Here is a 72,089-nt window from a genome sequence, read left to right on the forward strand (position 1 = left end):
TTAGTACAGAAGAAGAAGATGATGATGATGACAATAGAAGGGAAGAGTTTTTCAGGAAAAACCCACAAATTTGAGAGGCTCCTGCTTCTTTTATAACAAATTTTACAACATTTTCAACCCTTGGGCCCACCTACTGATACTTCACGTGGGTGGAGTCATTTTTCCCTTCTAATCTAATAAGTTCTCCACCCCCCCCCCCCCCCGGTGTATTTGTTCATGGGTATCTACCAACTAATGTGATAACTATAATACAAAACAATTTATAAAAATATAGTAGCTAGTGTTTATTACTATTAAGAGATGTATATTTAACCTATGGGTCATGCACGCAGGAACCTGCTATGAACAGAGCAAGAAATCCTCAATTAGACAGAGAATGTAGGAAGGGAGAATTGTCACACCCCTCCCAAATTACCCTCTTAACCAGTAAGGGAATATGACTGCCAGTTACCACCCTTATGTAGCACTTACTGCCTAACTGACCTACTTAACCTGCTTAGAAACCTTGGAATACAAACATATTTATAAACATACTGAGTAGATCAGCCAACATTTCACTTATTCAAACATATGTACATTACAAAATCCAGTGGGCCCCGACATGCTAAACTAGTCCCTATATAAACAAGACATGTGTACAAGTATTTACAGAACCAACACCTAAACTTCTTTTCGAGATACAGTTCTTGAGTGGTAGAGTAGCAACAGAGTTATCTTTTGGGAAGTTGACCATGAAGGGAAACTAAACATGAGGAGTTCCTTGAGCGGAAACGGATCGTCCAAATTCTATCGTGATTGAACACACACATTTACAATCATATGAGAAAATTATGAAACAAAGTCCAAATTACAATCGTGATTGAACACACACATTTACAATCATATAAGAAAATTATGCAATCAAAGTAAATTACAACATGCTTTTCAAATAAAATACAAAGGTTGAGAGATTATACTTTTGAAGAACCATTCTTCAAGTAATCTCTCAATCCAACTTGTTCACAAACACTTCAAACAAGTCATGAACACTCCTCTCAAACAAGTAGTAAACAACAACTCGATCTTTGAACCAACAGGGACACTACCACTCGGATTCCTTGGTATGCTCAGGGTGAGAACTCAGGAGTGGTGGGCTCTGACTATTTTGGTTAAGAGGATATTTGTGAGTTTGGAGAAGGAATACGATTGAACAAGAAGCACTATCGCATAGCAAACTTCTCGATCGTTTAGGCTATCGCATAGAAAAAGAGAGCCTATCGTATATGCTCCTTGTTTGTCATGTAGACTATCGTATAGTCTCTATTTGCATTCTCTTTTTGTGTATTAGCCTTTCGAGTAAAATGAAAAACACTTTTCATTTTATTCCAATGGCCATAAAATTTCCATAACTATTCACTAAAGTAGTTTTTGAGGAAAAAAAGATTATCATTCAAAATAATAAATAATATAAACAAATATGATAACCAACTTATCATATTATATTTATAACCTATAGTTTTAATATTGCATAACATACAATATAAACTATAGTTATGTTTCTCTATTTTATGAAATTTAATATAAAACAAATTTATATTAAATTAACAACTATTTGAATCTCATTCAAATACTTCTTCCTCCAAATAATGTGTCAAATACATTATATCAATTTTATCTTATATAATTGAATTAATTGAATTATATCATATATAATTAAATTCCCTCTTATTAATTTGAACAATTCAAATAAATCCAAAAACTGATTCTCAACATAATCCTTTTGAGCTACCAAGGGGACCTTATGGACCTGTAGCTTGAAGCTCCAATGGTACGTGAATAATTAATTAAACTCTTTAATTACATTATCCACCATCCATTAACTGTCGGACATTCCACTAAAGACCGACAGTTGCACTCTTCACACTATAGATCTATTTTTGTGTCCATTGCATATAACCAATAAACAGTACGATGACCCTTCACAAATTGCTCGTAAGTACAGTTGGCCCAAATTATTGTTTTGCCCCTATAGTTACATCTAACTCCTTAAGTACCACCGATTCTTCTAATGATTAATAAGTCATAGTCCCACTATGGCTGAGTTCTCTCTGTCCAAGAGAGGGTGTGGCCACCATGTTCAAGACTCGAAATCAGCCCTTAAGGGAGCAATTTATCTACTTGTCCCTGCATCGGGGAAGGAGTGAATTCCATATTGTGTAGCTGAGTTCCCAGCTCCCCAATCAAACGAATCCTAAAAATGGTAGGCTTGTTGAGTTGGCAATCTAGTCACTCTGACCCATACAAATCAAAGGACCGTCTTCATGAGCAGGAGTTCACAACACACTTAGGATTCATGTCATGTCACCTATGGTCATCCTAGTGAAATATAAGTCTCTATGATTAACGTCGTTATATAAAGAGACTAATCATTTCGTGGTCCGATCTTATACAAACTTTTTGTATAGGATACTCTCGCTCGTATGTCTCCAGATGAATGATCAGGATCATATCATTTATAGCACTTTACAACATTTGTTACACCTACAAAGCAGGTCGTATCTGTAGTGTCACCAGAATAATAAGGTACCCAACATTATCCATCTACTACAGACCATTTAGGTTATTATTTAAATAAGATCCACCTGTATGTCTCTACGTACTTGTTTAAATTTACATAAAATAACTTCAAATCTTAGTTTATTGGATTGAGTATTCGCTTATAAATTAACACTTGTATTATTAATAACAATACGTTTATACAGAATTTACAAACTACGAGATTATAAGAAGATTTAGGACACCATTCCCAACAATCTCCCACTTGTCATAAAGCCTATGGAGATTAATGTACAATACAAAATAAAGTACAAAATACAATAAACTAGGGCATACACTATACCTCAATAACATCTCCCACTTGCCTTAGACAATGTGCCACATATCCTATAGACCCAGACTTTCTAGATAACCCTCAAACACTTTAGCCGTGAGAGCCTTTGTAAATGGATCAACAACGGTTTGCTCCGACGCGATCTTCGTGATAATCACATCACCGCGATGCATAATCTCCCGGATCAAATGATATTTCCATTCTATGAGCTTGCCTTTTCAGTGACTCCTAGGTTCCTTAGAATTTACAACAACACCATTGTTATCACAAAGACATATTTGGAACAACTTCCAAATCAATAAAGAACTTCTTAAACCAAATAACCTCTTTAGCAGCTTCACAAGCGACTATATATTCAATTCCATAGTGGAGTCCGTGATGCATCCTTGTTTGTTTGATGCTTCGCCAATAGCTACTTCATTTAGAGTGAACACGGACCCTGATGTGGATTTCTGAGAATCCCTATTAGTCTAAAAGTCAGAGTCTGCGTATCCTATAAGGATCAAATCCTTATCTAAGTCTGCGTATCTTGTAAGGATCAAATCCTTATCTCCATACACGAGTATATAGTTCCTCATTCTCTGAAGATACTTGAGGATCATTTTGACCGTCGTCCAGTGATCTAATCCTGGATTGGATTGATATCGACTGATAATCCCTACTGCATAGTAAATGTCAGGTATAGTACATAACATTGCATATATAAGGCTGCCAATAGTTGATGCATAGGGAATCCATCTCATTTCCTCAACCTCTTGAGGAGTCTTAGGAGGTTCCATGACAAAACAATTTCATGCCTGAAAGGTAATAAACCCTTCTTGGAATTGTGCATCGAATATCTGACAAGCATCTTGTCAATATACGATGCTGGAGATAAAGCCAACCTTTTGTTCTTACGATCCCTTATGATCTGGATCCTTAGAATAAACTGCGCCTCTCCAAAATCTTTTATTTGGAATTGAGCGGCTAGCCATTTCTTAACATCAGTCAGAAAACCTACATCATTCCCAATGAGTAGGATATCATCCACATACAGCACGAGGAAAGCTACTGAGTTGTTGATGATTTTCTTGTAAACACAAGGCACATTAACATTCTGATCAAAACCATAAGATTTGATCGCGGTATCAAATCTTATATTCCAAGATCTAGATGCTTGTTTCAATCCATAAATGGACCGATTAAGCTTATAAACCTTTTGCTCTTGACCTTGTTCAATGAATCCTTCTGGTTGAACCATGTTGATGGCCAAAAAGCCAACACCTATCCTCTTAATTAATTAATTATTAAATTATTAAATTACATTAAATATGTATTATTTTAAGTTTGGGACTAGAATATGTTGTTGTAATATTTAAATATAAATTTTTAGAGATTATAAACACTAAATATTTTAATTATATCTTCACGCATCGAATACTATTTTATTTAGTAAAAATGTTCTATAATATTTTATTTGCATAAAAATTATATTGAAAATGATCCTTTAATTTTATAAATTTTATTTGATTGAGAAATAATTAAAAGATTGTTAAAAATGAATAAACTAAAAAGACAAATGGTGGATGGGGATTGGAATAAAGGTAGGGAAGAGGATAATAAAATCTTCTCCATTCACAAAGTAGGGGTATAAGCGATTTGATTCGATTCGGCTCCATTTGGGTGTCAAACTAATCAAACTACCATTTATTTTTTTTTTAACAAATTTCAAGAAACCAAACTGATCTGACTAACCTATGGTTTGGTCAATTTGGTCGCACTAGCTCACCATCACGACTTAGTGTATGTAAGTTGCATACCAACAATAATTACACCGACAACTACACCAATAGCATGATTTGTTGTAGAAATTGAGCATTAATGTATATTAATAATCCATTGGTTCGATTTAATTTTGCTTTGATCTTTTCCAAACCAAATCAATCGAATTTTTTTCGTTTTTTTTAATTTTCAAATCGAGACTACTAAGCTTCAACCCAAACTGGCAAGCAATTTTGATCGCTCTAAGCATTTTTTCTCCCAATTTTTCCTTGCATCCCTACCATGGGATATATGCCTTAAAGCCTCGTAATTATATGTTAATTAAATCAACGATCGATTAGTTTATGAATCTTGCACAATAATCCATTAAACTAAGATCCAGAGTTATCTTCTGAAACTTAAACATGTATGTATAAACATAAATGTGGATTATGTTTAAGTGATAACTTAAATGGTTTGTAATAGATGGATAAGACTAGGTACATTATCTTGGTGATACTACGAATATGACCTACTTTGTAGTTGTTACAATTGTTATAAAGTGTTACAAATGATCTAATCCTGATCATTCATGTGAAGACATGTGAGCAGGGGGATTTTATACAAAGAGTATGTATAAGATCGAACCACGAAATGAATAGTCTCTTTCTATATAACACTATGATAGATGAGACTTACATTTCACCAGGATGACCATTGGTGTCTTGACTTGAATCCTGAGTGAGTTGTGAACTTCTGCCTACGAAGGCGATCCTTTAGTTTATATGGGTGAGAGTGGCCAGTTTCACCGACTTAATATGCCTACCATTTTGGGAATTTGTCTAATTGGAGAGCTGGGAACACAACTACACAAGAAGAAATTTACTCATTCTTTATTCTTAGAGTAAGTAGAGAAACTATTTCATTAAGGGCTGATTTCGGAGCTTGAATAAGGTGGCGTCACACCTTCTCCTATCCTGAGTGGGGTTTGGTTATAATTAGACTATAACTTATTGTTCATTAAAAGGATCAGTAGTACTTAATGAGTTAGATATAACTATAGGAGCAAAACGGTAATTTTGGTCTAACTGTACTTACAAGCAATTTGTCAAGGATTAATGCACTATTGATTGGTTATATCCAATGAACATAGAAATATATATGTAGTTTGAAGAGTATAGCTATCAGTCTCTAGTGGAGTGGCCGACAGTTAATGGAAGTTGATTAATTTAATCAAAGAGTTTGATTGATTAATCGAGTAACATTAGAGCTTCAAACTATAGGTCCAAACGACCCCCTCGTTAGCTCATTTGGGATAAGTGAGAATCGAATTGATTTGGATTATTTGAATTGTTCAAATAATAAAGGTAATTGATTATATAAGATATAATTATGAGATATAATATAATGTATATGATATAAAGATTTATTTGAGAGAAAAATAATTATTTGAATATGATTCAAATATTAATATTGATTCATATTAAATATTGTTGATTAAACGAGAGATGTGTTTTGTTTATGTATATATATATATATATATATATATATATATATTAAATTAGTTAATTTTGTGTGTATATATATATTAATTAAAGAAAGATTAGTTTCTTGTTTAATTAAATGTTTTTTAATAGAGAATTGGTTTTAAATAGCCTTTTTTCTTCATATTCTTGCATTAATTGTCATATGGAAGATGAATGAATTTGTTAATTTATGTATATTTACTAACTAAAGAAAAATTAGTTTTTTGTTTAATTGAATATTTTTTTAATTAGAGAATTGGTTTAAATCATCTTTTCTCTTAATATTCTCTCATTAATTGACAAATGGAAGATGAATAGATTTTTTCTTTCATCTTCCTTTTGTCCACTTATAAATACACCTAAAGTGTGTAGATTTTGGATGTGGGGTATGATATTACCTTGTTCTCTCAAATTATTTTCTTCAAATCATTTCTCCAAATTAATCTTGAAGCCTACAACTCTCATCGATTCTCTATCCCGAGAATAACGAGGTTTTCGCGTGGTGGTGTTCGATTAATTGTTGCATTTTTACGATTAAAGTGTTCATTGTGTTTGAGTTCCAGATAGGAATTGAGAAGAGATTAGTCTTCAAGGGTATGTGATTTTTTAATCTCTCTTTCCTATTTAATTTCATTACAAATATATGTTTAATAGATTTTGTATATTTTGTTTCCATCTTTTATATTTTCTATATGTTATGTAAAATTAGAATTAGGACGCGATCATCTCCGCAATGGGTACTTGCATATCCTTTCATTTGGTATCAGAGCAAGTGTTTCCATCCCAATATAAATGTATGTTGAATGTGGTTTGCTTGTTTGGATGTTTTTGAGATTGGTTTTAGTTTTTTAGCCATTTTTGTGATTCGATATGTAAAAGGTCTATTATTTTGGACATTTTTTTTGTTTTCTATCGAGTATGTATATCAAAATTCGAGTCGTTCGTGTTTTTTATTTTTTATTTTTATTTTTTTGCTTCGATTTGCTTGAAGACGGAGGAAGAATGGGAATACAAGTGGTTCAGCTTCTGGTGGTTCGATTTTCAATGGTTCAGCTCCTAGTGGTTCGATTTCCAGCAGTTTTCTTTATAATAATTTAGTTTTTAATTGTTTTTTAAATTAATATAATTGTTATATTAATTTAATTAAAAGTTCAGGAAGCCAATCCGGGTCCAATTGAAGCTTTTATTTATGCATTTGATGTATGCCTATTTTATTTTAATATATCTCATAATGTATGTCATATAGAATAACCCCTCCATAGGATATACATATGTTCATGCACTTTTTTAATCTTAATGTTATATTATAAGTTTGCATGATGTATTAAGCATTTTCATGCATCATTTATATTATAATAGTTATAATATATATATATCACTGTTATATATGTAATGTTTGTTTGTTTCTTTGTTTTTCATTACTTTAATATATAACTGTTATATATATAATGTGATGAAAAAAGAATTGCATACTAACATAGGTTTAATTTTTCAAACAAATTAGTTTAAAATTAGTTTTCATAATTAGACATATGTTTAATAATTTTCTAATTCGCTTAGAAATAGGTTTGACCTTTTTTAAAAAAATTTAATAGGATTAAATTGAGTTTCTGGAAAAAAATATTAAATTTATAATAAATGTATTTGTAAGGGACTTTTGTCTAAGGACAGTTTTGTCTAGGCTGAGGTATCTAAGCTGATGGAAACAAAACACCACTACTTGGGAACTGACTTGGAAGATGAATTAGATAGATTTGTTACAAGCATCAATGAGTGATTCATGTTTATTAAAGTATTTAATGAACATAAATTAATGTTGTTCAACTATCTAGTGTAAATGTTACTTTGGGCAAAGTTAACATATACTTAATATAATTATTAGTCATTATTTACCCAAGTTATGAATACTCATTTATTAAAATACTCAGTGGGAGAAAAATGATGCATATGATACTTTAATTTCCTTCTCACATTTCTCCCTAAATAGTTCACACCGTGAAATTTATGCTCGGCCTCGAGACACCTTTACTTATGTCCCCCTACGGTTGTTGTTTGCATAGGTCAATAGCAAGGTGAATGGCGAGACTGTTTATAGTAAGTGGGAGAGGGAAGTGTATCAACATATCTGCGGTCTCCTTTATTGCTTTGCAGTAAACTTTCATGTTCGGACTCGAGTAACATTTGCTTATGTCCTTCTACAGATGGTGTTTGTATGAAATTTTACTTAAACTTAATAAATGGATAGGATTGCTTTAGTTTTTGCTCCAATCGATTTTTCCCTACGGTTGACTCATTTTGGTGAAACTCTAAAGTTTAAAATAAAAGGTTACATTTACAAGAAATTGTTAAGCAAGTTAATGATGTATTGGCCAAAATATGGTAACTAAATATTATAGAAATAAGAGTTATTATGGTGTAATATTTGGTTGAGAATTTCTCAATCTAGTGAAGGAGTAATTTACTGTCCTATGGTGGCTTGTATTCTAACTCACTAGAGTATCATAGCAATAGAACTTTTGAATTAATATGAATGGGGTTCATATTAATTCTATTGGATTCATTTTTTAATTTCTATACTGAATTAGAATGGATAATAGTTTGCATATAGTCAATTAGCATGTTTTATATAATTTAAAGTTATGTCGTCTTCTCTCAAGTGTTTTAATTTGGAAAACATTCCAAAAAAAGTTCTTGCCAATTTATGAAGTGTTCATGAATAATCTTTCCAGTGATAACTTACTTTTATTATCTAGATTACATATGATGTATTTGAAATACAAGATAAAGTCATGACAAAGCATATTGTATGTTGAGCCATGAGAAGCTAAATGACCTACAAAGTTAAGTATTTATGGCGTCCAAGAAAATTATTATGACTAGAACTAATTAGAAAAATGTTTCTCAATTAGTTTGGGATATCGGATGATGAGGAATTTAGAAATACCTCAAAGAGAAGAAAAATAAGAATAACTAAATTTAATTTACTGAATTCTTGATGGAGAATACAGATTCGCACCTTGATTGTTGAATAATGATTCATTATCAGAATTTTTTTTTTCTTCGTTACAATTAAATTATAAATCTTAGAAAATACTCAATTAAGTGGAATAAGTCTACTAGTTGACAATGGGGAACTCATCTCAGTTAAAGTAGCGGAAGACATTAAAATATTATTTATTTATGCTGAATATGGTGTTTTTATCACCATAAAGAAATTTCATTTCTCCAAACTTTATTACTAATTTTTTCATAGTGTATGAATATTTTTAGTAATAAGGCATGTATTCAAAAGTTGTTTTGAAAAAATATATTCAGTTATAAATAAATATATTTTGTGCATTAAATTAAGGTATTATTTATTTATGCTGAATATGGTGTTTTTATCACCAGATGAGAAATTCAACTACTCGAAAATTGATTACTAAATATTTCATAGCGTATGAATAATTTTAGTAATTAGACATGTTTTTTTAAAAAAAATATTTTGAAAATATGTTCAGCTTTAAATAAAACATATTTATGTGTATTTAAGGTTAACACATTTACGTACTATACTAAGAGAGTGTAAGGATTAATGAATCTAGAATGAAACATAGATTTTATTCTCCCGAATAGGATACATGTGTTTGGTTTTTAAATGACAGGTACAAGTAATTCTCTAACATTTAGAGTTAAATTATAATTACTTGTCAAAGCCTTGTGTCTCAGGAAATTATGTCATTAAAACCTTATTAGATAAGGTTACCTAGCCAATGTTGGACTTGCTTTGACCTAGGTAGTCTTGTGATCAAAAGCTTAAGTTTATATAAGTCACTAATGTGATTGATGAATATTTATGAATAAATGTATCTTATTCTAATACAACTTAAGTCTTATTTTCTTTGAAATGTTTAAAAGAAATTAAACTAAACTTTAAGTCATTTAGGCAATTGTATTGTGATATTAGTATTCGATCATAATGATTAGTACAAGTTTTATTTGTTGTACTAAGCCTAAATAATAGAGATGAGATGAGATCTCAATTTCGAACATTAGGTACAATTTAGATGAAATTGTGCTGCAACAAGAGAAATATGGTCTTGTTAAACTTTGTACATTTTAAGTACTTTGTTAAACAAAATCTCAATCTTTTAGAATTACATTGATGTTTGACTCCATGAAGGAAATGCAATAGAGATTGCATTGTTCGAACGTTATTTCCTCCAAAATGTTTGTGAAACATTGTTGGATTATGGAAGTGTTGTAAAACTAGTTTATCACATTTTTTTTTTTGGTAAGTTGAGACACTTGTATCAAAACAAACCCTTGGTGAAATGAATATTAAAAAAAAATACGCCTAGTTGTAAGTAATCTATAAGGAGTTTATAAATGGCCTTTTGAACATTCCAAAGTAATATGATGTATTTGTGTGACAAATATTGATTCATTTGGAAAGTTAAAGGTTGCAGACCTGTAAAAAGATTGAGTTATGTTGATGAATTAGTTTCAAGTAAAACCACGTGATAGTTAACAAGTGTTGTTAACCATTTATTTTCATTTGAACGTCAATTTCTAGTTGTCAAACAAATAAATCTTCGTCGTAGTAGGAGAGTTATTAGATAGCTCAACCTTTGCAAAAGCTTACTTGAAGTCTTCATTGTCATAGAAAATGAGAATATGAAAACTTATAAATCTTTTAGTAGTGGGAGAGCTATGCAATGACTTTATTTAGCTGTGACTTATTAGAAGTCAAAATTTTCATACTCTACTTTAGTTGTGACTTATTGGAAGTCATGTTGGATGACAAGAATTGAATGAATTAATAAAGAGAAATTTTGTTAAAGTCATAAATTTGAGATAAAGCAGTATACTTAACTCAGTCATTTTTTTGTAGATTATCATTGGTGGGGGCAACCTCAAAGGATATGTATGGATTTACAAAAGGGAAGCTTGAAAGTGTAGTACTTGGAGATTGAGATCTTCAAAATAAGACTCTTGGCGTCAGGTGAAAACCAATGCCACAACTATTGGGTGAAAATGGACTGTGAGTCAATTTTCTAACTAGTTCCTATAACAAAGTATTTATGCATTTTTTTTTATTCATTGTTGAATATGAGATGTGTAAGAATGAATAACGTCTTTTATGAAGAGGATTTCACTACATATTTCAAGAAAAATTTTCTTAGATTGAATTGCAAAAATGTTTGCAAATATTGGGATCTTTGGAAATAAGGGTTTGATATAGTATCATAATCGATGACTTTGAACGATGACAATGTTCTTGTACAGACAAGAAAATGAACGTGGATATTTATCTATTTTTTATATTAATTTTTGCTCATTATGGATGAATTAGAAATCAATATAAAGTTTTAACTAATTCAAATAGTTGATTTGAAGTATTTTTGTATATTTAAAATCCACATATAGATGTTTAGGACCTGATGTTAAATTGGTCTTGGTCTTATGTTTACAAAGAAGTTATTTGCTGTTCGATGCAAATATTTCAAATGGAATGGCAATATACCATTCTACAATGAAGTTGATTTGTCTAAGGAAAAAGTTTCCTAAGACACCTCAATTGTTTAGGGGATGTACATTTTACATGAGACTTCATTATTTTAATAACAATCAGTTAGTTAAGTAGGTAAAGTCGATGATGTGACCATTTAGTTTTGACAATTAAAACTAATGACTAATGGAATGTTGTATATATAATTCAAGATTTGATCTTTTATGGAATACACTGTTTCATATTGGATTTAGAGAAATCCATGTTTTATCCTAGTAAGTATATATTGGTTGAGAAAGCAATGTCTTACTTGTAAATTAATATTTTGCATTTCTCAAGTATGACTTTTGATATTTGAAAACTATTTCAGAAATAACTTGGTCAATCCACTTTATGAGATAATGTGGTGCAAGGCCTGAGTTTGAGGACATAGGTAGGCTCCAAGTTGTAGGGCTGAGAGAAACATCTTGTTGATGACCAGACGGTTTCTATTGACATAATTGTTTGATTATATAAAAGGATTCTCTAGGTTAAAGTGTGAGAGAATCTTTTAGACTGCTTAGAACTACGAGACATGTCTCTAGTATACTAGAGCAAGAGGGAGAGCATGTAGGATATAGTGTATGCCCTAGGATACATGCCTCACTAGCTTATATTTCCCCAGGTTTAGTGCAAGTGGAAGATGGGATGTATGCCTTAAAGTCTCGTAGTTATATGTTAGTTGAATCAATGGTCGATTAGTTTTATGAATCTTATGCAATAATCCATTAAACTAAGACCTAGAGTTATCTTCTGCAACTTAAATATGTATCTATAGACATACAGATGGATCGTGTTTAAGTGATAACTTAAATGGTCTATAGTAGATGAATAAGATTGGGTACCTTATCCTAGTGATACTACGAATACAACATGCTTTGTAGTTGGTACAATTGTTATAAAGTGCTACAAATGATTTGATCCTGATCATTCATGTGAAGACATGCGAGCAGAGGTATTCTACACGAAGTGTTTGTATAAGATCGAACCACAAAATAAATAGTCTCTCTATATAACACCGTTGATAGATGAGACTTACATTTCACCAAGATGACCATAGGTGTCTTAACCTGAATCCTGAGTGAGTTGTGAAATCCTGCTTATGAAGATGATCATTTGATTTGTATGGGTGAGAGTGGCCAATTTTGCCAACTCAATATGCCTACCATTTTGGGGATTCGTCTAATTGGGGAGCTGGGAACATAGCTACACAAGAAAGAATTCATTATTTCTCTATTGTTAAAGTAAGTAGAGAAATCGCTCTCTTAAGGGCTGATTCCAAGGCTTGAACAAGATAGCGCCACACCCTCTCTCGGCTCGAGAAAGATTTGATTTTAGTTAGATTATAACTTATTATTCATTAGAGAGGTCAATGATACTTAAGAAATTAGATGTAACTACAGGGGTAAAAGAGTAATTTTGGCTTAGCTGTAGTTACAAGCAATTTGTGAGGGTCGATGCACTGTTGTTTGGTTATATCCATACAAAAATATATATGTAGTACAAAGAGTACAACTGTCAGTATTAAGTGAAGTGTAAAAGTTAATGGAAATTGATTAATTTAATCAAAGAGTTTGATTAATTTAATCAAAGAGTTTGATTAATTAATCGAGTACCATTGGAGCTTTAAACTATAGATACATAAGGTCCTCTCGTTAGCTCATTTGGGATAAGTGAGAATTTAATTAATTTGGATTAATTTGAATTGTTTAAACTAAAAAAGGGAATTGATTATATAAGATACAATTATGAGATTTAATATAATATATATGATATATTATAATATAAAGATTTATTTGAGAGAAAAATAATTATTTGAATATGATTCAAATATTAATATGAATTTGATTCATATTAAATATTGTTGATTAAATGAGAGAATGTGTTTTGTTATATATAAATATATATATATATACATATATATTTAATTAATTAATTTATGTGTATATATTAATTAAAGAAAAATTAGTTTTTTTGTTTAATTAAATGTTTTTAATTAAAGAATTAGTTTTAAATAACATGTTCTCTTCATATTCTTTCATTAATTGTCAAATGGAAGATGAATAAATTTGTTAATTTATGTATATTTATTAATTAAAGAAAAATTAGTTTTTTGTTTAATTAAATATTTTTTTAATTAGAGAATTAGTTTTAAATCACCTTTTCTCTTCATATTCTCTCATTAATTGGCATATGGAAGATTAATGGATTTGTTCCTTCATTTTACTCGTGCCCACTTATAAATACATCTAAAGTGTGTAGATTTTGGATGTGAGGTGTGATATTGCCTTGCTCTCTCAAATTATTCCCTTCAAATCCTTTCTCCAAATTAATCTTGAAGCCCACAACTCTCATCGATTCTCTACTATGAGAATAACAAAGTTTTATGGTGGTTTCGATTGATTGTTGTGTTTTTACGATTAAAGTGTTCGTTGTGTTCGAGTTCCGAAAAGAAATTGAGAAGAGATTAGTCTTCAAGGGTATATGACTTTTGAATCTCTTTTTCCTATTTAATTTTTCTACAATTATATGCATGATAGATCTTATATATCTTGTTTTCATATTTTATATTTTTCATATGTTATGTAAAATTAAAATTATGATGTAATCACTTCCGCAATGGGTACTCGCATATCTTTTCACCACAAAATCTTTAGTTGTTATGTGATATAAATATTATCTTTATAATGGTTAGACATAGGTCAAAAATATATATATAACTTCTCACTTGAGGGTATAGGTTATGGTTGATAGGGGTGAAAAAAAAACAGACTCAAAGTGATAAACCAACTAGAACTGACTCGAATTAGGTCGATCTCGACTTTTCAGAAAGGGAAAATATCAATTTATACCCCTGAACTTTGGGTGTTGCATCAATTTAAACCCTGAACTTTGGAGATTGTTTCAATTTAAACACTAAACTTTTATAAGTATGTCAATTTAAACCTTGAAATTTCATAATTGTATCAACTTAAATTGATACACTTATGAAAGTTCAAGGTCTAAATTGATATAAGTATTAGTTTGGGGTTTAAATTGATACAAATCCCAAAGTTTAGGGTTTGAATTGATAACACTCTCAAAGTTTAAGGTTTAAATTGATACACAATTCTTAGTTTAGTGTTTATATTGATACAATTTTCAATGTTCAGGGTTTAAATTGATATTTACCCTTTTTAGAAATAAAATCGATGTTCGAGAATAAAAAACTTTCAATGTTCTTACAGCTTTGTTTTTGGTAGGGGTGTTCAAAAAACCCGATGACCTGAAAAAATCGATCAACCCAATCCAACGCCTTCGATTTGGATGGGTTATGAACTCTTTTGGGTTGGGTTGTGTTCAAATAAATGAAAATTTTATGGGTTGATTTGGTTAATGGGTCACCTAAAATAACCCAAACCAATCTGAACTTATTATTAACTTTTAAATGTATGAACTCTTTTGGGTTGGGTTGTGTTCAAATAAATGAAAATTTTATGGGTTGATTTGGTTAATGGGTCACCTAAAATAACCCAAACCAATCTGAACTTATTATTAACTTTTAAATGTATTTTTTTTTTTTTTTTTTGCTTATGTACAATTAGATATACATATATTTATTTTAGTTTTCTTTAATTTTATTAATTTTTTGGATAATTTATTCTTTAACAACTCTTAAAAATAGTTTTTTTTGCACTTTAAAAAAAGATTATACATTATATAAATTGAAATTGAGTTGTTAATCTTAATTCATATGTGAAAATAGTTATATCGAATTTTTACGTATTAACATTTTACTTCCTTTTATAACAAAAATTTAAATAAATGATCCAAGTAACCCGAACAAACCCAACCCAACCCAAATGTTTCCTAGTTGGGTTGGGTTGGGTTCATTTTTTAATTAGGGTAACACCACATACAACTTTCACTGTCATGCATGGTCCAGCACACAATGCATAGATAACATATTTACCGATACAAAACCTAGTGGGGCCCAACACTTCCTTACTAGTCCCTAATATGTACATGACATTAGTACAGACGTAATCAAGATAAACACCTAGCCCCTTTTTTCATTCTTTAAACTTAACTTGTATTTTAAGTGGCAGAGCAGCAGCGAAACTATCCTCTGGGGAGTTGACTACTACCTGGGGAAAAAGAAAACATTTGAAAAGATGAGCTACTAGCCCAGTGAGTGACTATTTGAAAACAAATATATTGAATACCAAGTAAACTCAAACTTAAAACTTTAGAATTAAAACCATCAAAACTCATCAAAATAACAGAATCCTTAGTTGAGAGAGAACCCTTTTACTCAATCTCTCAACGTCAATCCTTAGTTGGTGTGAAGTAATCTCAACACAACCAATGGCAACTCTACCTACGTGCACGTGGTAATAATTGAGTACCATCATACTTTAGATACTAGAGCTCGGATACCTTCTCAAAGTCCTTCAATTTCGGGTACATCATCAAAGCATCATAAAACTTATTCTTGCAATAAAAGCATACTTTAGAAGCATAAGTAAGCTAAAATCATGTACTGAAATGTTTCCTTCACAAGTAATTAACATCACATAAAGAATGAACTAACACATGCTTCATGAAATATAAAGGGTGGAAAAGACTTAAATCATGCTTTCATAGAATCCTTTTGTACTTAAGCATGCATTTTAGAGCACTTTTGAAAACTAGTTTGCTTGGAAAACTTTCTCATTTTACTAGAAATAAAAGCAAGTATAAAACTAGCTTTAAATAAATCATGTGTTTACCAAAGCATTTGGAAAAACACTTGAGTTTATCACTCACTGTCTTGGGCGTCCTTCTCATTGTTGATTGGTTTTCCCTATTGGTGTTTGTCCTGTGAGAATGACAAACACTTTTAGTTAATGCCATGAGCTCTCTAATGAGTCTAACTTATAAGAACAAGCTTAACATTAATCTTACAGCATCAATCACCCTTCTCAACACACACTTCACTAACGCATTTCACACTTAAAAGATACTTTGAGCCAAGTTGCTAGACTATGCGGCCACAAGCACTTGTCCCTTGCGCTATGACACGCTCTTAATGCCAATGTGCTATGCACCCCACCTATGTGTCAGTGCTCGCAGCACCAGCACAGTTGTGCGCTCCCTTGTGCACAACCTAGTGCAATGCCTCGCACAGCACAACAACACCCCACGCTCCACAACACAACCCTTGTGCACAACCTAGCGAATGCCTCGCACTCAACCTTGCCCTCGCACGCACGTCTGCCAGTGCCTCCGCTTGGCCAATCGAGCTGCTTGCTTGCTCAAACGAAGCAGTTGCCTGCATGTTTAAACCTAAAATTCCAAATTTCAACTTAAGGCTCAAATAACTCATTTCCAGACATTATTTTGGAAAATTTCCTTCTACAAAATCGTTTATAAATATCTTAACTTTCTTGCCTTAAAATTTTAGCTTTAGATTCCTTTGGTTCAGCCTTGAAACCTTCAATTTTCCCACCTTGCTCAAGATTACCGAGAGCTTGAACCATTTGGAAAAACTTTAGATTTCGACTCAAAGTCGGGGGAGATTTATTCTAGCAGCCTTAAATCTTCATCAGCACTCTTCAATCCTCAAGTTAGCTTAAGAATTCCTCCTTTAGCACGAGTAGAAAGGCCAAACCGAAAGCCTCTTTCAACCTCCTTTTTATAGTTGAAGTTACATGCTTCATAATCAAGCTTAGGGTGACAGCTAAATCACTAAGTGGGATTTATTCTCCTATGATAGTTGGCCCACTAAGGTGAGTGTTCAGGCTGAAAACTTTCACTTCCTCACCAACGCAAGGCTAAACCCCTTTCCTCATTATCGCACGGTTCACTAGCACGCACGCCCCATGTTTGGCCAACACATGTGCATGTTCCTGTCTCAGCCCGTATGACCCACATCTTGCACATTACTATGCGTAGTCACTACCTCTCTTAACCTCAATGCCTTACTCCAGTGCATACCCAAGCTAACACATAGGCCAACGCTCACTGCATGGGCATCACTTTCATCCCTTGCTAGCCAGCCCACGCCTAGACCTTGCCACCATTAGCGCATGTCTTGCGCTTCACCTCTCTTCTTTAGATGTGGGTGGTTGTCGCGCCAACCATGCCTTGGTCTTCAAGCCTACGTGGCTACAACGCTTTGTTCCACACTTAGTCACATTTCTTCATCCTCCAAGGTACACATACAAACTCTTACCCAAGAGTCCTATGATCCAACACTTAAAAAATTTCCTCTTCCTTTGCCATTCTCAAACCTCTTCTTTACAACCATATTATTATCACAAGTTAACCATATTTAACATATTAATCTACCTACTTAAGTAGAGAAATCAAGATACATGGTTTACACAATCCCGTATGTTGTTTTACTTTAAAAAAAAAAAAAAAAAAAACTTTTCCCAAAGTAACTCAAGAAATTTCCAGAAGTAGCTCCAATACATTTTTAGAAAATTCGTTGAAATAATTTTTCTCGATCCATCTTGCCCGAGATCAATCATCCAGATTTATATTAAAAAAACCTTTTCATCTCGGTGAAATCTCGGGCACGATTAACATTGAGATTCTATATATTTGGGTTTTCTTAGTGAAATCTTGAATGATTAACTGTATTTCCTAAATCCATTTGGAAATTTGAAAATTTAGGGAAACAAAAGTTAGGCTAAAGATTTGAAAAATTAAGTAACATTTGATATGAGTAGTTGAAACTACGTGCGTTACACGTGTTTCATAATGTTGAATATGAAATATACATGTATAAGTTGAAATAAGAGTCTTATAGATATAAAATGTAATAAAGTAAACTTTAGTATTTGACGAGGAAAAAATTCAAGAAAACTATCAAATGATGTCTTCCCTACAAATATATTAATTTTTTTAATCAGTTTAAATACTTGATATTAAGAGAACAAACAAACAAATTAATAATATTTGCATTAATAATAAGAAATCTTTAAAATAAAAGATATTTCTACTATATCTATAACTATTATTCGAGTTCAATATTCTTTTAATAAAAGGAGAAGATTGTTCAATATAGAACTGGTGCACTATAAATATATTAAAAAAAGTTGGAGAAAATGTCTAACCATAGAGATAAAAAAAGAAGAAAACAAAGTCGTTAATGAAATATTAAAAAAAAAAAGTTCTATGAAATATGTAGAAATCTCAAATTTTAGTTCATTTATAGAGAAAAATTACATTCAAAATTTAATTTGATTTAATCTTAAATCAAATCTCAAAATTATTAGATATAATGAGATTAAAAAAAAAAAAAAAAAAAAAAAAAACTCTTGTATTCAATGCAGATCATTTAAAAAAAATTGCATTTAACTTGAATAGAATGAGATTATTTAAGAATATGAGATAAAGTGAGATTTTTCTTTTGAAAACTTCTTTATCATTTAATGGGAATTAAATGATTTTTTAGATAATATGAGATTTTTTTAAAAACTTTTTTTTTCTTTTAATGTAAATTTAAGATAAAATGTGTTTTATTAAAAATATATATATATATTCTTTTAACATGAATTTGAGATTAAATACATACATATATATATTGAAAATCTACTATCATAGGTTTTTAAATAACATGCGATTTCTTTTATAAAAAAAAAAAAAAAAAAAAAAAAAAAAAATCTAACATGCGATTTCTTTTTTAAAAATTCTTTCTTTTAATTTGAATTCGAGATAGATTTTAAATAATATTAGATAGAGATAAATTTTCATTTTTAAAATTTTCTACATTATTAAACTTGAATTAGAGAAGGGAGAATAAATGTGACTTTAAAAAAAAAAATCTAGTAATGTAATTTTGTTAATTTTATTTAATTTAACGTGTGAGTATGTAAGGGCAAATCTTTAAAGTAAAATTGATGGTATTTTTTTAAAGATTAAAAACAATAAATAATTATAAATTTTAGAATTTAATAACAAATCTAGTGTAAATATTTTTAAATATTTTTTATATTTAAAAAGATTTCTAAAATCTATAATATAATAATCAAAGTCTAAATCTAGACTAAAAGTTTGAAATAGATCAGTTTAAGAAAATAAAATTGAGAGAAAAAATATTATTTTCATTTTCTCATTTTATTATTTTTCTAATTTGAATCTTTGTTTTAAATCTAAACATTTTTTCCGCTTTCTTAAAAATTTTGTGATCTTTCTAATTTTTTATATATACACTTCTCTCTTAGTTTATTTTATATTATTTTATTATTGTTATTTTAATTTTAAACCAAAAAATTGATGTTTATATTTGAGAAACCCTAAAATCTTAGTCCTTCCTAACTTTAGAATGACTTAGGCAACTTAGTCTAATCTTGAGTTTATTATGAACTCTATTCACAAAGAATTATCCTTTGATTTGTATGGGTAAGAGTGGCCAGTTCACCGACTCGATATGTCTACCATTTTGAGGACAAGATCGGGTGGGGAGCTAGGAACATAATAATACAAGATGAATTTCACTTCTTCCCAACTTTAGGATAACTAGATGAATATTCCCTTAAGTGGTGTATCTGGGACTAGAATAAAGGACTCTATCCTCTCACTAGCCCAAGAGGGTTTCTGTTTAATGGTTGAACCATAAACAGGTTGTTCATTAAATGAGCACTGATACTTAATACAGAGGTAACCTAGGGATAAAACGATAATTTGACCCAGCTGTTGTTACGAACACTCGTGAATGACTAACTTACTATTATTGGTCTATATCTGTGGACACATAAATATATTTGCAGTGAGAAGAGTGCAACAATGGGTATTTAGTGGAATGTGCCCACAGTTAACGAATATTAGTTAATTTGGTTAATGAGATTAGTCAATTAATCTCATATAGTTGGAGCTTCTGATTTGTAGGTCCATGAGGTCCCCTTCCTAGCTCGTAAAGGGAATTGAGGTATCTATGTCTTAAATAAAGCTTGAAATGTCCAAATTCACTTAGGGAAAGAATATAATGTATAATGATACATTATAATGTAAAGTTTATATTTTAATTAAACTTTATAATATAAATTTAATTCTGGATATGATTCAAAATTAATTTTTGAGAGAATTAAATATTTAAAAGAGATTAAATTTTAACTTAATATGAATTAGATTCATATTAAAACTATAGGCTAAAAATTAATGTGTATTTGACGCACATTAAAACTAAAGGTCGTGAGAGAAATATAATTGAATATGATTCAAGTGTAGACTAAATTAAATATTTGCTATTTAATTTGGTAATTAATTCATTGAAGAATTAATTAAATATTAATTTATTTTAATTTGATTTGATTTAATTTAATTTAATTAATTGAATTAAAACTATAGGTTACGTGAGAATGTTTCATTTAAATATGATTTAAATGAAATCATTAATTAAATATTAGTTTAATTAATTGATTTTAAATTAAACTAATTCATTTAATTTAAGTTAAGAGTTAACTCCCACGTAAGGAGTTAACAGAAGCCCAAAACATCATATATGATGATGATATTAAGGATCCATTGTCTTATAAGAAGGCAATGAAAGATGTTGACAAGGATGAGTGGATTAAGGCCATGAATCAAGAAATGGAGTCTATGTACTCTAATTCTATCTGAGAGCTTGTAGATCAACCTAATTAGGTAAAACCTATAAGTTGTAAATGGATCTACAAGAGGAAAATGGGTGTAGATGGAAAAGTACAGACCTTTAAAGCTAGACTAATGACTAAGGATTATACCCAGGTGGAGGGAGTGGACTATGAAGAAACTTTCTCACCACATATTATGGCTATGAGATATAGCAAACTTTCTCACCATAGACCTTTAAAGTCTATTCGAGTTCTTTTGTCCATAACCACATATTATGACTATGAGATATGGTAAATGGACGTCAAGACTGCTTTTTTTAATGGTAATCTTGAAGAGACCATCTACATGACTCAACTAGAGGAATTCATTGAATAAGGTCAAGAGCAAAAGGTTTGTATACTTAATTAGTCCATTTATGGACTAAAACAAGCATCTTGATCTTGGAATATAAGATTTGATACTATGTCTTTAATTAGAATGTTGATGAGCCTTGTATCTACAAGAGAATTATCAACGGCTCAGTAGCTTTCCTTGTGTTGTATGTGTTGGGGATGATGCCCTAAACTCTCGTGTCCTGTAGTTTGTAAACACGATTTTGAACAAACGCTTGTGATGTATAATATATGATATTTTCTTCACTTCTGTCTATGAACATTGGATATTTTATTTGTTTTACCACAAACAAATAAACTAAGATCCCTGGTTGTCGTTTGTAACTTAAGCATATATGTGGAGACATACAAGTGGATCATGTCTTAAGAGAAAACCAAAATGGTCTATAAAATATGGATAAAGGAGGGAAACCTTATCTTGGTAATGCTACGGATATGGCTCTCTTTGTAGAAAAGTTACAAATTTTGTGACATGCTACAGATGGTCTGATCCTGATCATTCATATGGGAAAATGCGAGCGGGGGAGTCGTATACAAAGAATTTGTATAAGACCGGACCACAAAGTATTATACTCTCATTATATAACACCGTTCATGACAGAGATTTCACTTCACTAGGATGACCATAAGTAACATGAACTCAATCTTGAGTGAATTGGGAACTTTTGCCTTTGAGGGCGTTCCTTTGATTTGCATGGGTGCGAGTGGCTAGATCGCCGACTAAACCCTACCACTTTGGGGATTCGTCTAATTTGGGAGCTACAAACTCAACTACACAAGATGAAATTCACTCTTTCCCCGAAGCAAAGGAAAGTAGATAGATTACTTCCTTAAGGGCTGATTCTAGAACTTGAATGATATGGAGTCACACACCTTCTCATGGCCCAAGAGGTGTCCACATATAGTAAGACTACGTTGTATTGTTCATTAGAGGGATTAGTGGTACTTAAGGAGTTAGATGTAACTATAGGGACAAAACGGTAAATTGGTCCAACTATACTTATAATCATCTGTGAAGGGTTATCGTACTGTTGATTGGTTATATCTGATGGACACAGAAATATATTTGTGGTGAGAATAGTGCAATTATCGGTCTTTAGTGGAATGCTTGACAGTTAACGGATGGTGGATCTCATGGCTAAAGAGTTTAGTCAGCTATTCATGTATCGTTGGAGCTCCGAGCCATAGGTCCATAAAATCCCTTTGGTAGCTCAATGGATTCAAGTTGAGAATCAAATTTTGGGTCAGTTTGAAGTGTTCAAATTAACAAGAGGGAGTTTGATTATATATGATATGGTTGAACTGATCAATTATATATGATATGATTGACATTATGTATGAGATACATTATTTGGAGGAAAATGATATAAATATGATTTATATCTATTAGAGAAGAAAAGACTATGGTTTATATGTGATATTAAATCATAGGTTAATGAATATAATATGATTATATTTATTATTTTTAATTGGAAAATTATAGGATAATTGTATCGGCGTTTTCTCTGTAACCATGTGATAGTGGGAGGTTGCTTGCAGTTTTCATAACTGAAGAATAAAATGAAAATCGTTTTCATTTTATAAAAGATCAGAGAATTCGCTCACGAGTTGTATACTGCCTATCGCATAGAATTCGCTCAACGTTTCTACATGATTGTACACACAAGTGCTTCTTTCTAAACAATCGCATAGGATTTGCTAAACGATCGTCTAGCTTTTCCCTAAACAATCGCACGCCTGAGTGTTTACTAAACGATCGTATATACGATCATGGCCTATTTACTAAATCGTGTACCGCTTTCTAAACGATCAAGCATCATCTATATGATAGACTTCAGCCTTCTCCCACTTGCTTGGTCATGGTATACGATCTTGCCCTCCTCTTCCCTCTACCAAATCCAACAAAGCCCACACCTTCTAGATTCTCATATTGAGAATACCGAGGGTTCTAAGTGGTGGTGTCATCCATGTGCTATATTCATGTGGAGTCTGTTCGTGGGTAGAGAATGATGATTTAGTGGACAATTTGCTTGGACATGCTTAGCGAGAGCGAGGGGAGTAGTCCTTGGTGAGAGCGAGATTTTAGTGAAAAAGAGTTCTTCAACTAGTACATTTCTTGTTCTCTTGTTGCTTAAGTTTCGAAAGCATGCATGTAATTAGTTGTAAAATGCATATCTATTCTGTTAGATTGTGAATGCGATAATTCTGTCACAATGAGTTTGGAACGATCTCGCTTCCGCTCAGAGGTACTCTTGTATAAGAGTTCCTTCAATTGGTATCAGAGCCAGGTTCTGATATTCTAAATTCATTGATGCAAAGAATAGCATTTACTTTCTCGGTGGGTAAAAGCATGTTTGCTCTTTGTTTAAGCGTTAAATAGTTTGTGGATGTGGGATTAATGGAGTTTCTGGGATGAAGCCTCTGGTTGTTAAAATTCTTTTACATTTGGAGTTAATTGTAAGGGCCCCTACGTTTTTGGGCATATTAACTGCTATCGAGTCTATAATTTCAAAGTTTTCTGAGTCTATGAGTCGTTCATGAAGAAGCTTCGTAGCAAGTATTGTTGTTCTTCGAGGATAAAGACAACCAAGTGTTGGTCAGATCGTGTAAACGATGAGGTAAACGATCATTGAGTATCGGATACTCGGGAGCTGGTTGACGCACGCGCACCAGACGATTGTGTAGCTCAGCAAGCTTCATCGCTTAGTTCCTGACTACATAATCGCAGAGTAAATCGTTTACTTAAGCACTTGTTAAGTGATCATCTAGAGGATCGGGTTTCGCAGCTACGTTTTCGTCTAAACGACCCGCGTGTTTTTTGTCTTGTGCACTAAATGATCGGGTACCTCATGCTTCATCGCATAGTTATTGGTACTCAATTGTAGCTAAACGATCATATACCCGCCCGCATTTACTAAACGATAGGAGCTCCGCCCAGGCGGTTCAAGACCTGGATCGCATGTGAATCAGTTTGCTCGATGGAAAATGTAATAGATAGAGTTTTTATTTCTGGTTTTTTAGGCGGTTCATCCCGGTCTGTTAATCTGTGTGAATGTACATAGGATGTATGTTTATTTATATGTCATATGGTATGCCATATAGAGAAATCCTACTTAGGTTATGCATTGGTCATACATCATCTCTTTATTATAAGTGTTATGATTTAGAGAAGCATGATTTAAATTACGTAAGAGCATGCTCATGTATCATATAATATAAGTGTTATATTTATGCATGCATAAAGCATAGACATACATCATCTTTATATTATAAGTGTTATAGTACAAGGGTGTATGGAGCATTTTTTCTTGGTTTGTTACTTGTATATAAAAGTTATGTATAGTAATGAACGGACATTGCATGAGGCATGACACATAGGTTAGATTTATAAACGTTATAAATACCTAGTTGTGTGGCAATGTGGTTTTAGTTGTTTCTTTTATAAAATTTATAAGGAAATTAGAACTAAAATCTATAACAAAGACATGCATGCCCACTTAGGTTTAAATCATGGTTTTAAAAGTGTTTTAGAACTTGGTGGAGATAAACCTAAGATCACAGTTCTAATATGATTAGTAACCTCAGGCTTTAATATTTTAATCAGTTTAATAGGATTAAATTGACTAATAAAAGGTTAAAGTGTAACAAATCTATCTATAAGGGACCTTTTGTCTAAGGCGGGTTCTGTCTAGGCTGTGGTCTTTAAGGTGACGGAAATGAAACACCCCTACCTGGGAACCTACCTGGAAAGGTGAATTAGATAGATTTGATGCATGCATGCAAGATTGAGGACAGTCCATTAAAGAGTTTAATGTGACTACTTGAACTTGTTTAATTTCAAAGACAATCGTTGTTTTTTAGCGGATTAAACTCACTTAGATTAAAATCAGTAACCGGATTGTCTAAGTTAATGAACTCCTAGGTAGAACATTCAATGGGAGGTACTTGGGGTATCTAATGCTTCATTTAAACCTCTCGCATTTCTCCCTTTATTGTCCACACTGTGAGATCTATCCTTGACCTCGTGGCACCCTGAGAGTGTCCCCTTAAAGGATGGTGTTTGGGTAGGTCAATATCAAGGTGGATAGAGAGAATATTCATAGTAAGTGGGAGCGGAACATGCGACAACATATCCCACGGTCTCTCTCGTTAGGTTGGATAAAGTTTATGTGCATTGCCTCGAGGCACCCTGGGAGTGTCCCCCTATAAGATGGAAATTTTGCACGTTTCTTTATTTAATCTCCTGTATAGGATAAGGTTACTTAGTCTCTTATTCAATCTGATTTTTCCCTACGGTGGGCGCATTAGAGCAGAACCCTAGGGCCAAAAACAAGGGGTTACACTTACGCGGAATTGTTAAGGGTTAACAGTTCTGGACCGAATAAATGGTGACTATTAGGTGCAGTTCCAAGAGTTGGTTCTGCCTAAGTTGAGAGTGTCTCATCCTAATGAAAGGGCATCTGATCACCCCACTAGTGACGTTTGTCCTGCCTCATTGGGCATCATTGCGAAATAAAAGTCTTAATCACTTAGGGTACTTGGAAACTATTTTGCTAAAACTAAAATTAGTGCTAAAATGTGGTTTAGAAAAAGACTTATAAAAGTTTGATCATTTTTCAGCAACGGTTTTAAAATGGCTACAGTCATAATTGTTTTGCTTAGCGTCGATAAGCTAATTGGTGACAATTACGCTAGTTGGAATCATATGATCACGATTATACTAATCATTAAGGATCTCACATTTGCCCTTACGAAGGAGCGTCCTCCTATTCCACCTCCTAACACCGCTCGAAATGTTTGAGAGGCTTATAAGCGCTAGACATGGGCGAATGAGAAGGTCCGAGCCTATATCTTAGCCAGTCTTAGTGACATGTTGGCCAAGAAGCATGAGCCCATGGTTTCAGCGCGTGAGACCATGGAGTCCCTGCGGGGGATGTTCGGACAACCGTTTAGACAGCTCAAGCACGAGGCTCTGAAATACATCTTCAACTTCAAAATGGAGAAACATACCTTTGTTCATGAACATGTGCTTAACATGATACTCCACTTTAATGTGGCAGATATGAATGAGTCTAGGATCGATGAGGGTAGTCAGGTTAGCATTATCCTGCATTCTTTGCCAGAAAGCTTCCTGCACTTTGTCAGTAATGCAATTCTGAACAAAGTGAACTATAACCTTACAACTCTCCTCAACGAGTTGTAGACATATAAATCCTTACTAAAAAGTAAGGAGAAGAGGGGAGTTGAGGCAAATGTTGCCTAATCTTCAAAGCAGTTCCATTGAGGTTCGACCTCAAGAACGAAGTCTACACCTTTTACTTCTAACACTAAAAAGTGGAAGAAGAAGAATGGTGGTAATGGGAAAGGGAAGGCGCCTGCTAACCCTCCACTTGTCGCCCAACGGAATAGACGTCCGACGCCGATTGACAAAGGAAAGTGTTTCCGCTGCAACCAGAATGGACACTGGAAGGGGAATTCTCCTTGTTGGCTTAAGTCAAAACAAGATAAATGTGATTTAATAGTTTTGGAAACTTGCTTAGTGGAGAATGATGATTCTGCCTGGATTATTGATTCGGGCGCCACTAATCATGTTTGTTCTTTTTTTTAGGGGATTGGATCATGGTGACAGCTGAAGACTGGGGAGATGACGATACGAGTAGGCACGACACGTCGTCTCAGCTGTGGCAGTGGGAGGAGTTCAATTGACTTTACATAACAAATTTCTTATTTTACAAGATGTATATGTAGTTCATGAGTTGAAAAGGAACTTAATTTCTATAAAGTGCTTGTTACAGTGTAAATATACTCTTAATTTTAATGTGGATAAAGTGTTTATTCATAAAGATGGAGTTGAGATCTGTACAGCAAAACTGGAAAATAACTTATATGTACTAAGACCGTTAGCATTAAGTTCCCTCCATAACATAGAGATGTTTAAAACTGTCGTAACTCAAAATAAACGTCAACGTGTTTCTCCAAAAGAAAATGCCTAACTTTGGCACCTTCGGTTAGGGCACATCAATCTCAATAGGATTGAGAGGTTGGTGAAGAATGGCCTTCTAAGTGAGTTGGAGGAAAATTTTTTACCAGTGTGCGAATCTTGCCTCGAGGGTAAGAATGACTAAAAGACCTTTTACTGGAAAAGGTTATCGAGCCAAAGATTCTCTAGAGTTAGTACATTCTGACCTCTGTAGTCCTATGAATGTGCGAGTCAAGGGAGGCTATGAGTATTTTATCAGTTTTACTAATGATTACTCTAGGTATGGGCATATTTATTGATGCAATGGAAGTCTGAATCCTTTGAAAAGTTCAGAGAGTTCAAGATTGAAGTTGAAAATGCATTGGATAGACAGATCAAAACACTTCGATCAGATCGAGGTGGAGAGTTTTTGGATTCGGGATTCCATGACTATTTGATAGAACATGGAATTGTTTTCTAATTCTCAGCGCCAGGTACACCTTAGCAGAAGGGTATAGCGGAGAGGAGAAACAGAACCTTGTTGAACATAGTTCGTTCGATGATGAGCCACGCTTCCTTACCGAACTTGTTTTTTAGTTTTGCAATGGAGACTACAGTATATATACTCAACTGTGTTCCTTCCAAGAGTGTTGCAATAACAGCTCTAGAGTTATGGAATGGGCGTAAAGCTAGTTTACATCACTTCCGCATATGGGGTTGCCCAGCACATGTGCTTAAGGCTAATCAAAAGAAACTAGAACCACGGTCGAGGTTATACCTCTTTGTAGGCTACCCTAAAGGTACACGAGGGGGTTCTTTTATGATCCATCAGAAAATAGTGTTTGTTTCTATAAACGCTACCTTCCTAGAGGAGGATCATATTAGGGAGCACAGTCTATGTAGTAAAGTCATGTTATGTGAGCTTTTCAACGAAACTACTGAAACTTCAACAAGAGTTGTTGAAGGGCCTACTCATTAATAAGAGTAAGATCCCTGGTTTTCGTTTGTAACTTAAGCATATATGTGGAGACATACAAGTGGATCATGTCTTAAGTGATAACCAAAATGATCTGTAGTATATGAATATAGGAGGGAAACCTTATCCTAATAATGCTACGGATGCGACCCGCTTTGTAGAATAGTTACAAGTGTTGTGACTTGCTACATATGGTCTGATCCTGGTCATTCATGTGGGGACATGCGAGCAGGGTCGTCCTATACAAAAAGTTTGTATAAAACCAGACCACGAAGTGTTATAGTCTCATTATATAACGTCATTCATGACAGAGACTTCACTTCACTAGGATGACCATAGGTAACATGACCTCAATCCTGAGTGAATTGGGAACTCCTGCTTTGAGGGCAGTCTTTTGATTTGCATAGGTACGAGTGGCCAGATCGTCGACTCAAACCTACCACTTTGGGGATTCGTCTGATTTGGGAGTTAGGAACTTAACTACACAAGATGGAATTCAGTCCTTCCCCGAAGCAGGGGTAAGTAGATAGATTACTCCCTTAAGGGTTGATTCTGGGGCTTAAACGATGTGGCGCCACACACCTTCTCATGGTCCGAGAGGTGTCCACATATAGTAGGACTATGTTGTATTGTTCATTAGAGGGATCATTGGTACTTAAGGAGTTAGATGTAACTACAGGGGCAAAATGGTAAATTGGCCTAGTTGTACTTACGAGCATCTGTGAAGGGTTATCGTACTATTGATTGGTTATATCCGATGGACACAGAAATATATCTGTGGTGAGAAGAGTGCAGTTGTCGGTCTTTAGTGAAATGTCTGGCAATTAACGGATAGTGGATCTCGTGACTAAAGAGTTTAGTCAGTTATTCACGTACCGTTAAAGCTTCAAGCCATAATTCCATAAGGTTCTCTTGGTAGCTCAATGGATTCAAGTTGAGAATCAATTTTTAGGTCAGTTTGAAGTGTTCAAATTGACAAGAGAGAGTTTAATTATATATGATATGATTGAACTAGTCAATTATATATGATATGATTGAACTAGTCAATTATATATGATATGATTGACATTATGTATGAGATACATTATTTGGAGGAAAATGATATAAATATGATTTATATCTATTAAAGGAGAAAAGACTATGGTTTATATGTGATATTAAACCATAGGTTAATGAATATAATATGATTATATTTATTATTTTTAATTGAAAATTATAGGATAATTGTGTCGGTGTTTTCTTTGTAATTGTGTGATAGTGGGAGGTTGCTTGCAGTTTTCGTAACTGAAGAATAAAATGAAAATTGTTTTCATTTTGCAAAAGATCAAAGAATTCACCCACGAGTTGTATATTGCCTATCGCATAGTAAACTGAGAGCCTACACGATAGCTCAACATTTCTACACGATCGTATACACATGTGCTTCTTTCTAAACGATTGCATAGGATTTGCCAAACGATCGTCTAGCTTTTCCCTAAACAATCGTGCGCTCGAGTGTTTACTAAACGATTGTCTATACGATTGTGACCTATTTACTAAACAATCGTGTACCACTTCGTAAACGATCAAGCATCGTCTATACAATAGACTTCAGTGTTCTCTCACTTGCTTGGTCGTGGTATACGATCTTCTCCTCCTCCGTCCCTCTACCAAATCCAACAGAGCTTACACCCGTAGATTTTCACACTGAGAATACCGAAGGTTCTAAGTGGTGGTGTCATCCCCGTGCTGTGTTTATGTGGAGTCTATTCGTGGGTAGATGACGATGATTTGGTGGACGATTTTCTTGGACGTGCTTAGCGAGAGTGAGAGGAACAGTCATTGGTGAGAACGAGATTTTGGTGAAGAAGTGTTCTTTAACTGGTACGTTTCTTATTCTCTTGTTGCTTAAGTTTCGAAAGCTTGCCTGTAATTAGTTGTAAAATGTATATTTATTCTGTTAGATTGTGAATGCGGTAATTCTGTCACAATGAGTTTGGAACGATCTCACTTCCGCTCAGAGGTACTCTTGTATCAGAGTTCCTTCAATTGTATGTGAATGATATCCTACTCATTGGGAGTGATGTAGGCTTACTGACATATGTAAAGGAATGGTTAACTGCCAAGTTTCAAATGAAAGATTTAAGTAAGGTGCAGTTTGTTCTAGAGATCTAGATCATCAGGGATCGTAAGAACAAAATGTTGGCCTTGACTCATACATTGTATATTGATAAAATGCTTGTCAGATATTTGATACACAATTCTAAGAAGGGTTTATTACTTTTCAGGCATGGAATTGTTTTGTCTAAGAAATAGTATCCTAAGACTCCTTAAGAGGTTGAGGAAATGACACAGGTTCGCTATGCATTAGTCGTTGGCAGCCTTATGTATGCAATGTTATGTAGCAGACCTAACATTTGTTATGCAATAGAGATTGTCAGTAGATATCAATACAATCTAGGATTAGATCACTGGATAGCGGTTAAAATGATCCTCAAGTATCTACGGAGAACGAGGGGTTATATGCTCGTGTATGGGGCTAAGGATTATAAGATACACTGACTCTGATTTTCAGACTGATAAGGATTCTAGGAAATCCATATCAGGATCAGTGTTCACTTTAAATAGAGGGGCTATAGTTTGACAAAGCATCGAGTAAGGATGCATAGCAGACTTCACTAAGGAAGCTGGAAACGTAGTTGCTTGTGAAGCAGCTTAAGAGACTATTTGGCTAAAGAAGTTCCTTACTGATTTGGAAGTCATTCCAAATATGTCTTTTCCCATTAAATTTTATTGTGACAATAGTGGTGTTGTCGCAAATCCCAAGGAATCTTAGAATCATAAAAAAAAGGAAAATATATTAAGCGCAAGTATCATCTCATTAGGGAGATTTGCAACGAGGAGATGTGACTGTCACACAGATTGCCTCGAAGCATAATGTTCCTGATCCATTTACAAAGACTCTCACGATTAAGTATTTGAGGGTCACCTATAGGGTCTGGGTCTACAAGGTATGAGTCATCTAAGTTAGGACAAGTGGTAGATTTTGTTGGGTATATTGTATGCCTTAGTTTATTGTATTGTATTTGGTATTGTACATCCCACTCATGGTATTTGATACTATTCATACTCTATTACATTGTAATATATTTGATACTGTACAACTCACTCGTTTTAGGAGAAGTGGGAGATTGTTGGAGTTTATGTCCTAAATTTCATATATCTTGTGGTTTGTAAAGACAAATTATATATCTAATAAATAAGAGGTATTTTATTGACGTTTAGACTGCATTAATTCAATCCAATAAACTAAGATCCAAGATTATCTAATGAAATATGAACATGTTGTAGGAGTATATCAGCATGTAGTAGAAGCAACAAAGATCAATAAGCATTATAATTCATCAATTTTGGCTATAAATAAAGCATGCTCATACAATAATAAGAGGGTTTCAAGTAATACCTTTGTAGAACCTCTTTAATCTCGAATTCAACTGCAAATCTTCTCCGATTCTTCTTGTGAACCACCTCAAGATCTTCCCTACTATTCTCTTGGAGCTTTAGATTGAATTGTGAAACTCAAAATAAGCTTGAATGAAGGAAATTTAGTGAAGAACACACTGTTACATCTACTTGAAAAACACCTTCTTCAACTCGAATTTTTCAATAAAACTCAACTAATGCATCCTCTATTTCCACTTCAATCTTCTCTATTTATTGCAGGACTATCATATAATGGAGAAGTCTATATGAGGTGCAGCTCATGCTTGGAGAATTGAAGCAAAATTCAAGTGGGATTAGTGTGAGCTACTTAGGTTGAAGATAATGGACATTTCCAACTTTTCAATTTTTGTGTTTTCCAATTTTCTCCAATTTACAAATTAAATTTCCAAAATCAATTTTGACATAAAAATTTGAAAACATTATTAATTTTACTAAATTAATTTCATAAACTAATTTTCTAATAATATTAATAATAAATAATTAATTAAACAATTTAATTAATTCAAATATTAAACTAATTTTACACAAATTCCACTTTCATGAATCCTTATTCATGAATTTAACATTTAAATCATATTTAAATATTAATTAAATTCTCCAGTTCCATTTAATTCTAAAATTAAACATGTAATTATATCATATATAATTAGCGTTTTAAATTAACTTATCACGCTATTCTAAAGCTAATCCATTTACGAGCTAGTAGGGGGACCTCGTGGACCTATAGATCATGGGCTCCAACGATCTGAGATTAATTGGCTAAACTCTTTACACTGAATTAATCTTCATTCATTAACTAATGAGTCACTCCACTAAAGCCCATAGTTGCACTCCCTTCACTGTAGATATATTATGTCCACTTGATATAACCATGATTAGTAAGTTAACCCTTCACAAGTTGTTCATAATAATGATTGGGTTAAATGTCTGTTTTACCCCCGAGATTACCTCTTGTTCCTTAAGTCCCACTGATCCTTTAATGAACAATTAATTTGTGATCTAATCAACAAACCGAGTCCCTCTCAAGCCAATGAAAGGGTGGGGTCCCTTGTTCAAGACTCGGAGTCAAACACTTAAGGGAACAACCTCTCTACTATCCCTGAAAGCGGGTAGGAATTCCATCTTGCACCCTATGTACCCAGCTATCTACCCGGTCTTACACCTGAAATGGAGGTTTATTGAGACGGCGCTGCTGAGCCAACCCTCACCTATGCAAATCTAAGGATAATCTCATATAAACAGTTCATAACTAGCTCAGGATTAAGGTCAAGTTACCTAGTTCATCGCTTTGAAATAGTCAGTCTTAAACAGTAAACAACGTTATAAAGTAAGAGTAACTGATTTCGTGGTCCGATCTTGTACAAACCCATTACACAGGATGCCCTCACTCCTCATGTCATAACATATACAAATTAGGATCACATCGTCTGTAGCACTTTACAATTCCTTGTAACAACTAGGAGTGGGTCGCATCCAATAGTGTTACCAGAATAAGGCACCCAACCTCATTCATATACGATAGATCATTTTGACTATTTACTCAAACCTGATCCACTTTTATGTCTCCACATAAAATTTAAGTACTCATATATAGTCATGGATCTTTTAGTTTATTAGATTTATTTCTAAAACGAAATAAGCAATACATATATTCAATAACAACTTATTGAATTTTCAGAATAAGTTTTATTGTTTACAATCCACGAGTTTTAGGACATAAAACCCAACACATGTATGTGAAAACATACAAGTGGATCATGTTTAAGTGATAACCTAAATGGTCTGTAATATATGGATAAGGGTGGGTACCTTATCCTGGTGACACTACGAATACGATCCGCTTTGTAGATGTTATAATTGTTGTAAAGTGTTACAAATGATTTGATCCTGATCATTCATGTGGAGATATGTGAGCGGGGGTATTCTATACAAAGAGTTTTTATAAGACTGGACCGTGAAACAAATAGTCTATCTTTATAACACCGTTGCTAGAAAAGACTTACATTTCACTAGGATGACCATAGGTGATTTGAGCTTAATCCTGAGTGAGTTGTGAACTTCTGTCTATGAAGGTGATCCTTTGATTTGTATGGGTGAGAGTGGCCAGATCAGTCAACTCAAAAAGCCTACTATTTTGGGGATTTATTCGAGTAGGGAGCTAGGAACATAGCTACACAAGATGGAACTCACTTCTTCCCGTCTTTAGTTATGAGCGATTTGTGAAGGGTTGACTCACTGTTGATTGGTTATATCCGTGGACACAAAAAATATCTATAGTGCGAAGAGTGTAGCTATCGGTATTTAATGGAGTGATTTGTAGTTAATGAATATTGATTAATTAGATTAAAGGAGTTTAATCAATCAATCTCATGCCATTGGACTTTCTAATCTCTAAATCCATAAGGTGTTAGCTCATTAAAGAATATTAATGTTCAAATCAAATGAGTAAATTTTATATTAATGAGATTAATATATAATGGTTAATTATAGATATGATCTATAATCCAAATTATGTAAGAGAAATATATTTGAATAAGATTCAAATATTAGATACATATGGATTAGATTTAAAGAGTTGTATATATATAAATATGTGATATTTATATATTAATTAACTCTATATTAAATATGACTTGATATTTTTACTTAATTAATTAATTAATGGTTGATTAATTTAGTAAGAAATAATGGAGATTGGAGGTTGGCATAAATATATGATATTTATGATGATTAAATGTATATTACATAGGATTTATTATATGGTTATTTATTAATGTATCAATTAATTAAATAAGGGTTACTTAATTAATTAGCACTAAGGGCATAAAAGGAAACTCTTGGAGAAGGAGTTAACCCTTCTCTATATAAATACATCCTTATAGCCATTTTAGATAAGTTTTTGATATCACATAAAAACTTAGCCTCCACCTTCTCTCTAACTTCTCTCTAGAATTCTCTACCCTTTTCCTCCTCAAAGTTTTTGGAGACCACAATTCCAAGTTCTTTGAATCCTAGAGAACAGCAAGATAATCTCATTGGTGGTGTCCTTCTATGTTAGAGAAGTTTGAGATTATTTATAATGGTGGAAGAAGAAAACTAAAGGAATCAACAAAGGTAAATTGTGATTTCTCATATTCTTCCTTTTTCAAGCATGCCTATGTGTTCTTTGAATGTTTATCCTAAAATTACATGTTTTATTTTATTGTTTTTGTTTCTTTAAAATTTGGATTTCTAAATGCAAGGCATTCACAAGCTTCTACTTGGGATTCAATCCCGGGGTGAAGAGTACATGGATTTAGAATTCCATAACTATTTGATAGAACTTGGAATACTATCCCAACTCTCAGCACTTGGTACACCTCAGCAGAACGGTGTATCAGAAAGGAGAAATGGAACCTTATTAGATATGGTTCGTTCTATGATGAGCTATGCTCAATTGCCTAACTTGTTTTGGGGGTATGCAATAAAGACTACAGTTGAGGTGGTTTGTTCATGACCCTCAAGAAAATAAAGTGTTTTTATCGACAAACGTTACATTTTTAGAGGAAGATCACATGAGAGATCATAAACCATGTAGCAAAATAGTATTAAGTGAAGCTACTAAAGAATCAATAAGGGTTGTTGATGAAGTTGGTCATTCATCAAGAGTTAATGAAGGAGCCAATACTTCAGGTCAGTCTCGTCCTTCTCAATTGTTGAGAGTGCCTTGACGCAGTGGAAGGGTTGTGATACAACCTGACCATTACTTAGGTTTAACTGAAACTCAGGTTGTCATACCAGATGATGGTGTTGAGGATCCATTGTCCTACAAACAGGCAATGAATGATGTAGACAAGAACCAATGGGTCAAAGCCATGAACCTTAAAATGGAGTCCATGTACTCCAATTCAGTATAGGAACTTGTAAATTTACCTGAAGGGGTCAAACCCATAGGGTGTAAATGGGTCTACAAAAGAAAGAGAGATATAGCTAGAAAGGTATAGACCTTCGTGAGGAAACTTTTTTCCCTGTTGCTATGCTTAAGTCTATAAGAATTCTCTTATCCATAGTCATATATTATGACTATGAGATATGGCAAATGGATGTCAAGACTGCTTTCTTAATGGCAATCTGAAGGAGAATATCTTTATGTCTCAGCTTGAGGGGTTTGTAGTCCAAGATCAGGAGCAAAAAGTTTGCAAGCTGAATCGATCCTTATGGGTTGAAATAGACATCCAGATCTTGGAACATTAGATTTGATACAGTGATCAAATCTTTTGGTTTTGATCAAAACGTTGATGAACATTGTATTTACAAGAAAATCATAAACGATAAAGTAGCTTTTATAATACTTTATGTGGACAATATTCTACTCATTGGGAATGATGTAGGGTATCTTACTAACATTAAGGAATGGCTGGCAGCCCAATTTCAAATGAAAGATTTGGGAAAGGCACGGTATGTACTTGGGATTCAAATCATCAGGGATCGCAAGAACAGAATGCTAGCTTTATCTTACACAACCTATATCGACAAAATGTTGACTCGATATTCAATGTAGAACTCTAATAATGGTTTTTTTACCTTTCAGGCACGAGATTCATTTGTTTAAGGAACAGTGTTCTAAGACACCCCAAGAATTTGAGGATATGAGACGTATTCCTTGTGCCTCAATTGTGGGCAGCTTAATGTATGCTATGCTCTACACTAGGCCAGACATTTATTATGTAATGGGAAGTGTCAATAGGTACCAATCCAATCCAGGGTTAAACTACTGGACGACAGTAAGAACATCCTCAAGTATCTTAGGAGAATAAGGGACTACAAACTGGTGTATGGAGATAAGGATTTGATCCTTATAGGATACACATACTCTGATTTCCAAACTAACAAGGATTCCAAGGAATCCACGTCAAGATCAGTGTTTACCCTGAATGGGGGAGCTGTAGCATGGCGTAGTATCAAGCAAGGATACGCAGATTCCACTATGAAAGTTGATTATGTAGTTTCTTGTGAAGCAGCAAAGGAAGCTGTTTGGCTAAGGAAGTTCCTAAGTGATTTGGAAGTGATTCCAAATATGGACTTACCTATCACCTTATACTGTGATAACAATGGGCAGTAGCCATTGCTAATCCATTTACGAAGGCTCTCATGGCTAAAGTGTTTGAGGATCATCTAGACAGTCTAGGTTTATGAGACATGTACATTGTATAATCTAGGGCAAATGGGAGATGTGTAATGGGTATATGGATGCCCTAGTTTATTGTATTTAGCATTATCCCACCTTTTGGATTGTGTACTACCCATTAACTAGAATTTTAGTTCAACTAAGAGTTTTTTAGTTTTATGCTCTAAAACTCATAGATAGTAAATGTTATTAATTGATTGTCATCAATAAAGAGTTATAGATGTTAAACCAATAAATGTTATTGTTTCTATTGTTGTCTATTTTGTCTTAATTGTTGAACATGTCCTAAAACTCGCAGCTTGTAAGCATTAAACATATTCTATTAACAATAAAATTGTTGTTGAAATATTTATCAATAAATATGTTATTGAATTGCATTCTTTTATAAAATCCAACAAACAAATTCATGATTATAATATGAATACTTAAACTTTATGTAGAGATATAAAAGAGGATCGAGTTTTAGTATATAGCCAAAAAGGTCTATAAATATATGGATGATGATGGGTACCTTATCCTGGAGACACTATGCATGTGACCCATTTTGTATAGTGATACAAACGATATGATCCCAAAATATTTCATGTGAAGATATGCGAGTGGGAGCATCCTATGCAAAAGACGTTTGCATAAGACCAGGCCACGAAATAGTCCCTTTTCTTTATAACAACCATTTTATTAAAACTGACTATTTCAAATTGATGACCTAAGGTAACTCGATTTTAATCCTGAGCTAACTATGAACTCTTGTTTATTCGAGATTATCCTTTAATCTGTGTAGGTGAGACTGGTTCAACGTTACCCCTTAATAAGCCTCCCATTTTAGGAGTAAGACCAGATATATAGTTGGAGACATAGTCCTGCAAAAAGGAAATCACTCCTACCCATCTTAAAGGTTAGCAAATAGGTTGTTCCTCAAATACTAACTCTTGGTCTTGAACAAAAAGGTCTCGCCCTCTCATGATACAGAGGGATTTGGTTTATTGGTTGGACTATAAACCAATTCTTCAATAGAAAATCAGTGGAGAATTAAGGAGCAAGATGTATTATAGGAGTAAAACGGTAATTTTGTCCTAGTTGTAAATATGAACGATCTGCAAAGGATTGACTTACTGATTATGGTTAAATCAAGTGGACAGAAATATATCTACAGTGAGGAGAGTGCAACTACTAAGCTATAGTGGTATGTCTCGGTAGTTAACGAATATTGATTAATTCGGTTTAAAGAGTTTAGTCAATTAATCTCAAATCATTGGAGCTCATAATTTTTATGTCCATTAGGTTCATCTACTAGCTCATAAAAGGATTAAACCTTATATTAGAATATTGAGTGAATTTGAAATGTTAAAATTCTAATTAAGGTTTGGATAATTATATTCGATATAATTAACGTTTAAATTTATTGAAATAAACGAATTTAGAGAGCTCAAGATATTTAAATATTGATTACATGAATAAGGATTCATGTTTAAATTAGGTGTTTTATTAATTTAATATTTAATATTAAATTATTATTTATTAATTTGATTAATAAATTTGTTTATTTAATTATTTAAAAATAAATCATTTTCAATTTATAATTCAATTTCATGACTATATTTTATTTTATTTAAAAAAATTAAAATTAAATAAAATCAAAATTGAAAAATCTTTTGAAATTGTAAAGTGGGATTATCCCACTTTTTTCACTAAATTAACATCTAATTAGTGGGTTTTGAAGTGTCAAGATATCAATTAGCTATTTTGCATGTTTAATTTGATTAAATACTGCATAAATCAATTGAATTGGTATACATGCAAAATCGATTTTGAAGAGAAAAATTGTTGGAACTATTTTCTCTCAACTCTCCAAAATTCCTTCTCTCCACCACTCAATCTAAAGCCTGAGATTAGTATAGAAGACTCTTTTGGAGGTCTACTACAAAGATTGAAGAAGGATTTTGTGGAAATCATCAAAGGTATTCTACTTGAAATCCTAATGATAAAAACTTTGAATATGCATGCTTGTTACTCAAATTAATGGAATTAGAGTGCTTAAGGATTCTGTTTGCTTCCGTGTCATGCATGCTTACTCTATCATTAATAATCCTAAATCCAATAAACGAACATCTAAGGCAGTCTTATGAGTCTTGAATTGTATGTGGAGACATACAGGGATCAATGTTCGAGATACAACCTAAAGGGTCTATAGTATAGGGATAAGGTTGGGTACCTTATCCTAGTAACATTATGGATAAGGCCTACTTTGTATTTGATACAAATGTAATGATCCAACGCATTAGTGTAGGTGACACGCGAGTGGGGGTATCTTATACAATGAGTTTGCATAAGAATGGATCGCGAAATAGTAACCACTAGATGTAACACCGTTGACTAGTTAGGTTCTTTATTCATTAGGATAACCTAGGCGACTTAGTCTTAATCCTGGGTATATTATGAACTGATTTATATGGATGAGAGTGGCTAGATCGTCGATCCAATAAGCCTACCATTTTGGAGACAAAACCGAGTGAGAAGTTATGAACATAATAATACAAGATGAAAGTCACTCCTTCCCGCCTTAAGGATAAGTAGATGAGTGTTCCCTTAAGTGGTGTCTCCAGGACTTGAACAAAGGGTCCTACCCTCTCGTTGGCCTGAGAGGGATTTTTGTTTATTGGTTGGACCATAAACAGGTTGTTCGTTAGAGAAGCACTGATATTTAAGGGGTCAGAGGTAACCCAAGGGTAAAATGGTAATTTGACCCAGTTGGAGTTACGAAAACTCATGAATGACTAATTTGCTGGTATTGATCTATATCCGTGGACACAGAAATATAACTGTAGTTAGAATAGTGCAGTTATAGGTCTTTAGTTGAGTGTACCCACAGTTAACAAATATTGATTAATTTGGTTAATGAGTTAGTCAATTAATCTCATATCGTTGGAGCTTCTGATTTACAGGTCCATCAAGTCCCCTTGTTAGCTCTCTAGAGGATACTTAAGAGGGATAATTTGAATTTTTCAAATTAATTTGAGGATAGTATATATTAATGTGATTAATATATAATTTAATTACAGATATGATCTATAATTAAATTGGAAAGTAATATTTGAATAAGATTTTTATTAATTAATTCAAATGAATTAGATTCACGAAGAATTAATTAATAAAGAAGTTTTACACATATACATGGGATGTATATGATAATTAAATATATACATTAAATTGGGTTTAATGTATCAATAATTATTTAATTATTTTACAAATTAAAATTAAATAAGTGTTATTTAATTGGGCTAATTAATTAAATAAATGTCATTTAGTATTTAATTATATAAAAGGAAAATATTAGGAAAAGGGCTTAGTTCTTCTCTATATAAAGACCTTCTTATGGCCCTTTGGGAATACACTGAGATCATTTAGTATTTAATTATATAAAAGGAAAATATTAGGAAAAGGGCTTAGTTCTTCTCTATATAAAGACCTTCTTATGGCCCTTTGGGAATACACTGAGATACAGAACACAATACACAACATCATAGTGTTATTGAGCAAAAAATTTTCCCTAATCCATAAAGAAAATCCTCTCTATTCTCCAAAACTCTCTTCTTCTCTTCTTCTCCCAATAGTTGGATACCACATATCCCTCTATTGGAATCCCAGAGAATAACGAGGTTACACTCGTGGTAGTGTTCGAGATTGTTCGAGAAATTGTTCGTGATCAAGATCGTTGGAGATTCGTTCGTTGAAACTAGAAGAGGATTGTTCGTGGAACTTGGGAATCTAAAAAGGTAAGAATCGTTCTATTCTTTTCCATAATGCATGCTAATTTACATGTTTAAATTTTGTTTTAATTCAATGATTATGTTTATGTAAAAATCAGATTGCGGGATGCAAGGCGTTTTAACAAAACGCTTTCGTTGCGGGATTCGATCCCCCTACACCTTTATATTTCAAGATTTGGTTGAAAAAGGCAAGGCCTACTTTTCATGCACTAGCTATTCCTTGCAAAACAAACAGCAACGAAAAGGAGTTAGATTTTCCTTAAATAAAGTCAATGCGGCCACATTGATCATTCACAGTCAATAATGAAATAAAAATTCTGCTAGTCTCTGAAAATGGCGCCAAAAACTTGATCGACCAAATATATAAAAGGTAAAATATTTCAGATAAGCAAGGTCTAAATGCAAGCATACACTGTCGAAGAAGTTATAATCTCAAAATATTCTAAGATCGAACCCACAGGACTAGCAGTAGTTTTAATTTGAACAAGACTGTAATTCTAATGCAACCGAAGGTAACCAAAATGAAGTGTGATGTAAATGAGTAGGAATTGAATTTAGAAACAGTAAACAATGGTACGAATAGGGCTAACAATGCTTCAACCTTTCAGATTCTGTGTTAAAAGTGATGCGGCCGCATTACACTAAGACAGTGAAATATGCATGAGCAGAAATCTATGTCTATTTGATCTGGTGTCCAATCCCTTTAGGAGTTATAAGAAGCTACTACCGAATGTTCCCATGGGTAGCTGAACCCTAGATTAATTTAAGTTCAATTTCTTTACCCTATGGTGTCCCTCATTCCTAAGGTGACATGACCCTCCTATTCCTATGCTCTTGGTCCCATATCCCTTTGTGAGATTTGTTTATACTCTAGTCTTCTCAGCATTAAAGCTCCACTAGATTGTTGAATTAAGTGACCAATTTAATTTACCAATATTAACTTTAATTTCAACAAAGAGAATGCATAAATCAAGTTGGTATGAAGTGCAATATTACTCGAGTCATAAAGACCCTATGGCATCTACATTATTGAACTCTTTAAAGAATTTAGCTCCTGATAGATGACATAATAACATTTTTATTAAATCAATAATCATTGCTACAATGTAGTTTGATTGATGAAAAGATAGAAAAATAAAATAATTACAAAATCTAAATGGAAAACAAAGCTAGAAAATAACAACTTTAAAGAACTTGGGAAGGTTCTCAAACTTCAAGTCTTTCCCTAGGATGATTTTTCCTTTTTCAAGGTGAAATCATTTCGCAAAATACACTTTCGTGGGAAGATATATTCTAGAACCACTAGTAGAGGAACTTTCATTCTTAAGGCTACTAACTTGAAATACTGAGAAGGAACCGAAGGACTACTGTAAAAGATGGTAGAACCGAAGGAACCGAAGAAGATGGGGGGAGGGGGGGCTATGGTGATTTGCATCCTTGAGGGGAAGGGTTTCCAACCTTTTTATAGGCATAAAAATAGATGGGGAAGGCTGGATGTCAAGCTTTGAGCAATTTTCAGGTGAAATCAAAACAAAAAAATGAGAACCGGTACTGCCTTTGACTTGTTCGATTTCTGAAATTTTAGGGCTAATTGTTGCGAGCGCATCACTTCTGCTAGGGGTGTGCATCGATCGATCAGTGTCATTTTTTGGAGAAAACCAACACTAAAAATTGACCAAAAAAGTGCGTGAAAACCAGCCAACGTTCGGTTTTTGTCCATTGATGAAGTGTTATTGTTAGGTTAACATAATTTGCAACTTTTTAAAATTTAAATCAATCATTTTTTATGAAAAAATTAAATCAATCATGTAGTAGGCTTGGAATTTAGGCAACATAAAAAGAAAATAGTAAATCAATACTAAGGCAATAAGCTTGGGCTTGGTTGGTGGTAGCGGGCTTACTTTTATACTTATTTTTTAGAAGAAAAAAATAATCTTTACATATATCGGTTGGGTTTCCAAAATTTTTATATGAAAACTGAAAACCGACCAATCGACTTCAATTCGGTCGGTTTCGATTGGTCAAATCGATTTTTTATGCTTTTATGCTCACCCCTAACTTCTGCTGTGGGCACATCAAATGTAAATTTTGGAGAAACAACCTTAAAATCTGCCAAAATTCAACTAATTAGCTTCAAATCAGCAAATAACAATGTTTAAGCATAATTACCTTCCAGAAAACTTAGTTTAATAAAACATGACTAAAATTTGAGGAAAACTCATGATCATGCACAAATCCATTTTTTCATAGTAAGAGTGCCCAAATAGAAATTTAAATTGATGCATTTTATGATATGAATCAATTATATAATATTTAAAAAATTAGTAAAATTTTGATGTTAATCTTGTACTAGATGTCTAAAATAATCAACTACATGAAAAAGTTGACTTTTACTTAGTTGTTGAATAGGCCTGCAAGCTGCATATACATAATTCCATAAAATCCAAAACCTCCTTTGAAGCGCACCAATTACCTCAGATTCTCTTCCATTTTCCATTGCTCAACCTCCTCGATCTTCATTGCCTTCTCCTCTTACTTTCCACTCACAACCACCTCACTATCCAGTGCTCCAATGGCGGTTGCCTCCGCCACTCCCCCTTTTTCCCCTCCATTTCTCTCCTCCCGTCGCCATCGCCGCCCTGATGCAACTACCCTCCGACCCTTTTCAATTTCGACCCCCAATTGCCCTCTGCAACTTCCCTTCTCATTCAACTCCACACCTATTTCCCGACGTCCTCGATTTGCCGCCGAGGCTTCTATTGGAGACAGCGAGAGTGGTGGGTCGACCTCTGTTTCCGACGACGGCGGCTTTGTCGGCGAGGACGCTGCTGCTTTTGATCTTTCCGACCAGAAATTGACTTCCTGGGTTTATTTCACTGTGATTTTGGGAGTTGTTCTGTTCGTGTTGAACGTTGTTTGGATTGATAACTCTGCTGGGGGGGTTGGGAAGGCCTTTGTTGATGCTGTTTCTGGAATTTCGGATAGTCATGAGGTTCACTTTCGTATCACTTCGTTTTCTTTAATTTTATTTCCATTTTGGAGCTGAATCCGAATATCTTATAGAAGGCAGTGTTCATTCAAATTCTGCTGTTTTATAGTTTAAATGTAGTGTTCCTCAAAATAGTAGAGATTTTCTTTCTCTCAGATGATTTTTACTGGTTGGTTTGGTTGCTAAGGCTTTTAGAAGGTTTAGTTTTGTCCTTGCTTTTAGTAAACTTCTAATGAATGATGGATGTAGGAGTTCTAAAATTGTATTCATTAGTAGCATTCTTGAGCCAAGTCGTCCGAAATTTGGAATGTTTCCAACTCAGTTAGAAAAAGTACATACATAACTCACGGATATTAAATTCAGTGACAAAGGTCTTGTGTGTCTTTTGTTTATCAATGATTGGGGAGGATGAACGTAGCATAAGGATTATTTTGCTCATGGTTTGATGTTGAATTTCGGAATCTCACTTGATTAAATGAATCTAAGTCTTGAAACTTTCTTTTGCAGGTTGTGATGTTGCTCCTCACGTTCATTTTTGCCATTGTCCATAGTGGTTTGGCTAGTCTCCGAGATCAGGGCGAGAAGCTTGTTGGGGAGCGAGCTTTTCGGGTTTTGTTTGCTGGAGTTTCTCTGCCATTGGCTGTTAGCACTGTGGTAGATACCTTACCTCTTCTTTTCTCTTGAACTTGATGAAGTAAATGCAATATGCTTGAAGTTATCTCAGTACCTATTATTCATTCAATTTCTCTGAATGCACAAGCATATTGACTTGTTTACACTAAGGAGTTGTATTCAGGTGTATTTCATTAACCATCGATACGATGGAGTACAGTTGTGGCAGCTCCAAAGCGTTCCCGGACTGCATCAACTTGTGTGGCTCAGTTCATTTGTCTCCTTCTTCTTCCTCTATCCTTCCACATTTAATCTGCTGGAGGTTGCAGCAGTCGATAAACCGAAAATGCACCTTTGGGAAACAGGCATCATTAGAATAACTAGGCATCCACAGGTATGTTTGTGTTTCATTATATTGAATGTTCATTTCATTTCCTTATAGTCTCAGGGTAGTATCAGGGTTTTATTGCTGATTAATACTTAGTTGCACTCATTTCCATGCATCCCTGTCAATCATGAAAGGGAAAAAATATTAAAAAAGAAAAGTTATCTTTTTTAGGAAAGGCAAATTTGCCACATGTCAACTTGTGATTGAGCACGTGAGTGGGCTACACAAAAATATATGTATAGCCCAGGATACACCCAATTATTTTTCTTTATTATTGTTAATCTAGTGGTTTCGGCTTGAATTCATTGATGAACTAGAGTTTTCATTGACCTGTTAGATCAGCTGGACGCATTTTATGTACTACTTGATTAATAGACCGATTTTTTATGTCAAAGTATTCATTGATAGTTGTTGAGTCATTCTTGTTAAATGATTAACAATAAGTTAGCCAACTGAAAGTTTAGAGACCAAAATTAGGATCAAACTGAACTATATATCATGTTGCATCACATTTAGTCTGTTAGAATAACACAAAAGAAGATGAAAGACAAAATGGATTTCATCACTATCTATTTTGAGATCAGATGATATTTCAAGAGGGGAGGATAAAAAGACCACCAACCAGAAAACTCCCTTTCCATAAACACTGACCTTGCAAATCTTGGTTTCTCTTTGAAGATGGTTGGACAGGTGATGTGGTGCCTTGCTCACACAATCTGGATTGGGAACTCTGTTGCAGTAGCAGCTTCCATTGGTTTGATAGGACATCATCTGTTCGGCGTTTGGAACGGAGACAGGAGGCTAGCCAAGCGATATGGGGCAGATTTTGAAGCCGTGAAAAGGCGAACGAGCATTGTCCCATTCGCTGCCATTGTGGACGGTCGTCAAAAGTTGCCAGATGATTACTACAAGGAGTTCGTTCGCTTGCCATATCTATCAATCACTGCACTGACAATAGGTGCTTACCTTGCTCACCCTCTTATGCAAGCTGCTAGTTTCAGGCTTCATTGGTAACTCTATTTCTATGCTGCTAACTCTGTTGTATCAGAAATATACATCCTTTATTGTAAAAATCAAGGCAGAGAGAATAGAGAAATTTGAGCCCATAGTCATACCCCTACTTATTATAAAATTACATATATAGCATTTAAAAATCATAGAACCTTTTGAAATTATAAAAATACCCTTCATGTCCTTTTCTCATGCGATTGTCTAATTATAACGGTTGGATGTAGATTCAATAAGTCTTTGAAGTACATCACCCTTTACATTGAATAGTGAAAAATCTCAAACTCATTGTAATGGCTTCATCACTTCGATCTTTGCCGGACACTTTTTTTGGCAACAGTTTATTACATCAAGTTCTCTCTCTATCAACAATAAACATAGAAGTTTTAAAAAATGAAATAAAATAAATCTACTGTTTTGGTGATTGTACTTTAGGACTTATTTTATCATAATTTTTGTTTGTATTCCTAAATATTGAAATTTGGTTTCTGCTTGAAAGAAAAGCAAATATACAGTATATTGAAAATCAAATTTAGTTTGTGTAGTTTGTAAATACATTTTAGCCTTCATTATTTTTAACAATCTAGGTTTAAGAGTTCCTATTAAATCTTAACAATATTTTTTATGATAGGGATAATATGTTATTGGAAATATTAAACCATGTAGGGACTAAATTCAGTACAAATTAAAATTCAAAGAATAACTAACTTGTTATCAATTTTGAAAGTATAAAGATTAAGAACATGTTAGAGAGTAATTTTGAAATAGTTAAAATCATTTTTGACATTTTTCAAATTGTTTCCAAACATACTTTTAATTATTCAAATTCAATTTTAATTGTATGGAATTCGTACTTAACAATATAAAATCAAAAATTAAATTGATTTATCTTTTATTTTGAATCATTAAAGTTATGCTTTGAAGTAAATTTGAAAATGACAAAAGTAAATTTAACTACTTGAAAATCACTTCCACTAATTTTTTTAAAAAAATAATGTAATTTAAATAACTAATGAACAAAACAGAGTGAATGTCAAATTGTTCTAAAAGATAGGGTAGGTAAATCGTGGACTACCCCATATATGATTTTCCTAAATCGTGTATCACATCCACAAGTTAATAAATGAATCATGGACCCCGTACACGATTTTGGCCTAAATCATAGATCCCTTTAGGGATGTTCAAATGACCCGACAACTCAAACAATTCATACTACCTAACCTAAATTGTAAGGGTTGGGTTGGGTTAGGTTGGATTTTTTTATATTTTTTTTCAGATTTGATTGGATTCGGGTTGCACTTTTAAAAATTCGGGTTGACCCAACCCAACCCAAATTTCTTATATATATATATTATAATTTATAAATATTATAACTCATATATATTTTTATGATGTTTGTATGAAGTTCGTCATAGATATTTTGGATTTTAATACTTAATATTTGAGTTTTATGAAATTTTAATTATTAGTATGTGTTGTACACAAATTTAATATTTTAAGTTAATAAAAAAGAAAAGAAAAAGAATAAATAACCCGACAACCCAACCCCACCAATCCGAATTTAAAAGGGTTGAGTTGGGTTGGGTTGGGTTGGGTTGGGGACCTTATTCGGGTCATTCAGGTTGCCAACCTGACCAACCCAAATTTTTGGAAAAATCCCCCAACCCAACTCATGTACACTCCTAGACTCATTACATGATTTACACAATGATGTTGCCAACTGGATGCCATTGAAGACACGAAACTCGTGGACATGATACACGATTTCCACATGTTATAATTTTTAAAGATTAATAGGAAGGAAACTTAATCAAAATGAATCAGAGATTTTTTTCAGAATTCTTAGTATGAGGTTCTCTGTCTAGGCTAATTCCTTTTGTATAGAATACGAATAAAGAAAGTAGTTTACTCATGTCCAGGCACAACAAAATAAAAGGAAAAACTCAACTTTCAAAGTAGTGAAGTTCTCTTAGGGCGAGGCACCGAAGATGTTCGAGACTCAACCTGCATTCATCATTAGTAATCAAAATCTACTTTTTGATAAGTGATTCACCAGCCATTAAAAATATTTTAAATAATATTTTCTAATTTGACTCATTTCGTACCTACAATTGAAAAATCACTTCAAATAAGAAAGAAAATTGACACATTAAATTTACGAAACCCTCCCAAATCTATTTCGAAAAATATTTCCAAGTTTTAGCAATTCAATTTACCTAAATTTATTCACGTCTGAATTTTGAAATTTCCTTTTATGCATATATATTCTTCAATTCTCTGCATTAATTCAAAATTTGAAGTAGAATTTCATCATTTTCAACAACAACATTAAGAGTTTTGTGTAGTAGTATCCATTTATAAAAGATTGAATAAGAAATACATCTCTAGTATATATGTTAGATTGCATGAATAAAATAATATCACTTCTATATAATGGTATATATCTCAAATTAAATATGACAAATAAAAATAGGTATATGTGACAATAGTGAAGAAAAAATTCAAGGTGAATTGATGAAAATATATTACAAATAATTAATTAAACAAAAAAAAAGGTCAAATTAACATAATAAATGTGGAGAGAGAACCAACTATGTCGAGAATTAAGAAAGAATAATACATTAATTTGCCGGACAAATTAACACAATAATTGCTAAAAGATGCTATATAGAGAATTAAGAAAGAATAATAGATGGGATTTTTTTTTCTCCTAGGCAGCATTAATATTTAAAAGGACAAAAGAAAAAAAATCAAACTCGTGTATGGGATACACGATTTTTGTATAATTAATCATCTCAATACACGATTTCCTCCAAATTTATCAATAGTTCATCTATCATGAATTTGTTTTTTAAACAACATTAATTTTTTTAAAAAAAATTGCTACTATCCTATTTTGGTGATTTTTTAAAAAAAAATTACATTATTATTGTAATTAATCTCAATTCCAAATAGAGACAGTTACAAATATAGCAAACAAGCCCAAAATATTAATCAGTACAATAAAAAAAATGGTAGATACAGCAAAATTTAGATAGTCTATAGTAATAGACTAACTAGTAGGAGTTTATTAATGATACATCATATCGTTTATAGAAGTATATTAGTGATAGACCGTATAATAGATAGACTTTATTATATTTACAATTTGTTTAAAATGTTGACTTCGTTATTATTCTTAAAAATTATATCATTGCAATTATTAACCTAATTAAAGTATTTTTAGTACCCTATATTACTAAATCTCGCCTCACTCTGTGATCATATGTACTTCGTAGTTTAAAATTTATGAAACATTCAATTTGACTCATAAACTTTGGAATTCTTTTTTTTTTTTTTTAATGAAATGAAATTAATGTATTCCCCTAAATTTTAAGTTAATTTTAGATGATATCAATTGAAATAGATAAATCATCATTTTAATTTGTTCAATAAAGCATTATTTTATTTTATTTTTATAATTTTTTAGAAATATTTATCGACATCGACATTTTATTGATAAAGTTAATAGAACAATATTTTTGTCAACATAGACATTTTAAACAATGATTGTAAATATGATATTAAATTTTTGTCGATGCGTCAATATTTTTTACGGGTTCGAATTCGATACATAGGAGGGTTAAATCGACATTTTTATTATATTGTAAAAATAATCCATAAGGTATAAGAAATAAGCAACAAAATATAGCTAATGTGAATATAATATAAATAATACACCTTTTAACGTATTTAAAAAAATATATAAATATTTTATTTGTTAATTTAAATTATTTTTATAATTTATTTCAAAAATTTAATCGGAATCAATATTTTTTATCGACATTTCTCTAAAATTTAAATCTTGACATTTTGGTAATGTCGACATTTTCGTGGACATCGAGAGGCAACACATTTAAGTACATATTAAATATTAAAAACAAACTTTACCCAAAAATAATAATAATAATAGTATTTTTTTTAAAAAAAATATGGAAACACACGCTTTGTAATTTTCCCAAACTGACACTGAACAGAACCACTCATTCACTCTCACCGTTCCCTTCTTCCCGGCGAAATCAACCGCTTCCGCCGGCGACCTTCTTCCCCTTCAACCTCCCACCTCCATGGCCAAAAAGCTTCCACATCCCCTCACCCATTTCTCCATCATGCGCTTTCTGTTCTAGGGTTTCTTTCCTTTCCCCTCTTCTGTGTTTCCTGGTGAGTGACTTCACTGGTATTCTCTCCTTGTTTTGTTTGTCTACACAATGCCTTGCTTTCTGCCAACGTATAATGGTCCCCATATTCGTAACGCTCTTGTAGAAGTAAGTTTTCGGGTCTAATTCGTAATCGGGTCTCGCATTACTATGCCCAATTTGACGGCATGTTATCTAGTTTTGTCTCTTTTTGAGCTTTATTCTCATTTCTCTTGTATTTTTGCCTTTCCTCAGTCTTTTCTTGGGCAATCTGCGTCTGCGGTGGGGTGGGAAATGTTGATTAAACCTTCTGTTTGTAGTTTAATGTCTTGGAAGTTGGAAGTTTCTTAAATCTTTTCTTCGTTTCTTGTAATTTTTTATGGGTTATTGAGATAGAATACGGAGGCATTCGATATTTGCGGATCTGTTGTGTACAATTCATTCATATAATTCGTTTTCTCCTTCCTCGTGTTTCCATTGGTGGAAGCTTGACTTATATGCTTCTGTAGGAAAGTAATGGACTGCCAATCCAGTCACACATTTGATTCAGATGAAAGTGACATCGATATTCAGACTGAAATCTGTGAGAAGGGTGGGAGTATAGATGATATTCGTAATGACTTGGACTTTTGCTTGCGTGATGATGATAAGGTAGCAGAACAATCTGTTGTAGATTTACCTATGGATGGAGTAGGACCATACATAGGTATGGAGTTCAGTTCTAGAGACGAAGCTAGAGAATTCTATGTTAATTATGGTAGGCGTGTTGGATTCACCGTACGAATACATCATAATCGTCGTTCCCGTGTAAACAATCAGGTGATTGGTCAGGATTTTGTCTGCTCAAAAGAAGGATTTCGTGCTAAAAAGTATGTATGCCGAAAAGACAGGATACTTCCAGCACCACCAATTACACGAGAGGGATGTCAAGCAATGATGAGATTAGCTTTAAGGGATGGAGGGAAGTGGGCTGTCACTAAATTTGTTAAAGATCACAATCATCTGTTACTGAGTCCTAGTAAAGTCCCATGGCGAGGATCTGGAAAAAACTTGCTCAATGAGGTATGTTTTTAGACTTGTTTGTTTTACATAACTAATATACTCCCCATAGGCATTTCTATTGACAATTTCCTCGCTTGTTATAATTCAGTGTGTATTGGTTCTGTTTTCTATCCCGTTGGTTATCAAGCTTGCTTTGTTAGTTTGCATTAGAAAGCTATTCAATCATCAAACTCTAGAATCAAAATTTTGGTTGATAATCGTCTTTCGTGTAGAAAGAAAAGGCATTGCGTTTACCTTTTGGTTCTTACTCATTTTTTCCAACATGCTTGATGATGGGATACCTTGAATTGGATTTTTTCTTTGAAATTCAGTTATGGTAAAGGCTACTACAACTGCATGATGTAGAACGAATAATTGAAATTCTAGTTTGTGTTTTTTTCCCTATAAGTGGTAGAGTTAGTTTAATAATCAACTTTATGTTGGTTATTCTATAATACTGCCATCATCCGCTGGTTATTGTAATCAGAAATATCGACTTTAGGGTCCGTCAATAACATTTTATCATTGATCTTATATCTTCTGAAATATTTTGTTTCAAAAGGAAGCCATCTCTAATTCATTACCCTCTTTTTGCCATAGCTTTGACCATGTACATTATGCATTCATCTAATTGTCCACCCAAAACCCCTTATCTTTTTTTTTAGTACAATAAGGGTAAGGGGATTTGAACTATAGATAGTTCAGTCAATAACACATCCATATGCCAATTGAGTTGTGCTTGCTTTGTCCAAAACCCCAAAATGGATTTTTATTTTGTGTTTCCATGTCAGTATGGTCATCTGAAACGCAATCAAAAGAGTTTAATGTTTTACCTTTTGACTAAATTGGTAAGGATTAGCATTCCATCTTTTCAGTTTGAGTGGCTATGATGCTTCATTTTCTCCATATCTGGAATTTTTATTTGAAAGCATTTATGAAACAACTCTCTTGAAGCCTTTAGCTTTTATCATCTTTCAAATACTCATAAAATTGATTAGTTGGCGTCGGGCGTGTGCTCATTATTTTGCAGGATGAAAAGGATAAGCGGATTCAAGAATTATCTATTGAGTTGTACAATGAGAGGCAGAAATATAAGAGAAAATGTGCTGCATATGAAGAACAATTGAAAACAATTTTGAAGGAGCTGGAAATGCACACAGAATGTATATCAAACAAAGTTGCAGAAGTAGTAAAGAGCATTAGAGAAGTTGAAGAGGAAGAAGAATCAGAAGGTTTGAATGAAGGCTGGATTTAAATTATCACAACTTCACTAACTTATCATATATCATATCTAATCTTAGGTACGGTTTTTTTTTTTTTTTTTTGTTAGTCCTATTATCACCCAAATTTTAACTCACATTGTAGAGATGGATAATGACTTCTTTGAGGAGCATTTTAGTGTATAAATTATTTATCCACGTGGCATGCTGCTTGACATCTGGAAAATTGTCTGACCTGACAATGACGTGGATTTTGTCATCCTATATTAAAACGTATCTATGAAAAGGAAACAAAAGATCTCTTTGGCAACATTTTCTAGTTTTCTGTTACTTGTTTTTCTTTAATTGTTTTCTCATTTTTGTTTTCTAAATGGAAGTAAAAACGTGTTTAGTAATATTTAAATTGAAGAATATTTTGTAATATTGAAATTTAAATTTTTCGAAATTATAGTTGAAATTGTTTTAATTATGTTTTCATGTATGAGATATTATTGTCTGTATTAGGACATTCCAGATTTTTTTCCCTTGAAATGAGAATTAGGTTGAAAATTATCCATTTAATCATATAGTTTTTTGAAAACGAAAACATTAGATTTCTTTGAGATCTTTTTTTCCAAAAAAAATGAATAAATTTCACAGAGAACTTGATCCTCAAATTCTTCGTAAAAATCACTCCTACTCTCTAATTTTTGCGAGATTTGAAATTTTGACCTCTCGATCGAAGATTAACTAGTTAACTTCTGCTTAAATTGGGTTTAAGCTATAGTATTGATTCCCAACATAGAATATTGGAATGCAATAGGAAAGTGGAAAGTGGCAAACCATGGTAAGTTAGACTTGTGTGGTATGAAAAATTGCAACTTCTAATAACACTAGGTTTTTTCTAAGTTCAACGCACGAGTAGATGAGACTTCAAATCTCTAATCTTCATCCAAGGTTCAAGTGAACCCTCTTAGATACGAGAGGAGTTGGATAATTTAAAATATATATTATGCCATCACTGCTCACTTCATCTAATTTTCTTGAGCACCTCAACTTATTTAAGGGAGTGGAATGATTCTTTATGTACAAGTTAATATTCAAATAACAATGCTTCTCACATGGAGGTCTTAGTACAATAACTTTATCCATGAACTTTATAATTTAATGAATTAAACTATCTTTTCTTTGTTGTCAAACTCATATAGTTATTAAACAATACTTAAAAATTGTTCAAAATTTGTCATTCATAATAGATATAACCAATTGAACCAATTGAACTATGCTCATGTTGACACGACACGAAATGAAAATTATATTTTCATTCATTTAACAAAACTCAGCTAGTCAAATTAATCCAATTGATTCTCATAAAATGCTTTGCTTTGGTTGAATTATTCAGCCAACAAACTCTAACCATCCATTCAAACAGAACATGCCTTACCTCCAAGAATCTAAATATCTATAACAATAGTTTGAATCTCACTGTTGCCCGGGGAGGGACGTAATGAAATGAATCTATAAAGATTAGAATACTAGACAAACTATATCTATAGAAGACTCTCATAGAACATAGAAGAGCTATAAGGGTGACTTTTTCACTTAACATAATAGTATGGAACAGAAGACTAGGTGCTTTGATTATCTAACTGTTTCAACGAGGCCTGCTGCTTAACTCAAATACAAACTGGATATATCCAATATGGCTACTCTTCCCCTTAATTATCATTTATCATTACAGCAACAATCCGTCATTAAATGATTTCAGTGAAATATACGAAAAAAGAGTAATTTGCTCCCCAAAAAAAAAGATATAAAGGCAAAACCCAGAAATTTTCAAAAAGAATAAATCCAAGCATGCAAAACAAAGTGAAGTGTTCTTTAGTTAAGTGAATGCTTTTTTTCTTCATCGTATAGGAGTGCCTTAGAAGTACTGATGAACTCAGAATTAACTGAACCGAATGCCCTCTATTCAATAACTCTTAAATGCTGATTTCTCGACACATATCCTGGCGCGACGTAGGAGATAAACACAAGCTAATAGCTTAGTAGCTTCGACCCCAATAGCTCCATTTTTTTGCAGGTTTCCCAGATGCAAAACATTTGGTACCTGAGCACAAACATCATAGTAAATTCAAGAAAACCAAACAAAGTTGCTAACAAATTTCCCAAGATGATATAAATTCCTATTATCGAAAATAAAACAAACTACAGATTTGGACTGAAGTTTAGTACCTTCTGGAAGTGCGGGCTGTTCGAACGGGGAACATAAGGTTTTAGCTGCTCCCATCTCACCCTTGGTCCTTGTTTTCACATCCTTCTCAACCTCCTGGAGGAGCATAACAATGAAACCACTTTTTAGAGAAAAAAGTACACCAGTAAATGATAAAAAGGTTGGCTAGCTAGAACAAATATATTTCAGAACACTTCTCCCAATTTACTCAACATACTAATACAAACTTCAGTATAAACTAAATACTTGAAAATGTATTTACTCAAGCCAGTGATCAATAGAGTTCAAAATAATGGAATATTATTCTAAAGATGCAGCAGCCAAAAGGAGCAACAAACTCTTCCTGCTACGGAAACAAGATCCACAAAAAACAAATTCAACATCAAACCAGGATTTTACTGGTGATTCTGCAAATAGATTCCAGCATATGAAAGCATATTGAGTACTGGAAAACAATAACCATAAAAATCCCTTCAACTAATCAAACAAAATTATGGTTGCCTCATGATAAGTCAGAACCAAAACGTAGCCAGTCAATTATAAACAACACGAGTAGAATCAACATAGTGACAAGAGACATCGAAGCTATACCTCTTCATCACACCATGGAGCTAATATCATTTTCTTCTGACCGAGGGCTTCAGTAAACTCCTCCCATGTATTAATAACTTGAATGCACTTATCTCGTTTTTCTTTTGCCGCATCAAACAGGCTTTGTTGAATACTCTCTAGCAATTCTTTCACTTGTTCAACCAGTGAATCCCTAGGTATGTCCTTTTTTCCCGAATTATCACGGCGAACAGCACGCACCTAAAAATAAGTAGAACTATATATTAGCATTTTGTATCAACAAAATCCAAGTTATTAACAGTTATAGCTTGTTAGTGAGGAGGAAATACTATTTCAATGGTGAGGGAAAACATCAACAGATAAAAATAAGTAACCTGATTGTTTGCCAAGTCCTTGGGCCCTATTTCAATCCTGAGTGGAACACCTTTCATTTCCCAGTGAGAGTACTTCCATCCAGGAGAGTAATTATCCCTAGAGTCTACCTCTGCACGAATTCCTGCTTCGGACAATGTATCCAAAGTGGCAGAACAAGCATCAAAAATTCCTTGAGTGTCTGCATCTTTGTAAGGTACAGGAACTATAATAACTTGAACTGACGCAACTTTAGGAGGCAGCACCAATCCTTTGTCATCTCCATGAACCATAACCATCACACCAATCTGCATACAATTTGGAAAGGCTAGATTAACAGACACAGATATTCACTCTGACAAGGTACCTAAGGGCTAGGCAAATGCACGTATCAAATATTACCGTCCTAGTACTATAGGCCCAAGAATTTTGCCAGACCATAGCTTTCTCCCCCTTTTCATTTTCAAAGTTGATTTCAAACATTTTTGCAAAATTTTGACCCAAACAATGTGAAGTCGCACCCTGAATTCCACGACCAGTGTTTGGGATAAATGCCTGCATATCACACAAGACGGAATGGTTTATACAACATAAACCAGTAGCGGATACTGATTCACCATGCTGAAAATAGTCGCAACATTTAGTCAACTTATACCTCAACACTTGTGGTGTAAAGGCCACCAGCAAACTTCTCCATCTCACTCTTCTTGCCCTTGATAACAGGAATCGCCAGGTATTCTTCATATATGCATCTATACAGTTCCAATATCTCAAGAACCTGGAGAAAAAAAAAACAAAACAAAAAACGTAACCTTTAAATAATGACCACAGTTACCCAAAAACTGCATGATTTCAGGGTTAAATTGAAGGGTGTTATCTCCCCTGGATACGTTAAGAATAAGATGGATATTTAACCTTCCCTCTTCCCTTTATATTCTTTCAATTATTCACATAACTTTGTTTTCTACCTAAAGAAAAATGAGGAAACACAGAAAGAAATCAGAAGCATAACAGCTATTATCCATTAGTTGATCCATGCACAATGGAACATGGTTCATTGTACACAAAATCAATTGATAAAACATAATGCATTGCACAAAATATGAGCTCAAGATGTTTCTTATTAAAATAAAATAAAATTAGAATTCACTAACAAACTCCAATCTGTAAAAACAAAAACAAAAACAAAAAAAAGAAAGAAAGAAAGAAAAACCAGTTTTGACTGTTAAAAGGTATCTAATATATAAAATCTAAATTTCATGAGAAAAATGATAGCTAAATAGCACCATAATACTGTCCAACTGAAGAAAACCCATCCTCGGGTTCAAAGCACCCCAGGATGATCACTTGAAGAACTTGGCGCTGCCAAGTTAGACCACACTCATTCTTTTGGCTTCCAACCAAAGCGAGTTTTACATGTTTGAATCCCCAAATTTGCTCAGGATTAAAAAAGAAAATTAATACTGTTTGATACCTCTGTATCTGCTTCATCCTTAGTAGCAAAAGCAGTATGCCCTTCCTGCCAAAGGAACTCACGACTCCTGCAGTCAGTAGTTAATAAAAATCAGTGTTTTCTCTAAATGGTTTAAAATAATTTTGAAAAAATGAAGTGCATAAACATTTCTTATGAGTTCAAGAAGATTATTCTGACTTATGCAAATAAGACACATTTAATTAAGAACATTGAACACATTATTAAACATCTAACTGTTAACAGGTCCAACGTAGTCCATCAACATAATGGACTGAAAAGGAACAAAAAAATAAAGCACGAGCATGAGTAATTGCCTAATAAATGGTGTGGGATGGCTGAACTCCCATCTCACAACATTGCACCACTGGTTAAGTTTCAAAGGCAAGTCACGGTGGCCCCTGATCCACTTAGAATAGTATGGATACATAACAGTCTCACTTGTAGGGCGAATTGCAATGGGCACTTCCAAGTCAGACTCCCCAGATTTTGTCACCCAAGCAACCTTCAAATAAATGCCAAGTACCAAATTATCAGCACTAAACCACAGTGGCACCTTTAACAACATAAAAATTTAAAATGAATGAAGAGAACATAAGGAATGAGAACAAACCGAGGACATAGAACCAAACACTGAGAGGCACTCAGCATAATCAAAACATAATGAAGATTGAGACAATATTCATATGCCAATGACCATGACAACTATACCATCACTTAACTGGTATTGCGCCCACGGCAAAGATAGTAAGCATTTCAAACTTCATCATATAAATGAGATACCCATTTCTCATAAATAAATAATGAACAAAAAAAATAATTAAAACAAACAAAGATAATAAGCATTTCAAATTCAAATGGAGAAGTTTCGCTATTGTTGCATATACGAATAATAAAACATCACCTCAGGAGCAAAACCTTCTATATGATCTTTCTCTCTTTGTAAGACGCCAGGAGATACAAAAAGTGGAAAATAGCAGTTCTTGATTTTCATTTTCTTAATTTCTGCATCAAAAAATACCTGCACCGATGACAAATTAAATCTTCGAACTTCAAAACAAGAACAGAGTAAAATTGACAATATAAAGAGTAGCATCCTTACTTGCATAGTCTCCCAGATAGATATCGCCCACGGCCTTAGTATATAGCAGCCAGAGATATCATAATACTCAATCATTTCTCCACTGACAACCACCTAGACAAACTAGAAGAAGAACTATTCAAGTCATCGAAAAGAACCCGTTCATAACATTACTAGGGAGCTTCATCTAACATCTTAAAATCTTTTTTTCCTTATTGTTTATCTCAAAAAATAAATTATTTCATTGATCAATGACATTTTACAAAGCAGCATAGAAGTTCTAAAAATCAATAAACCTTACAAACGAAAATATACATTTCTCTCCAATGTTAAAGGAAAATGGTTCAAGCCTTGTCAAATTCAAATGTAATGAGAAGGAGAAAACTCAACACATACTATTAATTTTACACATGGATTGAGACATGTACTTTGACAGCCTTGCAGTGAAACTACACAATCTACCTTCACTACAACGGCTATCAAACAACATTGTCAAACTCATACGAACTTTACCAAACACAAAATGTCATTCTACAGTGAAGAAAACAAAAATCCTGCAAGAAACAGCACCTCAGAATACCACTCTCCAAAGTTATCGTCCTTCTTATTAGTTAGACCTAAACCAGTCTCTTTCTTCACCTCCTTCTTTTTGCCACCTGCCCAATAAACAACAAAGAATCAGTAAACACAAACCAAACAGGGGAATAGGAAACGATTACACAAACAATTACTGTAGTAAAGGAACAATATTTACCAGCTTTTGGATTAGTAGCAGAGCTACCAGGCTTAGGACCAGCCATGGTTTTCAGTTTCTTAACTCCTGCACGAGAGTCGCCGTAAAAGAAACCAATTAAACAAACTAATGAATAAGTAGGCATTGAGAGAATAAGCAGAACAGAAGAAGGAATCCAAGTCAACCCGATGAAATTTGAATTGGGATGAATTCAATTGCCAAAATTTCCTACAAATGACACGAGATAAACAAGGAAACACAAGTAATCAAGCCATACAGACCTACCCCATCAAGGATTTCTATATATATATATAAAGTGAGAATTGTACTCAGATTTCATATCCTTCCCAGAAACATATACGAAAAGTCATAAACAGGATATGAATTTGTAATGGTTCAGATAGAGAAAATTGAAATGAAGATAAGGAGGAGCCCTTGAAGAGTCAAGCAAGAAAGAAACTCTAACATTCTTGATAACAAAAGAAAAGAGGGAGTGTGAAATTGAAGTGAGAAAAAGAGCTTATAAGAAAGCTTACAATGGATTTGGATGAAGAGGCGGCTGCGAGGAGGCAGGGACAGTGATGAAATGCGCAGGGAAGATCGAGGGTGGAGCACAGGGACAGGGCAGAGATGGCTTTGACTAATCACTCCATTGCATCTTCGGTTTTGGGCTGGGCCTGACTTTCCCCGCCACTTTCTTTTTTCTTTTTTTAATTATAACGGAAAATTGCAAATATAGCCCCTTTATGGCTGATAGACCGGTACCAATGTTGTGGTCTATCAATCCTATCGACAATATAGTCTATTAATGATAGACTATCTAAATTTTATTATATTTATAATCTTTTAGCATTATTCTATATTTGTAAATACTTTGGATCCGATTGATATATTTGTAATTATCCTTTTTTTCAATACTATGTAGAGCAAGAAACATTTTAATTAGAGGTGTACCTAGGTTGGGTTGAGGGTGTTTTTTTGGATCAATTTGAAAATTATAACCTAACCCTTAAATTTCGAGTTAGGTTGTTAGGTTGTAACTTATTTTTTTCTTCTTGATTGAAAATATGTAAATTATCTACAACATATTATCAAATCTCTATGGTATTTCTTACAAATTGTAAACAAAAACAAATATCATAACAATTTTAAAGAAAATATTAAAAAATTACAAAGTAATCAATGCAAAGTAATCAAACTTTATACAAAGAATATATATATAGATATAGATATATGTTGGATTAAGTCAACCTAATTTTTTTAGCCAACCTGCAATCTAACCCAACCCGATCCAATAACAAAAATAACCCAACCCAATCCTTACTTTTTGAGCTGGATAATCCGAATTATCTGGGTTGTCGGGTCATTTGAGTACCCCTAATATTAATTGGGATAAATTGTAAATTTCATTCACTATAGTTTAGTGAAAGTTTGAATTTATTTCTAATAATTTATAATTATAACTTAGGTAACTAGAGAAAAAAATGTTTTTAACAGGAAAAAAAATCATTTTTATTTAAACTCTTTTGATAAAAACTCTTAAAAATACACTTTGAAATCGAAAAACTAATTTAAGTGGTTATTGAATAAAGCATTTTTCAAAATTAAACATTTGAAAAGTTAAAATCAAACACATCTTTAGTCATGTGATTCAATAAGGGACTATTTATGAGGGTTTTACCAAAATTCATTGTGAAGTTTTGTCAACTTATGAAAATTAAATTATAACTTTTAAAATCATATGGACCAAATTCTAACTTTTTTCAAACTACAAAGATCAAATTTGTAATTTAACCTTTTTAATTTTCTTAAACAAGTTAACGTTTTAATTGTTTATTGTATAATTTTTAGCCATGTTAATAACGCGTTATTGCTTTTTTTAGAAAAAAAAAATACATTTTACGTCCGTAGGTTTTGAGTTTAATTACCTTTCGATCATTAAGCTGCAAGATGTTGCACTTTTAGTCTTTAAGTTATGAGTTTGATTTCAATTTCATCTTTAAATTTTAAAATATTATAATTTTAAACTTGAGTTTTATTTCAATTTAATCCCTAGGTTTCAAGATTTACACTTTTAATTTTGATTTTTCATTAAATACTCACTTAAGTTTTTTACATTAATGTTTGTTAATTAATTTAAAATAATTATAAAAGTGGAATTTTAAAGTTAATTTTGACAGTGATGAAAGAATAATGAAATTTAATTAACTATAATTATTTTTATATATTTAAATCAATCAATAGACATTAACACTAAAGGCTGAAAATGAGTGTTTAGTGAAAATTTGAAGTTAAAAGTGTACATCTCAAAAATCTAGAGATTAAGCTAAAACAAAATTTAGACCTCGATAGTAAATTTGTAACATTTTAAAACATAGGGACGAAATTGAAATCAAACTCAAAATTTAATGACTAAAAGTGTAACATTTTGAAACCTATGGACTGAATATAAACTATACCCAAAACTTAGGGACCAGAAAGACGTTTTCTGCCATGTTTTTATGTTTCATGGATTTGTTTACAATATAATGTAAATATTAACTTTGATGTTAAACTATTGAAAATGTGGAAATAATTGACATGTCAACAAAAAATTTAATACTTTGTTTATTATCACTAGGCTTGCTCCCACCTCTAACATTGCTGTTGCTTGATCAAAAATATTATTTTTTAATTTTCTGGTAGAAAACTAAATTGAATTGAGTCTAAACGACCCAGTTTCTCTTATCCTGTCGATGGTCTATTCATTACATTATGTATAGCCCAAGCAACAAGGATAGCGCCTCAATGCGTACAAGGAGATATTGTAGTTTACAACGATGAGGAGAAGAGGGAACATATAGTGTGCAATAAAAAAATTAATTAGGACAAAATAACCTCCGTTAATTTGAACTGAACTTAAATAATTTTAATACATGAACCAAACTAGACCAACTCAACTATAATGAAAAAAAAATCTAACCCAATCAAAATTGTTCAAACTATCGAATTATTTGAACACTCCTATTTAATAATTTTATATTGAATATCGGATAGAAATATATAAAAAATGAATAGCAATGAAAAACAATTTTGAAGGAGTTGAAAAATGCAAGTTGAAAAGAGAACAATTATGAGGTTTGAGTCAATGGTGGAAACATTAGATTACTAACATTATGTTATATATGTTAGGTATTTGATTTGGAAGCTTACATTTTTTGTCCTTTTAGCCACCAAATTTTACCTCAAAGTGTAGATGGACAATGACAAAGTGTTCATCCACATGACGTGGCGATTGACAGTAAAAAAGGAGAAAATATCTAGTACAACAATGATATGAAATATTTTTCATACTATCTCCATTTTTTTTTTATCATAAAAGAATATTCAATGTTGGGTTTTATGTCCTAAAATTCGTAGTTTGTAAACAATAAAACTTATTCTGAAAATTCAATAAGTTGTTATCGAATATATTGTTTTTTAGAATTCCAATAAACCTAAGCCTCCTGACTATTATATGAGTAATTGAACTTTATGTGGAGACATACAAGTGGATCAGGTTCGAGTAAAAAGTTAAAATGATCTATAGTATATGAATAAGGTTTGGTACCTTATTATAGTAACACTATTGGATGCGGTCTACTCTGTAGTTGTTACAAAGAGTTGTAAAGTACTACATACGAAGTGATTCTAATTCGTGCATATTATGACATGAGGAGTGGGGTGTCATGTGCAAATGAGTTTTGTGCAAGATCGGACCACGAAATCAGTCACTCTTACTTTATAACGTTGTTTACTGTTTAAGACTGACTATTTCAAAAGCGATGACCTAGGTAACTTGGCCTTAATCCTGAGCTAACTATAAACTCCTATTTGTTCGAGATTATCCTTTGATCTGCAAACGGTGAGAGTAGACCAATTGTCTCTGCTCAATAAGCCTCCCATTTTGGGATAAGATCGGATGAATAACGGGGGATATAGGGTGCAAGACGGAATTCACTCCTACCCGATTAAGGGTTAGTAGAGTGGTTGTTTCCTTTTAAGTGTTGATTATGAGTCTCGAACAAGAGGTCTCACTCTCTCATTGGTTCGGGAGAGATTCGATTTGTTGATTGGATCACAAATCAATTGTTCATTAGGGAATCAGTGGGACTTAAGGAACATGAGGTAATTTCGAGGGTAAAACAGAGATTCGACCCAGACGTTATTACGAACAACCTGTGAAGGGTTAACTTACTAATCATGGTTATATCGAGTGGACATAATATATCTACGGTGAAGGGAGTTCAGCTATGGGCTTTAGTGGAATCACTCATTAGTTAACTAATGAGATTAGTTCTAATGAGTTTAGCCAATTAATCTCGAATCGTTTGAGCCCATGTAAGTCCGCGAGCTCCTTCTACTAGCTCGGATTAGCTCTAGAGTAGCGTGATAAATTAATTTGAAGTGTTCAAATTAGAATTAAACGAAATTGGAGAAATAATATTTAAATATTTAAAGATGGAATTGTGTAAAATTAATTTAATATTTTATATTAAATTAATTAGAATTATTTAAATTGTTTAAATAATTATTTATTACTTCTATAAAGAAAACTAATTTATGAAATTAATTTTGTAAAATTAATAATATTTCAATTTTATTAAATGAATTTATTTGTGAAATCATGTTTGAGAAATTGAAAAAAAAAAAAGAAAAAAAGAAAAAAAAAAAACACAAAATGGAAAATAAGTATTTTCCACTATCTTCATCAACTAGCTCACTAACAACCTATTCTCAAGTTTCATTAACTTCAAGTATGAGCTGCATCTCATGAGCAAATCTCTTTGCATGAGTGTCAACACTATATTGAAGAAATTTGAGTGTTTTTGAAAAAAATTCAACCGAAAGAATTTATTTGAAAATTCAAGAGAAGAAATGTATTATTTATTTGGGTAGATTTGAGTGTTTTTGAAAAAAATTCAACCGAAATAATTTATTTGAAAATTCGAGAGAAGAAAGGTGTTATTCATTTGGGTTGCATTCCCTTTATTCGGGCTTATTTTGAGTCCCATGCAACTGGTTTCAAGCTTTAAGGAAGTTCTACAAAAGTATGTTTTGAAACCCATTTATTTCTGTTAATTTTGGCTAAAACATGCTTTCATTTAATTAATTTCTACAAACATACTTTCATTTCTGCCAGAATTAATTAGAATGCTTATGGATCTTGGTCACTAATTAGAATGCTTATGGATCTTGGTCACTTCCGTTGCACGGTATGTTCCAACATTTAAAAATTATGTGAGATTTATGAAATAAAATAATATATTATCAAATGACGTGTCAAGTGTAGAATATAAATAATATGTCCTACCATAATACTATAATTTATTATTATTTTTTTTAAAAAAAAGGTCTATGTGACTTAGCAATGTCGCATATAAAGAAACGAATATATTCTTTATAACATTTTTTTTTCTCAGGTTGTTTCTTTTCTTCTTTAATTTAATATGTTTTGTGTCCAAAACTTACCATGTGAGAAATTTCAAATTTTCAATTTGATAAAACAAAGAATAAAATTAGCTGCATAAAATATGTATAGGCTTCCTTCCATATTCACTTCATCAATTTTTCTTCAACACCTCTATTTATTTCATGTAGTTGACTTATTCATTATGTCACGTCGAATTAAACATTACTAGTAATTCAATTGGCTAGCATGATAAATTAACATACAAACAACAATGTTAATAAAGGACCGTGAGTAGGATTTGAGGGGAGTGTTAAATCCACCCCATATTTAATTCAAAGAATTTGTGGATCTCATGATCGAAAAGCTCAATTTTCCTTCAAATGCCGTTCATGGGTGTTTATGTTGTTTTCTTTTCTTTCTTTTCTTTTTTCTTTTAATATAGGTTGAGTATAATAGATTTTAGAATCCAAATAAAAATTCAAGATTATATTTGGGAAAAAAAAGCCTTACTTTCTTACTTCCCACATTTATTGATAACCAAAATTTTTAACATTAAAATAAGTTAGACTTGACATCAAATCTGGGCTCCACTAATAAGTTACTTTATTTAAATGTCTATTACTAAATTATGGTCGTTTCCCCTTTTTTCTTTTTTCTTTTTTCTTTTTTTTTAAAGAATTAAATAAGAACAACAATGTTAAGAACACTATTTTATAACACATTTGAATAATTTCTAGTAAATAACCAACATTTACTTTTGGTGTGTATAAATATGCCTTCTTTTGATAAATATTATATAAGTCACTGTATACGTCAAACAATAAAAACAAAATAATAATTCCCTCTTAAATTCACACATTTAATAGTAGAGAAATTTGTATAAATAGAAAAATTCAAAAAATATATACACTAGGTCCCAAAAGTGTTTTGATTTCAAAACTTTTTATTATAAAATGTAAATATTTTTAAATACTTTTTATATTTAAAAAGACTCCTCTATAGTACGGGATAAATAAAAATATATTGAAGATTAAATTATCACGATACTTCCTATAATTTGTGCTTTATTTTAATTTGACTTCTATAATTTAATTTAATATACAACACTCTTATAAACAGTGCTATTACCATAAAATACGGGCTAAGATAAACACATAATTTATGTATTAGAAAAAAAATGAATATATGGAGAAAAAAATGACCAAAAAAATTCATTAAAAGAAAAAGAAAAACATCAATCTTACTGAGTTGAGAAGCAAATTATTTTTTTTTAAAAAAAAAAGGAAAGAGAAAAAAGAAAAGAAAAAAAACATAATAATATTCTGTGGGTTCCCCGACCCGAATCGACAATCAACAATTCACTATCCCTTTCTCCCTCTCTCCCTTCCCTCCCCCAACAATGAAATTCAAAATTACATGGAATATTAAAATTTTTAAAAAAATTAAAAAATAGAGTATTATATTCTCAATACGTGTGGAAAGACAATTGGTTGAAAGAGAACCAATGTCATATGGACACGTGGACAGAGTGCACGAGTAGTCCATGCAACTTTGTGTGTAATGATCAAATCCTTCCTCTTCTTCCTTCATCTCCATCTTCATTTTCATCATCTTCTTTATCTTCAAGGTTTTATATACAGACTCTAATGGAAAAACACCCTCTCTCTCTCGTCCTCTGTTTTTTTGTTTTTTTTTTTTTTTTAATGGAAGGTTTGTGATAAAGTGAGAATGATATCATCAACCTAATGCACTAAATCCACCTCCCTTCATCATTTGCTTAAACTCCTTATAATTAACCATTCCATCTCCATCCACATCCACTTTCATAATCATTTTCTTGCAATCCTCTACAGTTCTCCCTTGTTTAAGCCCCAAGGAAGCTAGAACTGACCTCAATTCATCGACGGTGATGAATCCATCGCCATTCTGATCGAAGACATTGAAGGCTTCTCTCATATCCTCTTCCTCGTCTCGCTCGTCCATAATCGATTGATACAGCTCACCGAACTCGTCAATGTCGACACATCCATCGCCATTGACATCGATTTTCTCGATCATTTGAGTCAGATCTTTATCGGGAATGAAAATCCCCAAATTCTCCAAGGAGTCGCTTAATTCCTTCTTGGTAATCCGGCCGTCGCCGTTGCGATCGAACATCTGGAACACTCGACGTAGCTCCGTGGGATCCATTTGTAATTACGTGTTTGTGGATGAGATCTCGGGCGGCCGGCGAAGGGCAAGAGGAGAAGAGAAGGAAAAAGCGGGTGTTAGATAAGAAAGGGAGATGGATGGATGGATGGATGGATGAGGGAATGTGATTTTGAGGTTTTTTGGGAATGGAAACAGAGAGAGGAGGAATTAATGTGGAAATTGAGATTGTAAAAAGAGGAAGATCCTGAAGGAAAATGGCTGGCAAATGTTATTGTGGTGGAGCTTTGTTTGGTTGCCGAGAAAATTTAGGAGAGAAATTAGGGTTTCTGAACAAACTTCTAAAACAGAGAGAGAGAAGATGAAGAAGAAGATGAAGAAGATGAAGAAGATGAACCAACGGTTTCAATGGCCAATCCCCCCCTTTTGAAGGCCTCTTCACAAATGCTTCACGCGTTATTTGGGGATATATTTTTTTTAATAATAATTTATATACGTGTTTATTTATTTTTACGCTTTTTGCAAAAAACGCGTACACATTATTGTGGTTTGGTCATTGGTGATGGTGGGTGGATTTGTCACTTAAACTATAATTTCTGTATAATTAGAGGCCTACTAATTTATTTTTCCACTTTTAATCTCATTTATTTCTTCAAAACATAGTTCTAATTTCTACTTTCTCTGTGGTGCTTGTTAGTAAAAAATTTAATACTAGTACAAATTTCTTTAATTCATTATTTCTCACTTTAATTATTTCATGGACCCTACATAATTTTTAAATATTACTATTGTGGTAAATAATAAATGGAGGTGATCTAAAAAAATTTTTATTTCTAACATACTATTGGAGTTCTCTATGGGAGTCTTAATCTCATGGAGATGTCTAAAAAATATATAAACTAATTAAATTAGTAAATAAAAGTTATGATTTTTAAGTAAGATAACATTCTATTCTTTGTATTATATTTATATTAATGATATTTTATTACTCGTGTTTTGTGAGTTTTTGTATAAGATTTTTTTTAGATGATATAAAATATTGATTCACCTTCCATAATATAAATGTAGAAATAATGATGAAAATATGCATATGTCGACTGGAATTTAATATGGTTTGCATTTGGTATTTATTTTTTTAAAAGAAATCTTAGGGAAAAAAAAGGTGGTTGGTAGAGTTTTCATTTGTTTAAACAGAGAAAATATTTATGGTTTTTTTTTTTTTTTTTTTGGAGAAAGAAATATTATTTATGGTATCTGGATATTGTTTTTTTTTTTTAAAAAAAAAAAGTCTTCAGTTTTAAGAGTATTGACTTTATTGTGCTTTTTCCCCCTTAGCTAGCGTTAATTTGGATTTTTTTCGGTTATTTATTTATTTATTTCTTTCTTTTTTAAAGTAAATATTTAGTATTTAATGTTAACCGAAAGTATACATTTTATTGTTAGTTGAGTTAGGTTCACATTACATATATTGATATTTTTTTATTAGACAAATTTAAATATTTTCCTGATTAAATTTAAACTTTATATAACTTGATTTTTTTTCTGTTAATTTATGATTAACTTCATTATTTATCATGTTAATATTTAATTTTTAGGGAGATTTCAAAAATATAAAAAAATAAGAAAAAAATATTTACACAAATAGTAAAATTTAATTATAGTTATGATAGATGTTGCTATCAATATCTACTACAGATAGACGCGGATAGAAGTCTATCAACATCCATTAGTGATAGAAACTGATACAAGTTTATCACTGCTGATAGAAGTCTATCGATGTCTATCATTGATAGAAATTTATAGAAATCTATTATTGATAAAGCCTGATATAAGTTTATCATTGATGAGATTGGTATAAGTCTATCAATGATAAAAATTGATAGAAATCTATCATTGATACTATCAGTGATAGAAACTGATACTAGTTTATCACTTATAGATATAGATAGAAGTCTATCGTTGTTTATCGACGTTTTTTTCTTTTTGTTATTTCTGCAAATAGCTTGACATTTTTCTATCGCTGAAAGTTTCTCTAATTTTTAAGTGTCTTAGTTGAAATATTTTTAAAAGTAAAATGGATTCATTGAACAAAATATAAGAATGTAAGTATAAAATACTAATTCAGTATAATTTTTTATTTTTTTTCTTACCATATATTTTTCTTCTTCCAAAAAAAACCATGAAATTAGATTTTTCGTTTAGTTTATTTTTAAACAAGGTTTTTGTTTTAGTAAAATGTTTTGATTTTTGCATATGCCATTCACACACACACACTCTTTCTAGCTATGACAAATTTCTCCATGCATATATATTTCTTTTTCTCACCAACCTTTTTTCTATATATTTCATAAAAAAAAAAAATCTAATTATCTCCATATTATAACAAATCTCTTTGTATAAACAATTTCAGTAATACTATTTTTTTTTTCTTTCTTTTTCCACTTTGTCCCTTATGCTAATTTTTCTTTGCGACACTTTCCTCTTATTGTACTCATTCTTTAATCTTTCTGATTTGAGAATATTCTTTGCTTGATGCATTAATAAATAGGGAAGTTTTTTAATTAGCTAATATTTTATAGCTCTTATTGTACATATATATAGATCCTAGTTGTTTTCATGGTTATATTATGAAAGCAACATAGCAATATTTAATTGCTAAAAAAAATTGCAATATTTAATTTTTGTCATATGCTAATTTCCAAATACATAAAGTCAGCCTATCTTCTACTGTTTTGATATTATATTCACGATTTTAAACCTTTTGTGTCCATGAAAATGTTGATGTTTTAATTTTATAGAAATTTAGATGAAATTATGAAAAAAAAGATATATTTGTCAAATCTGGATGCATATTTAAAAAGAAAATTATATATATATATATAACGAAACCTAATTTATTTAAATAGATAAATATTTTAGACTTTTTTAATTAATTACTCATATTAGTGACGACTCTGTAACGATATAATCGAAATATCAACGTCAAACCTATGGACTTGTGAAAAAAGTGGTAGATGTGTTGACATGTCAACAAAAATTTAGGTTTCGTTTGGTAATCATTTGATTTTTGGATTTTGGTTTTTGATTTTTAAAAATTAAGATTATGTCTTTCATATTTCTGATAATGATTTGCATATGTCTTAAAACACAAATGGTTGAATTCTTAGTCAATTTCAAAAACAAAAACAAGTTTTTAGGCCCCGTTCGGTAACAATCTCAATTTTTGTTTTGATTTTTAAAATTAAGTCTATTTTCTTGTTATTTCTTACAATGATTTGCATCTTCATCAAGTACGATGGTTGAATTCTTAGTCAAATTCCAAAAACAAAAACAAGTTTTTAAAAGCTACTTTTTTTTTTTAGTTTTCAAATTTTGGCTTTGTTTTTTAAACCATTGATAAAAAATGAAAAACTAAGAAATAAATTTGGAAGTGAAAGTAATGTCTATAGACTTAATTTTAAAAAACAAAAATTAAAAACCAAATGGAACCTTGGTTATTAGTTTTTTGTTTTTGAAAATTAAGCTTATAGACATTACTTCCACCTCCAAATTTCTTCATTTGATACTTAATTTTTATCAATAGTTTAAAAAATCAAGTTAAAATTCGAGAACTAAAAAACTAGTTTTTAAAAACTTGTTTTTGTTTATGGATTTTGACTTAGAATTCAACAATTGTAGTTACGAAATATGTAAATAATTGTAACAAATGAGAAAGAAATAGGCTTGATTTTCAAAAACCAAAAAGTAGAAAACGAAATGGTTATCAAATGAAGTCTAAGCTTGTTTTTTTGTTTTTTAAGTTTCAAAATTTAGTTATTTTCATTAGTAAAAAAAAATATTAGAAATAAAGAAATTTGAAGGTGAAAGCAATGTGTATATGCTTAATTTTTAAAAACAAAAAACAAAAAATCAAATAATTATCAAACGAGACTTTAGTTTTTTATTTTTGAAAATTAAGTCCATAAAATACTATTTTCATGTGTTAGACATAATTGTTTTGCCATCACTTTTTAAGATATTTTCCAAAATCAAATCAATTTTTTATATCTGATTTTAGAAAATTATGTGCTTATTTTCTTGCTAGTAAAGGGTTAAAACAGGCTTAATACTCCGATTATATTTTATTTTTAGAGAAATGATTTATTTTGACAGATACCCCACAAAAAAATTACTTAAAAATACCCCCACAGCCACTGTAGTAAACGATATGAAATCAAAATATAGTTTATTGGTTAGTTGGAAATATTCTCATATTTTAATTATGCCCCTCCCATTCCACTCATCAAATGAAAATGATTAAATGGTTTAAAATAACCATGAAATTTTGAAATAGGTTTCAATTATACATCTAACCGTTAAATTTGTCTTAAAAAATTGCCATTGAAGGTTTTGTTTCTCGAAAACGAAGGAAAAAACTCGAGGCAATGGATCACAAAAATTGGAAAACATATAATATCATTTATGTAACGACCCGACATTTCAATATTTACTAACAGTACGTTACCACATGCATGCAGATTTTAGATAAAAATTTTAACCCTTTGCTCCAATAAAAATGAAATGATCTAGAATTAATAAAATTCTATTAAGAAAATTCAAAACATTTGTTCGAGGTCCCTGTAAAAACATAAATTTAAAACTAGATAACATCGAATAACTTGAAAGTTTAACATAAAAGGTTATAGAATTTCAAATACCAAGACTCGTTTCAAATATGAAAAACATGAAAACATGAGCCGAAGCTTCTGTCTGGTCCTAATGGCACAGTTATGGATTCTTCTTGTCATTTGTGGGTCATTCTTACCCTTACTTGAAAAACATATCATGGGCATCGATGTACATTTTATAACATGGCAGTCATGATGATCCATTTGGAAAACAAATCATGATAGTCTAGTGATCCGAAGAAACACAAATCATGACAGTCTAGTGAACCCGAAGGAACACATAACATGGCAATCTAGTGAATCCGAAGGAACACAAATCATAGCAATAGTGGTGATCCCAAATCAATCATAAATGGTGAGCCCGAGGGTTCACAAACATAAGGTGTACACTGCTCGATAGAAGTGCTAACAGTTACCATTAGTCCAACATGCAATACACAACATCCAAATTTCGTATCAAACCATAGACATATTAGTATGATCTTAGTAGCATAATTCATAGGTTTCCAGAAACACCCTCAACAGTCCATCAATTAGCGAACCATACCCACTAAGTGTCGACTTAATTTATGTTTTAACTGTGGTTTTTGGAGATTAGATTATAAGGTATAAAGTTGATGTCCTAAATTCTTAACAAAGACCACGAACCTTACAAAAAAGGTCGCCAAACAATTTTAATATTGTCGGAAAGCACATTGAGAGTCTATAAGACCCAATTTCAATATCAAAACAATATGGGCAAGTCAAAATTTAAACTAAAATTTGATGGATATTCAAGATCTTTCAAGAAGATCCATAAAACACCAAATAACTTACCCAAAATATCAATTCAAGTGATAATGGTGCTAGCAATGGCGGTGGCAGAAATCATAGACGGGTACGTGGGCGTTGCTATCGGATGACGTAAATTGTTTAGGCTAGTGGCTGGTAGTAAGGGGCTTGCATGAGAAGGGTTTGCGAGAGTGAGAGAGAAGGGGGTTTCCGTACAAATTCTATTCATTAGTGGTTACAGACAGACC

At 32.4% G+C, this 72,089-nt stretch overlaps 4 protein-coding genes across 8 annotated transcripts; 2 read left to right on the top strand and 2 right to left on the bottom strand.

Moving 5' to 3' along the window:
- Positions 1-43,380: 43,380 nt before the first annotated feature.
- Z-ISO (15-cis-zeta-carotene isomerase) lies at positions 43,381-46,165 on the top strand. The gene is made up of 4 exons (XM_039026618.2): positions 43,381-43,965; positions 44,470-44,616; positions 44,759-44,968; positions 45,641-46,165. Exons 1-4 carry the CDS (start codon positions 43,546-43,548, stop codon positions 45,974-45,976), a joined length of 1,113 nt encoding a protein of 370 aa, XP_038882546.1. The 5' UTR covers positions 43,381-43,545; the 3' UTR covers positions 45,977-46,165.
- A 3,776-nt stretch (positions 46,166-49,941) lies between these two features.
- On the top strand, positions 49,942-52,604 carry LOC120088768 (Far-red impaired responsive (FAR1) family protein). Of its 2 annotated transcripts, XM_039046207.2 has the most exons (3): positions 49,942-50,170; positions 50,655-51,207; positions 52,217-52,604. In XM_039046207.2, the coding sequence occupies exons 2-3, from the start codon at positions 50,662-50,664 to the stop codon at positions 52,439-52,441; spliced, it is 771 nt and encodes a 256-aa protein (XP_038902135.1). In that variant the 5' UTR covers positions 49,942-50,170; positions 50,655-50,661; the 3' UTR covers positions 52,442-52,604. The 2 variants fall into 2 exon arrangements, with proteins under 2 accessions (XP_038902135.1, XP_038902142.1); XM_039046214.2 differs by lacking the exon at positions 49,942-50,170 and having other exon boundaries at positions 50,522-51,207.
- Positions 52,605-54,056: 1,452 nt separating this feature from the next.
- LOC120092852 (proline--tRNA ligase, cytoplasmic-like) lies at positions 54,057-59,527 on the bottom strand. Of its 4 annotated transcripts, XM_090318284.1 has the most exons (14): positions 59,361-59,436; positions 59,010-59,052; positions 58,846-58,911; positions 58,662-58,747; positions 58,113-58,205; positions 57,915-58,031; positions 57,328-57,515; positions 57,014-57,080; positions 56,195-56,317; positions 55,942-56,094; positions 55,563-55,847; positions 55,210-55,428; positions 54,621-54,714; positions 54,057-54,495 (listed from the first exon to the last, which is right to left on the bottom strand). In XM_090318284.1, exons 3-14 carry the CDS (start codon positions 58,889-58,891, stop codon positions 54,431-54,433), a joined length of 1,536 nt encoding a protein of 511 aa, XP_090174410.1. In that variant the 5' UTR covers positions 58,892-58,911; positions 59,010-59,052; positions 59,361-59,436; the 3' UTR covers positions 54,057-54,430. The 4 variants fall into 4 exon arrangements, with proteins under 4 accessions (XP_090174410.1, XP_038907011.1, XP_038907020.1 ...); XM_039051083.2 differs by lacking the exon at positions 59,010-59,052 and having other exon boundaries at positions 59,361-59,527; XM_039051092.2 differs by lacking the exon at positions 59,010-59,052 and having other exon boundaries at positions 59,110-59,379.
- A 5,870-nt stretch (positions 59,528-65,397) lies between these two features.
- On the bottom strand, positions 65,398-66,861 carry LOC120070882 (Calcium-binding EF-hand family protein). The gene has a single exon (XM_039022780.2). The coding sequence runs from the start codon at positions 66,443-66,445 to the stop codon at positions 65,993-65,995; it is 453 nt and encodes a 150-aa protein (XP_038878708.1). The 5' UTR covers positions 66,446-66,861; the 3' UTR covers positions 65,398-65,992.
- Positions 66,862-72,089: the final 5,228 nt, after the last annotated feature.

Source organism: Benincasa hispida, chromosome 1 (genome assembly GCF_027475165.1).
Source record: "Benincasa hispida cultivar pf3 chromosome 1, pf3_genome.v1.1, whole genome shotgun sequence".
Classification (NCBI taxonomy): Eukaryota; Viridiplantae; Streptophyta; class Magnoliopsida; order Cucurbitales; family Cucurbitaceae; genus Benincasa; species Benincasa hispida.

Coding starts and splice junctions, on each gene's coding strand:
- LOC120088768 (XM_039046207.2), top strand. CDS start 50,662: ATGGACTGCCAATCCAGTCACACATTTGATTCAGATGAAAGTGACATC. Junction 51,208..52,216: donor GAAAAAACTTGCTCAATGAG/GTATGTTTTTAG, acceptor ATTATTTTGCAG/GATGAAAAGGATAAGCGGAT.
- LOC120092852 (XM_039051083.2), bottom strand. CDS start 58,891: ATGGCTGGTCCTAAGCCTGGTAGCTCTGCTACTAATCCAAAAGCTG. Junction 58,748..58,845: donor TGCTACTAATCCAAAAGCTG/GTAAATATTGTT, acceptor TTTATTGGGCAG/GTGGCAAAAAGAAGGAGGTG. Junction 55,429..55,562: donor AGGACTTGGCAAACAATCAG/GTTACTTATTTT, acceptor ACTTATTTTTAG/GTGCGTGCTGTTCGCCGTGA.
- Z-ISO (XM_039026618.2), top strand. CDS start 43,546: ATGGCGGTTGCCTCCGCCACTCCCCCTTTTTCCCCTCCATTTCTCTCC. Junction 43,966..44,469: donor GAATTTCGGATAGTCATGAG/GTTCACTTTCGT, acceptor TTTCTTTTGCAG/GTTGTGATGTTGCTCCTCAC. Junction 44,617..44,758: donor CATTGGCTGTTAGCACTGTG/GTAGATACCTTA, acceptor AGTTGTATTCAG/GTGTATTTCATTAACCATCG.
- LOC120070882 (XM_039022780.2), bottom strand. CDS start 66,445: ATGGATCCCACGGAGCTACGTCGAGTGTTCCAGATGTTCGATCGCAAC.